Source organism: Pediculus humanus, genomic scaffold (genome assembly GCF_000006295.1).
Source record: "Pediculus humanus corporis 1103172108306 genomic scaffold, whole genome shotgun sequence".
Lineage (NCBI taxonomy): Eukaryota > Metazoa > Arthropoda > Insecta > Psocodea > Pediculidae > Pediculus > Pediculus humanus.
In genome coordinates this window covers 466,514-538,602 of record NW_002987875.1, presented here as the reverse complement: position 1 = coordinate 538,602, position 72,089 = coordinate 466,514, and the positions used below count along the sequence as shown (strand labels likewise).

Here is a 72,089-nt window from a genome sequence, read left to right as displayed (position 1 = left end):
TAATAATAATAATATTAATCAAAAACAAAACACAAAAGAAAAATCGCGTAATTTTTTTTTCTATTAATCCGATACTAATCCGTATTTAATTAATCGCGTTTAATCTCGCGGTCCGTTACAATTGGCGAATCGCACTTGACTACTACTAACGTGTGTGTTCGTATCGACTACCCGCTAATCCGATATCGTATCGGGTATTCAGTACTCGTACTCGGTAAAGCTTTATTTCACGTTAGGAACCGAATATATATCCACGCGAAATACTTTCTCTCCCCCTACCACTTCCAATTTTTTTTTTTTTGTACCGGTACAAAACCGAGGCCGATGCTGTCGAACAAAAATAATAATAATAATAATAATAATAATAATAATAATAATAATAATAATAATAATAATAATAATAATTAATAATAATAATAATAATAATAATAATAATTATCAACTTCCTGATGTCCTTTGAAAAGTTTTGAGTAGTCGTAGGTGTCGTGTAAGGTTGTGTTGTTTTTTTTTTTTTTTAAGGTTGGTATAATGGATTTCCGGTGGAAAATTTTTTTTTTTTGGTTTGGCGGCTGTTGTTTTGATGGACTATTTAACGGGGTTGGTTGAATTCCTTTAAAATTTTTTTTTTTTTTTAATTTGTTGTTGTTGTTTTATTGTATCAGGAAGTATTTTCAAGTTGTTTACGTTTGTTTGTTTTTATTGACCGATTAGGAGGGAGGGAGGGAGGGAGGGGGAATTTTCCAAAAGGTTTATTATAATTCCAAGGATTTTAAATTAATTATTATTATTATTATTATTATTATTATTATTAATGTTCAACCTGAAAAAAATTAAATAAAAAAAAAATCATTTTATTTATTTTGCACTTTAGTTTATTTGTTTCGCTTTCGAAACAAAAAAGTAAATAAAAAAAAAAAGTTTTTAACGATTCTTCTTTAAAACGTCCGCCATTTTTATTTTTTTTTAAATAAAAATTTAAGATTTTAATAATTATTTATTTAACGGTCATAAATAAAAATTAACCAAAAAAAAAAAAAAAAAAATTTTTTTTTTTTCCGTTATCGAATTCAAGGTTTTTTTTTTAAAAAGTTCATAAAGATCACAAATAATTTTTCGTCTGCTACAGAAAAAAAAACAACAACAGCAAAATATATATATGTAATAGAAAATTAAAATTCATTATGGGGATGAATGACGTAGTAGTTTTTTTTTTTTTTTGTCGAAAGAAAAATTTTGATTTTAAATCACAAAATGGCAAAAGGTTAATAATTAAAAGCAGACGACGGAAACGATTTGCTGTTCGAATTAAAATAAAAATGGCGGAATCGTTGTTAAATTTATAAAAAAAAAAATTTTTTTTTTTTTTTGTTACTTCGCCATGATATTATTATTATTATTATTACCCGATCAAATTTTTTTTTTAAGATTCAAGGTTAGCAACCTTGAATTTTTATTTTACCTGTAATACTTACTCTTAACCTGTTCAGAAATCGTTTTTTTTCTTCTGAACATTTTTCGTAAACGTTGAAAAGACGTAATAAAAAAATTATTTTAAACTTTCGTGGCATTAGATTTGGAATTTTCCAAAGTTTCAAGTTTCAGAAAACTTGTTTTTCATTATACTGGAACTTGAAAAAGTGTAATGCTGTTGCTCGTAAGGGTCCGACAGGAAAAACTAAAAAAAAAAATTATTTAAGGACAATGAAAATATTATTATTATTATTATTATTATTATTTATTATTATTATTATTATTTATTATTATTATTATTATTATTATTATTATTATTATTATTATTATTATTATTATTATTATTATAGGACAAGTTGTTGGCACCAGACGATATCTTCCAGTATATCAATTCCAGACTACTTTTTTTTTTTTTTTTACATTTCTGAAAAATTCACGTTCGTCGTCTCCTCGATGATGTTTTTTTTTTTTTTTTTTTTTGTAAAAAAAATTGTCACGTGACTCAATTTTTAAAACATGGCGGAAATTATTTTATTATTCGTGTAGTCGTGAAAAAAAAAATTTTTTTTTCTTACCCCCCCACACGATTTTTCGTAGGCGATTCTTTGTTTTTTTTTTTTTTCGTTTATTTTTACATGCATAATTAATTGATTTGCACCATTTATTATTACTATTATTATTATTTAAATATCCGGTTTGACGGTTTGTCGACTTACGACAGACGCCGTTCGCGTGTACGTTCGAGTTCCTCGTAAAAAAAAAAAAAAACTGTTTGAGCGATTTCGCTGTCGTGACCTGATCCTTTCCGGTCTACATTATTACAAAAAATTTCTGTTTTAATTTTGACATATTTACTCAATTTTTTTTTCTTCGGGATTTCCATGTAAGCTTCCTCTTTATCGCCCCGTATCCAGACAATAAACGATCGTTATTATCATTATTATTATTATTATCATTTTGAATTTTCACGAGTGCGGGTTATATTCATTCCAGGTTTTGTTATTATTAGATTTCTTAGGGACGACTTAAATTTTTTTTTTTTTTTTTTTTTTTGGGGTACGGCTTTTAATTTTCCAGTAATAACTTCCGGTTTCGTATCGACGATATCCGGTTCGTTGGTAAATTCGGTTACGTCCGCGTGTATTTATCAATACCAGGAAAATTGTATGTGAAATCTCGAATCGTGATGGAAAACCGATCGTACCATTCTTCGACAATTATTATCATTATTATCAAGCTTAAGGTTTATGTATATGTATATAAATAATGGTTGGAAAACAAACCGGAAATCAACCTGGATTTTAAATTTATTTATTTTGATTCCATCCAGGATGTTAACAAGGCAAAAGGAAAATTTTTGATTTATTGACTTAATTGTAATTCTAATCGGTTTTTTTTTTTTTTTTTTTTTAACTTGTCCTTTTTTTTTTTTTTTTTGTTTATTTTTACATTTATATTCGGAAAATGTGCGGAAACGTTTCCGCACTCCCACACCCACACGCGCAATTTAACATTACGGAAGGGGGGAGAGAGGGGGAGGCGTAAAAACAAAAAAAAGTTTTTTTTTTTTTTTACGAGGAAATAGCGTATAAATTAATCAAAGGTTACGCAATTAAGATTGAAAATGAAAATTTTTCCTTTGGAAAAACTTTTACGATGAAAAATCAAGTCAATGATAACGAGTTAATGAAAATTTCGTCGTTTCCTTTTTTCCATTTTTAAAAAATTTTTATAAACCCTCGCAATAAAAAAAAAGGTCAAATAGGTTTTTTAAACAAACTTTTCCAAGAGCACGAATCTTTTCGAAAAGGAAAAAGAAAAAAAATCGAGTCAAACAAGTAAATTTATATTTTGCATTTTAAAACTCGAAAAAAAAAATGGCGTCTTGCCATTACTGACCAAAGATAATTTTTAAAATATTTAAATTTTATGGAAAAAAAAAAAATTTCAGGTAGTAACTCGTTATTTAAATTTAAAAAAAAAAACATATTTAATCTGCGATACCTGAAAAACATTCCTGTTGTTTTTTTTAAAACTCGTTTTTAACTTCGTTAAACGTTATCGCCATTTTTATTCTGGTATTTTAATCAATGTTTGTGTCCTTTCTCACTTTCAAATCCAACACAATTAAATATAATTTTTTTTTTTTTTTGTAATTGCAGGTAAATCAATTTATTAAATTTAATAATAACGTGTGATAAGAGATAATGACACGTGCAATTATTTTAATTTTTTTACGTAAGTGATCGTTGCATAAAATATTTAAAAGCAATTTTGATAAAACGTTTTGCACAAAAAAAAAGAACGTCTCCATTTTTATTTCGTTATAAAATTTATTTTTATAATTAATTCGATTATCGAACAATCGAAAGCGTGTATATATCGAAATACGTAACGCGAATCGAAAACGGATTTGTTTAAAAATTTTACCGATAGACTGCGCTCTTGTACGCATGTTCACCAATTGTTTATATATATTATCCAATTTCGATTAGGTTTAATAATTTTGTTTAAAGATGTCGCCACCTGTCAATTTTTTTTATTAATTGTTTCGAGTGCAAAAAAGTCACATGTGAAAAAAAACGTTTTCGAATTATTAATGAAATAATAATTTTTTTTTTTTTTTTAATTACAGATTTTATTTCGTGACGATTAATGAAAATAATCCGATGGAAAAAATGGGAAAATGTCGTTTGAAAATTATCCATGGAATTCCATGGAAAAAATTTTCACGCGAAGAAAATAAAGAAAATGTTTCAAATTGTCGGATATGACGTTTTGTTGTTGTTAGTTATGCGGGAAAATGGAGGCTCAGAGGGACGATCTGGAGAAGGTAAGTTTTTTTTATATGGATTATGTTTAAAAAAAACGTCGAGACGGTATTAAAATGCTATGATATTAATGGAATTAAACGTTAGGATTAATTTGAGTATAAATTCGATGGGAAACTTGGCGTAAATAACGGAAATAACGAATGGGAAAAATCATTTGCCTGCCTGCGTATTTACGTTTTGACAATTCTCGGAGAGGTGGAGAGGTATATATAATCCTCATTTTAAATCCTTTCGGCTGGTTATGATCGGTTCGAATTATTATTAAAATCGTTTACGATGTGAAAGAGAGAATGAGATTTTAAATAACAAATGATATTTAATTGTACGTAACGACGAATCCCATAAAATTTTTTAATAATTAAAACAATTGAATCACATGGTCGGGATTCAGTTGTTTTGTGGTAGGACAAAGAAGATGAGGTGATCAGCTGGTTTGTGCCTGACTTTTTTTTGTTTGTTTTGTTTGTTCGTTTGTTCGTTTGTTTTTTAACTTAAATACGTTCCACGTAATTTTCTACTTTAATTCCTTCTATTGTTGTCTATTGAAATAAATTCAAATTATTATTTTTAATTAATTAATTTTTAAACTCATTTTAATTAGGGTTTTTTTTTAATATTGTTTTTATTATTATTATTATTACTACTTCATGTATGGATTTTTTTATCATTATTCATGTCTTGGATGTTATCGAATCATTTTATCACATTCAAATGTTTGGTTTCGTTATAAATTTTTCCCCTTTTTCATCATTACTCGAGTATGAGCTTTCATAAAACTTGAAAACCTTAAAACCTTAAAGTACCTTAAAGTACCTTATTTTGTTTTACTCATCCTCTTAAAATTCTTTTTTTTTTTTCTTTCTTACTCACTTGTTTATTATTATTATAATATATATTTAAAGCACAACACACCATTTCAATCATTCATGTAAATTAATGTATCATGAAGTTTTCATTAACAGGGTGTTAAATTATTATTATTATTATCATAGAATGAGACAAACTGTATATGTACTGTATTTGACTCGATCACAACAAACAAACAAACAAAGGTGATGAAGGGAGGGGGGGGGAAATTTATTTTATGCTTGTTTCGTGTAAATGACCATTTATGTGTTTTCTCGCTGATCACCTTCAAATAAATAATTAGGTTATGTTGAGTCATAGAATTTCATTTTTTTTATTTATTACCCCTTTTTACCTATTATTTCTTTTATCATTATCATTATCATTACATGTAATATTAATAAACTATGACTCATTTCAAATAATAATAATAATAATTATTATTATTATTATTATCTAATTCTGACTCAAGACCAATAATAAATTACTATTATTTTTAATAAAACTTGTTGTTCAATAATTAAGTTATCGTTTAGATTTTTAAATCAATGCTTTCATGTGTGTAAGTGTGTGTATGTGCGTGCATGTGTGTGTGTGTGTGCATGTGTGAGTATGTGTCAGGTACAAATAACATTGAAAATTATAATATTGCTTAAATATTTCATTTATTAGACTTGCTATGATATGATTTGTGTGATGAGGAAAAGAAAGGTTGTGAGAATGATTAATTTGTTATTTTAATTTGTTTTTTTTTTTCTTGGCAAAAACAAAAAAAAAAGAAAAGAAATTTGTTGTTCGACAAAGTGTGATTGTATGATTGTGGTAGTGGTAGTGGTGGTGGTGGTGGTGGTAGTGGTAATGATGGGAAACAATTAAATGTGAGAAAGTAAAAGAATACATGATATTACTTTTTTTTTTTTAGAGAGAGAGAGGTAGGAGAGAGGGGAAGAATGATGGATAGAGAAGAGAGAAGCTGTTTGATTTGAATCATCATTTTAAATGATATTTGTGAGGGGGCAGGAAAGGGGAAAGGGGTAGAGGGGAGAGGAGGAGGAGAGGAGGAGAGGGAAAAGAAACAAAAAAAAAAATTACTGGGAGTGAGCCCAGAATGAGGAGGAGGAGGAAAGAAAGGGGGCGAAAAATAAATGAGGTCATCGTTAAATTTTTAATTGTTTGTTATGTACAATGAACTTTATTAATTTCTTCCCCGCCATTTTTTTTTTGTTTTTCTTCAAATTGAAATTTTTTAATTTGTTCTACTTTTGTGAAAAGAAAGTAAAAAATTTTGATTAGGTTGTCATTGTTATTGTTATTGTTGTTGTTGTTGTTGTTGTTGTTGTGGGTGGTACAAACAAACAAAACAGAAGCCTAAAACTTTTACGATCGTTGAAAAGATTTTCAAAAAAACATATGCGGTTTAAGTTGTGGTATTAAAAGAGAGAGAGAGAGATGATGAATGTGGTACGTGTGTGCGTGTGCGTGTGCGTGCGTTTGTGTGTTTGCATCTACGCATTTTACCCGTAAACGTTTTTGCGGTTTTTTTTTTTCTTTTCGCTTCTCTTCCCTTCTTCTTCCCCCTTCGAGCATGAAATATAATCGAGACACATCTCATTAGTTGTTACAAAATCCTTGAAATGTGTATCAGAACGAGACGGCGGAGTATTTAACGATCCGAATAAGTAAAAATAATAATAATAATAAGAAGAAGAAAATTTTCAGGAACGGAAGAGGAAAAAAAAATAAATAACCGGAAATGAATATGCTCGAAGCTCACACATAAGGAACTCATGATATGAACGTTATAAAATATTAATGAAAGACAACATTGTTATATAATCTTCTTGAAACAATTAAATCTCATATATATATGCGTTTAATGTCCGTGTGAATATGGTTGGGAGGGGGGGAGGAGATTTGACGATTCGAATCTTTAAAAACGTTTATTTTTTTTACTCTATGGAAAACAAATTATTTTTGTCTTAAATGTTCGATGTCAAGGCCGCGATCGGTTTGTAATTTTTTTAAAAATAACTTTCATCATTTTGTTTTTCCACTTCTTCACGTTCGTCACGGTTTAAAAAAAATAATAATAATAATACGCAAAAGTCGTTATAATAAATGGAAAAAAGGGGGAGGGGGAAGGGTAAGGGGAAAGTATAACGAATTCGAAATGATGATGCCACGTGATTCGTAACGAATAAATCTTTTTCCTGTCGCGGCGGCAAAATCGAGCGGCACAAAAAAAGAAAAAAAAAATTATCATTTTTTTGAAAATTTTGCGCTAATTTAAATATTAATAATAATAATAATACGTCGGGCCAATAACTTCTTGAGAGGAAAATGGATTTCCTGTTTTGAGTAGGAAAGTAAAAAAAAAAAACTCGTCGTTCGTTATTTGGTCCATTCGGAGACTGAATGCAATTCTTGTTTGAATGTTTTCATCATCATCATCATCATCATTATCATCATCGTTATTTCACTTTTTATTCGAATCGTTTTGTCGTTTAATTTTCCACGGCGTCAAAATAATTAAATAAATAAAAATGGCGAAAGGAGAAATTTTTCGGCTTAGCGTTTTAGTTTTTTTATTTTCTTACGGGTTTCGAGAAATTTCTTTTTCCGGTAATTATTATTATTATTATTATTATTAATTTCTATACAATCGATCGTACGAATTTATTTTTACTTATTCTAAATTAAAAATTTCGTTTGAACGGAAAAAAAAAAAAAAAAAAAATTTTCCCAATTCGCAGAAAAAGGAAAATCACTCGAGCGGAAAAAATAAATTTTGGAGCTTCGCGTTTTGTTTAATCGATTGATTTTAATTATTATTATTATTATTATTATTATTATTATTATTATTGTTATTATTATTTTGCGGTTTCGATTTGTTTTTTTTTTTTTTTTTTTGTATCAAAAATAAACTTTAGAAACGGTTTTTTTTTTTGTTTGCGAAACTTTTTTCAAGGTTTAACGTTTCGATTCGCGAGAGTGTCGTTAATTTAAACGACGACGATGATGAAATGTTTAAATACCCGTGATATTAATAATAACAATAATAAATGAGTAAAAAAAAAATTGATGACAACGAACAACCATAATAAGCTTATCATCGTCGTTATCATCATCATCATCACCATCATAGTGGTAATAAATAATAGAAAATAATTTATCGGAAAAATTATGACGTCATAAAATAGAAGACGATGGGGGGAAAAAAATAAAAAATCTGAAAGTGGCTGCAGGAATGTGGCAGGGAGGTAGGTCTCTCTTTGAAAATGACTCGCAAAAAAAAAAAAAAATTTTTTTTGACGAAATTAATGGGATGTGTTCGTGCGGGGGAATGAGGAGGAGGAGGAGGGAAGGGAGGAGGAAAAACGTGGAAGTAGAAAAACAGAAGAAATTTCATTTTTTTTTTTTTTTTGTATTAAGAAGGCGGTGAGTGGGTGTGGGGTCGATAAATTTTGAGTGAATGTGAAAGTTTATTATTGTTTTTTTTATTTTTATTTTAATTTCGTTGAGTCGATTTCGTTTGAGATGTTTTGAACAAAATGGATGCGAAACGCGTCGTGATCTTCTGTAAGATGTGGAAGGTTAAATTATTAAAAATGTCGGAACGAAAAATGAAATGAGAAAAAAAAAGACGCGAGCGGTAAAAGAAGTCGAATATAACGAATAATTTAAATGCGAACCCAAGAAAAAATTCGTCGTTTTAACCGTTTTGAACTTTGACCCTTTGAAATGTTTTTTTTTGAATGCATCAAACTGTATACGCACGCGAACCCGCACACGCACACAAGCGATTCAATTTATTTATTTATTTATTTTTTTGTTGGTTTGTTTGTTTGCTTGTTTGTATGTTTGTTTGTTCGTTTCGATTGTTGTTGCCATCCGTCGCCATCATTTAAAAAGCTTTTGTCGTCGCGATCTTTGTTTGTTTTTGTTTTTGTTTCGTTGTCGTTATCTTTGTCGCATAGTCCGGGTGAATTATTTATGCATTTGCGTAATCCCCTCCCTTTCCCTCCTCCCCCTTCCATAACCCGGCGACCTTTTCGTTGATAATTATGATTATTATTATTATTGCTGTTGTTGTTGTTGTTACAAAGTAAGCAGTCTGTCGCGTCTCGGGACGTCGGCGATTGTTGCAAAATCAGCTGGAAAATAAAAATAAAAATAAAAAAAATCTCGTGTCACGCACACGCACACGCGCACAGACACACGCTGACGAAAAACCTTGATCCGAGATTAAATTAATTTTTATTGCGTCTAATATTTTTTGAAAAAGTCTGTGAAAAATAATTTTATTATTATTATTATTATTTCGTCGTCGTCGTCGTCGTCGTCTGTTTGTTTGTTTGTTTATTTTTAAATCGAAAAAAACAAACTTAGTCAACAAATTTCGTGTTTGTCGATGATTTAATAATATTATTATTATTATTATAGATGCGACAGGGGAAAATTTTTTTTTTTCGATCGTTTTATCAGTCAATCAATCAATCAATCAATCAATCACGCTCGATTAAATGCCTTTTTTTTCCCGGGTTAGGGGGGAAGGGTAATCGTTTTGTCATTTTTTTTTCCCCCTCGTGAAATTTTTTCAGAATGTTGTCAGGTTGACCTTCAACCCCTCTCCCACTCTACCCCTCGAACCGTCGTTTCCTTCGGGAAGGGTTTTATTATCAAATAATAATAATAATGATGATGATGATAATGTTTCGTTGACATCGTCGTCGTCGTTTTCACGTGGCAGGAAAGAATCGAAAAAAAAAAATAATAATAATAATAAAATTTTTCTTTATTTAAGTAGAAAGCGTGGGAGGAGGGCGCGTTTTAATTAAAGTAAAGAACGTAAAATTAACCTGTTTGAGAAAGTGTTCTAAAAAAAGGGATATTATTTAGATTAAGCAGAAAGCTTTATATTTAGATAATGGACGCCATATTGATATTCGTAACTCGGTTTAATTTTTACGCTTATAGGACAACAAACAAAATTTTTGGAAATAACTCAAAGTTTTCTCTCTTTCTCTCTCTGTTTAACGGCGGTCACGTTATCATACGAAAAAAAAAAAATTTTCCATGACTCGCGAACATATTACATGCTTACGTTACGTGTTTTTTTATGATGTCTGTCCGTGAGTCGAGAAAATAATTAATTATGGAGTCGTAATCAAGAATCAGATGGAAGATGGATGAAAGATGACAGAAAGAAAGAAAGAAAAATAAATAAATAAAAACAATGCGAGTTCGAATCGAGAGAAAGCAAAGAAGAGGTGAGAAAGGTGCGTGAGTGCGCGTGACGTTATTTCCGTCGTATTTTTTTTTTTTTTTATGAAAAGGTCATCTAACAATAACGACAAACAGAAAGAAAGAAAGAAAACGCACACGCACACGAAAGCGAAATAAATTAATTAAATTATTAATAATAATAAAGAGAAATTTTTGTTATGGTTTTACGCCCAGTCGAACCCGATGAATCGGTGTTTCCGATCGTTAAAAACCAATCGCGATTGAATTTCCCCTCCCTTCCCCCTCTCCCCTACTCCCCCTCTCTCGCGACAAAAAAAAAAGAAAATTTATAACGACAAACGACGAGGATGATGATGATGATGATGATGATTTGTGCGAACCGTCGACGTCTACGTGTCGAAGTTAAATCGTTATTCGACTTGTTGCCAAAATGGCGGACTGACTGACGTAACAAAGAAAAGTTGGATGAACGTTTTACCACGGATCGTTTGAACGTCTGAATTGTTTTTTTGTCTTCTCTGAACTAGTAGATTGGTAAGAAGTGTAGATGATGGTTGGGGAAAACGCGATCGGGTTTTCCCGATCGTTTGCGTTTTGCTTGGACAATCGTCTCGTGTCGAGATTCACTCTCTTTTTAATCTTTTATTTTTTTGACTTTTAGCTTTTAAACTTTTGGTTCAACCTTTATCGTCAAGGTTTTATCATCATTATCATTATCGTACGTTATTATTTATTCAAATCGAGCGACGAGTTTTCCGAGTATTTAATTCGTGATGGCATTTTTCCTATGATTCTTTTTTTTTTATGCGTTTTCGTGCACGAGATTATTTCCTTCTGGAATCGGATTCTCACGTGGCGGATCGTTCTGACATCCAGTCTTAATTTTTAGCCCGCATTACTGTTGGCACTACTGATTTCCTTTGTTTCTCTTTGCGTTTACGTATTCTCTCGTTGGTTTTTTGCACTTTCGATAGCTTATCTTGTAAAAATCGAAATGAAATCGAATCGGAATGAATGAATGAATGAATGAATGATTGAATGAATGATTGGTACGTTTTGAATTTTCTTAACGCATGGTATTCGGAAAAAGAGAGGAAATAAAATATTCTGTTTCCACGTCGTTCGTTCGTTCGTTTTTTTTTTTTTTTTTACACGAGAGTTTGTCGGTTAATTTTTTTCCCCCTCTCTCTCTCTCTCTCTCTCTCTCTCTCTTTTTTCTGTTTTCGTGACATAATTGTGGATTAGAAAAAGAAAGAAAATAATAATAATAATAATAATAATGAGATGATGAAACGTAAGAAAAGCATAAGAAATCGGAGAAGGGAAATTTTTAATCGTATTAATAATGCTTTGGCTCGAGTCGAGATTTTTCCGTGCCAATTTCGCGAGAAATTTGGGATCACGACCAGGGTCGTCTGAAAATTTTCTTCCAACTTCCTATTTGCGTTTTAAATTTTTAAATTCCCATAAAACATGAAGAAAGGAAAAACTTTTCCACCATATTGACAGACGAAAAGGAAAAGGGTGATGTTTTTGATTCGGAGTATTTTTCGTTTGTCGATGTTGGCAATATGCGAATGGAAAAGGAAAGAAATAATGGAGAAACTTTTTTTTTTTTTTTTTTTTTTTTTTTTTTAATTTTCAACTTTTTGAAAAAAAAAAAAAATGTCAGGGTTAAAAATGGGGTGGAAAAAGAAAAAGAAAAAAAAAGGAAAAAAAAAATCAATGACGGAGTTTGTGAGGGGTTGCAAATCCTTCGATGCTCAACAAAGTGTGTGTGTGTGTGTGTGGGGGTGCGTGCGTGAGTGCGTGAAAGGAATTTTATTTTGTTTCGTTTTTTTTTTTTTCGTTATTATTATGTTGCAAACATGGTGGAAGAATGTTTGACGGATTCTTTTCTTCTTTTTTTTTTTTTTTTTTTTTTGTTATTTTACAGTTCGAACGCGGAAAAATAATAAAAAAAAAAAAAAAAAAGAAAAGAAAAAAGGAAAAGAAAAATATTTTCAAGTAAGTTTTTTACTTACTTGGTCGTACGTAACTCATTGAAATGCGAAAAAAAAAGAAAAAATTTTTCTAGAGTTTTAAGTTTTTTCTTTTCTTTTCTTTTTTCTTTTTTTTTTTTAAATGAAATTTATGAAACGAGAGATTTTCAAAAAACAAAGAAAAAAAAGGGAGAGAGAGAGAGAGAGAGAGAGAAAAGGGAAAAGAGGGAAAAGCGGAAAGAGAAAAAAAAAACAAGAGCGAGAAAAAAAATTTTTTTTTCGTTTTTGTTTTTAACACTCTCGCGAAATTTGATTTATAATTTTTTTTTTTATTTTATTTTTATATTTCATGCGCGGGAAATGAATTTTTTTCCCTTCTTCTCTCCCCGTCTAATGACACGACGATTTTCATCACGATAAATTTTTAACACGTTTCGCGAGAAATGGAGAAAATTGTTTTTTTTTTTTTTTTTGTTTTTGTTTTGAGTTGTCGCAAGTCGAATCGTTTGAACTTTTTCGAAAATGGCGGGAAGTTTGAAAAAATGATGAGAGAGAGAGAGAGAGAAAGAATCACGTGTCACTAGTTTACATTATTGGTTTTCGTATAAAACGCGGATAAAAAAAAAAAAATCAAACGAAGCGAATAATGATTAATAATAAACGAAAAATTGGAGGAAAAAAAAGAAAGGGAAATGAATCGAAGGAAAGACGAAACAAAAATAAATAGAAGAAGAAGAAAAAGAGAGAGAGAAAAAAATGGCGGGTCGTGGTTGTAGATAAAAACAATTCGAATAAATTTTTAAATTTGCGGGAAAATTCGGGAACGATGATCGAATAGATAATTTTTCTCTTTGAAATCCTTTTTCATCGTTAAAATTATTGTAGGTCAGTGACTATTAGTTTTAACAGCCATATTATCATTATCATCATCATCATCATCATCATTATTATTATTATTATTATTAATATGTTTTTTGTTTTTTTTTATGGACGGAGCGTATAAGAACACGTCGTTCTGGGTCGGAATACGATTCGCGTTCTCCTTTTTTTTTGCGAATTCGGTTCAAACTTTTACACATCCGAGTTTTGTTTTGTTTTGTTTTTTTTTTTTTTTAATAATGTCGTCTGCCAAAAATTAATGAAAAGGAAAAAAAAAAGAAAACAAAACAAAAAACTCGATTGTTTTTTTTTTTCTCACAACGTAGGTCGGAACGTTAAAAAGACGTAAAAAATTGTTTTGAAACTGCGAAACCCAAAAAAAAAAACAGAGAAAAGAACCAACCGGAAGTTGGGAAAGTCGCGCGTTTATCATTTCTTTTGTCTCGACTTCCTGAACGCGCTTTTTTTTTTTGAAGAAAATAAATTTTAACCTAAGGAAGGTTTATTCCATTAGTTGGAATGTGACGTCACACGTTCGACTCGTTCCTTTGTTGCCTTTCGAAAAATCATTTTTCCTCTTTCTCCTTTTTTCTCTCTTTTCTCTTTTTCACACGCACATCCCGCCTGTTGGACGTTCGGTAATTAATTTTTTTTTTTTTTTCTTCTCATTTTTCGAAAGAATAATAAAGAATGAATTGGGTTGTAAATTTCAAACCTGACTTTTAGACGAATCGAATGGCGTGACTCATTCAATTGACCGCCTTGAGAAATTGCATATAATACCCGAACGGAAAATAATAATAATAATAATAATAATAATAATAATAATAATAATAATAATAATAATAATAATAATAATAATAATTTGTAAAAATTCACGGACGAATTGGAAAAAGTTTTAAAAAAAAAAAAAAAAAACGCAAACGAAATCGACATTTTTTTTCTATTTTTTTTGGAAAAAGAAATGACGACGATGATGATGGTGGTGGTGATGGGTAAAGGCACGTTTTTTTAGGCGCGCGTTACGTAAGCGACGTTATGCGAAAACTCTTGAAAATTTTTTTTTATTTTTTTCGTAACTATAGTGTACTGGAGTTTTCGTCATGAAATTTAAAATTTTGTGTGTCAAAATTCTCTTTGTCAACTTTGCAATTAATTCTTCTTCAACATCATCATCATCATCATCATCATCATCTTATTCTTCTTCTGCGGTTGCTTTCACTTTTCAAGGTTTTTTTTCTCTTTTTTTTGAATTAAATATTTTGCGATTGTTAATTGTATTTTTTTGTAAAAGAAAATTTCCGAGGGTTTTATTTACTTTCGTTTGTGCACGTTAGAGAGAGAGAGAGAGAGAAGGATGGAAAGATTTAGAAATCTGAGGGAAGGAAGAGGAGGGAGGGAAATTACGGAAAAGCCCAGAAGAGTAAAATCAAAGAGAAAAATGAGAACGCCAAAAAAAAAAAAAAAGGTTTTCGACGAAGAAAAACGCGTTGACACAAAAAATAATAATAATAATAATATTAACAACAACAAACAGGCCGTGAAAAAGTGGAAGAAGATAAAATCGGGGAGGCGAATCCGGTAAAAAAAAAAAAAGGCGGTAACGGGTTGAAATCGATTTAAAAATAAAAAAGATTGAAGTTTTATCATTATTATTATTATTATTATTCGAAATGACGGATTTGTCGAACGTCGTTGGTCGGTCGTCGAATGACGTAACGAAGACGTCGGTTAAAACGTTCGAAACAAATTTAAAAAGTATATCATTTTATGCGTAAACATCATTCATCATATGACAGAGAACAACGCACAATGCATTATCCTTGGACGATGTTTAAAAGAAAAAAGAAAAATAGGAAAATGTGTTTCTATATCGTGACGTAAAGAAAGAGAGAGAGGGAGAGAGTGAGAGAGTGAGAGAGAGACGGAAAACAAAGTTCAGTGAACTGAAATCAGGCAAAGTTAAAGTGGGGCACAAAAGCGTGTACTGCGTGTACTGAGTGAGTTAGTTTCGGGTGTGTGTGCGTGGCGTGGCGGGGGGGCTTTCGGGGGGGGGGCGGTAGGACAAACGAAGAAACAAACGGTAGCGGTGATGCGGCGGCCTCGGTGGCACACCATTTTTTATCGTTATGATTTCAATCGTTGTTTGCTTTCCCCCCCCCCCGTCCCGCATGCATGGTGATACCCGTATACGTTAAAAGAAAAAAGAACGTGGAAGAAGTGAGAGGAAAGACAAAAATTAAAAAGGCGTTCGGTTAATTAGGGTCGCGAGCGAGTGCGAGCGCGCATACGTTCACGTTCATTGAAATTTTTTACCTTTCGTACGGTATAAGGCGTAATGACATTTCCCTATAATTAATCATTTTTAATTTTCTCTCTCTCTCTCTCTCTCATTTTCTCTTTTTCTCTTTCTCTTTCTATTTTCTCGAAAGGATAAAAAATTGTTTTTTTTTTTATTATTATTATTACAATTGTTGTTCGACGTGGAATTAACGACGACGACGACAATCGAAAGTTTTATTTATTAAAAAAAAAAAAAAAAAAAATGGAAAGCGAGTCAAAAAATTTTGTTGTCGTTGTTTGTTGTTTGTTGTTGTTTGTCGTTGTCGTTGTTGTTGAGGGGAAGAGTGAGTGAAAGAGAAACGGTTGTAATTAATTGTAAATTTAAAAAAAAAAAAAAAAAATTTCTTGGCCGTTTCAAACGCGTAATTTTTTCATAAAGAGAGAAAGAGAGAGAGGGAAAAAACGCACGTTTCCGTTGCAACGAGACTATCGAACGATTCGCAATAAATTTTTTTTTTTTTGGATACGTTTCGATTATTCGAATATCGAAAAAGATTCGAATCGTTAAAAAAAATTTTTTTTTAACGACTTTAAATAAAAATCATTGACGTTCGCATGAATGAATTCACGAGGCATTATAGAATATTAAAAGAAAGAGAGAGAGAGAGAGAGTTCACCGACTTTTATTATCATTATTATCATTAATGTACTTTTGAAAATGATGATGGTGACGATGATGATGATGGTAATTCTGACGTAGATTTTAACTCTCGTTCTTTCAGCTTCGAAAAGAAGAAAAAAATATCAATATTATTATTATTTTTAATTAATTTACCAAAAAAAAAAAACGGAGAGAATCGAACTTTGGTCGATTCGAATCATTCGATATATCGAATTCACGTTTTCTATCGAAAAAGGAAGGAGGTGGTGGAGGTGGAGTGCGTCCGTTTTTTTTTTTTTTTTTATTTAGGATTTTAAAACATTTCGAAACACGTTGCGTGAATATGTAATGAGAGAAAGAGAGAGAGAGAGAGAGAGAAAAAGGAAGGGGTGGGTGGTAAAATCACACGCACGCAGGCACACACACGCGAACGCTTTCGATTCCATTGACCATTGACCTCTCCCCCTCCCCTTTTCCCCAACGTTTAGTTTTCCAACGTAGGAATGGGAAAGCGAATGTACATTCGCGATTTTCCAAAGGTTTTCTGCTGTCGCTCGTTGTAATGAAGTGATTGAATTTTTCGAAAACAGGAAGAAACTGTTGTTTGGATGTTCCTCCTGGAAAACGTCACTCGTCGTCGAATGTTTCCGAAATTACGCAAAGAAAATTTATATATATTTATTAGACACACGACAGATTCGGATTGGGATTTTCCCAACAGCAAAAAAAAAATTTTTTTTTTTTTCTCTTTTTTTTTTTTTCACTTTGTTATGTCGTCTGTATTTTTAGAAAGTGATTTTACAAGTCATACAAATTTTTGCGAAATTTTCTGTTGCCAATTTTTTTTCTAGAAAATTTTTCGTGTTTTTCTAGAAAAAAAAATGTCGTTTCATTTCGTCTGAATATTTGAAAAAAAAAAAAAAAATTAATGATTCATCATCATCAATCGCAATTAGCATCTGCCGGAAAATAATGATGATGATAATAAAAGAAAGAAAATAGGTTTCGAAGGTTCTTTTGTATTTTACGTATCGTCGTCGTCGTCGTCGTTTTCATTTGTTTCTTTGTTTGTTGTTGTTGTTGTTGAATTGTTGGATTAAATTTGTTTGATAAATGCCTACTTACTTTGTTCTCTCCGTGCGAAGGTGTTTTTTTTTTTGAAAGGATAGACGTCATTATTATTATTATTATTATTATTATTATTATTATTATTTTTAATTAGTAATTTTTATTAATGATACTAAGGCGACCACGTAAAAGAAAAAAAAAAAAATTTAAGGTGCGAAACGAGAAAAACGTTGGAGAAAAGAAGGAGGAAGAAGAAGAGTCTCGATTGAGATTAAATGATGACGAATTTTTAAAAAAAATGTCGAGTGTCACGCACGCACTCACGCATGCACTCACGCATGCACCCACTCACGCGTTCACGCACATGATGCAAAATCAATCAAATCGATTAGTAATAACGGTTTCGCATTTCCTTTCTCACAATTTCTTTTCTCTCTCTCTCTCTCTCTCTCGAAAAAGTTGATTTTTTTTTTTTTTTTTATTCGCACGACACTCGTCGTGTAAATAAAAAACGGTTAGAGAACCGGACGGACTCGATGACGACGCTGACTAACGCCACGTTTCTAATGATCGGACAATTAAAAAAAAAAAAAAAAAAAAAAAAAACGTAAAGAAAATTAGATTTCACTCTTTGACGCGAGTGAATTGTGGTTGTTGTTTGTTGTGGTTGTTGCGGTTGGATTTTTATGACTTTGCGAAATCATCATCATCATCATCATCATCTCCGTCTACTCCACGAGTTTGTCGTTTGTTTGTTTCGTTCGTTTAAATCCGTTTGTCTCTTCCGGTAAAAATCGATCTTGATTGTTTTTCCGTGGAAAATTCACGTGAACCAAATCGGACAAAGTTGTCGAATGTCAAAAATGACCTGAAGCATTATCATTATTATTATTGTTTTCCCCCACAACCCGTCCACATTTCTTAAGGTTTGTTGTGTGTGTTCTGTATGATGACTCAAGATGGAAGTTGCCGAAAGCGTTTTTCTTTTTCGGGTTGACCGTCGAAGGGAAAACATTGAGGTGGGAGGAGGGATTTTAATTTTAAAATATCAAAAATAATTTTCCGAATGTCGTCACGGTTTCTCTCTCTCTCTCTCTCTCTCTCTCTCTCTCTCACACACACACACACATCTCGAGCGTGAGTTCAAATTAATTGATAAAAGTCTTATGCAGTAAAAAAAAAAAAAAAAAAAAAAAGCTAATAAAAATTGGTTGACACGGTTGACCCTAAAAATTAAAATTTCTCTCAATGACGTCACATTCGACAACATCCACGAAACCCCGCGATCGGTGGTTTTTTCTTGCAAAAGGAAGTTTCTAGAATTACCGTAAATATTATATCGAATTTTTCATTTATCGTTATCATTATTATTATGTATTAATTTTTTGAAGGTGGGGGGAAAGAGGGGGAGGAGATTTTGCTTATGGTAAAAACTTTTTATAAAACGGTTATTGTTGTTGTTGTTGTTTTGTCCTCGAATGTTTTTAATCATTAAAAAAAGCTGCAGCTTTTCGCAGTACGCGATTAAAATAATCGCTCTCGAAATTGGGACTCCCTTTAATTTAATACACTAATAAGGGGGGGGGACGTCACGTGACGATATTTTTTTGCTCGTCCGTCGTAAAAAAAATATTTTTTTTTTGTTTTTCATCGATATTTACTCGGTGGTAATTAACGTTTCGTGATTAATTAAAAAAATTTTTTTTTATTTTATTTTTTTTTTCTTTCCAGAATGTTTCCAGCGAGAATAGAGAGTTCATAGAGGTTTGCGAGTCTCCTGGTAGTAATCAAAAAAATTCTTTGATGCCGCTAGCTCAACCACAAGAATCTTCGAATGGTGAGTTGTAACTCCCACGTAATCATTAATTAAAAAAAAAAAAAAAATTCGATTCGAGTTCGATTAACTCGTTCGATTCTCGATTCGCCCGTTCGATTCTCGATTCGCCCGTTCGATTCTCGATTCGAAAGAAAAATCCGTTGGTTTGACATCGAAGGTTGTTGTATGTATACTTGTCGGAAAACAAAATTGTCTTTTTGTTTTGTAATACAACATAATAATGATGTTGAGATTTTTTTTGTTTTTTTTTTGTTTTGTTTTTTTTTTTTTGCGTCGTTTTTCCGTCGTTTTTATTGCTGTTTGATTTGTCGTAATCATTTTTTTTCCCTTACGCCGCCGCCGCCGCCGCCATCTTTGCATTTTAATTTAACCATGTTATTTATTCATTTGTGAAAAATAAGGTTGTCGTTGTTGTTGTCGTCGTCGACGACGGCATGAGTCATATTTTTGCGGTTTTAAGGTCGTTTCGGCAAATACGCATTCGATCGTGTATTTTTCTTACGCACTAAATCATCGATTTAAAAGGTGTTGTTTTTGTTTTTGTTGTTTTTGTCATTATTATTATTATTATTATTATTATTATTGTTGTTGTTGTTGTTTACGTTTGTTTTTATCATTTCGTGTTGTTGTTGTTGTAATTTTCCTTTTAACGTCACGCCACATTTAATTGTTTTTCATGAGACGATTCATGTGTAAACAATATTATATTAGATAAAATTTGTACTCGTTTTATTATTATTATTATTATTATTATTATTATTTGGTCGCAAACATGTCGGTTCCTCCGAGTATTTTAATTTAATTTGAGTTTTTTCCTTTTTTTTTTTTTTTTTTTTTTTTTGAAAATATGAGAAAGAAATTGTAAGGTGGAAACGTGTCGTGATGATTTTGTCGTCGTGTAACGTCTTACGTAAATCATTTTTTTTCGACGCTGTTCGCCCCCTCCCCTCCCACTCACCCCCATATTTTTTGTTGTTTGTTTGTTTCTCAGACGTATATGTTTTAAAGTAGTGTAAAATGGGTTTCCCCCCCCCCGCCAAATGTCGGTTTTTTAATTCACCAGGAATAAAATCCGCGCACGTATTTTGCGTCTTGTTTGTTTCACCGAACGAATGAATTTGCATAAGTGACTTTGGCGAACACTCATGTCTCAAAGATCAGATGGAAATCTTGTAAAAATTTACAAAAGGAGAATGTTTGGTTGTTTGGTTGTTTGGCACAATCAAGGTTTTGCGTTTAATAAATGACGTAATAAATTCGTTCAGGGCTGAGCGGGCGAAAAAAAAAAAAAAAAAAAAAAAACAACAAAAAAACATTAGTCTCTCTCTCTCTCTCTCTCTATTGTCGATTTGGAATTTTCTCATCGCCGATAATGTAAATTATATTTTTCATTGCGTTCTTGACCTTACATCAAAATTTCAAAAAAAATTTTTTTTGTTTTTTGTTTTATGGGGGGGGGGGAAAGGAGGGTCAAGACGAGAGAAAAGGAAAGGTGGGAAAAAAAATAAATTTTGTTAAATTCAAGTTTTTAGTCACGATGAAGAATGTGCGTTGAAAACGATTATTTTCTCTCTTTCTCTATCTCTCTCTCTCTCTCTCTCTCTCTCGTTTCGATTAGAAACTTTAATTTTATTACGATCGATTTCTTATTATTACTTACTACTACTCGTCTGTATTGATTTTTGTCGAATCGGGAATCGATTTTGCCAAAACGAGAAATGGGATTGGTTCGGTGGGATTCTCGTCGAAATTGATAATCAACGTTGACGCGCCTAAATCATGACAAAACGGTTGTGATTTTATCATTATTATTATTATTATTGTTTTGTCTTTTACCCCCTCTCTCTCTCTCTCCTCCCCCCTTCACAATGTCCTGTATTGATATGTATTGTTGACGCGTTATCCATTGCGTGGTAAGCAAAATCGTTTGGGTGTACGCATGTAAAGTGTTTGATAGATATTTTCGTAAATAAGAATCGCGTGTGCGATTTCCTGATTTCACTTTGCGTTATCACCAACATCGTGGAGTGATAACACACCGCCAAAGTTAAATAATTCGAGAATCGAATCGATTATCGAAAAATAGAGGGAGGGGGGAGGGGGGCCTCGATAAAACGCTTTTGAGAGGTTCGTAGTAGTCAAATGCAAACCGCCCTATTTTTTTTTTTCTTTTCGTTTTAATTATTTCGCTTGAAATTAACAAACGAAACGACAAACAAAAAAATAATAGTAATAATAATAATAATGAACTTTCGAGAATATGCATGACTCACGGTCAGCTACGCAGCAAAAAAAAAAACTTGTCGAAAGTCACGTATTTGTAAGTTTCCTTGACCGGGAAATTAAAAAAAAAAAAAAAAAAAAGAAAAAAAGTCAGAAACCTATCTACCTACCTACGTACAGCAAAATCGAATTTGAATGTTTTTACCTTTTTTTTTTTTTTTTTTTTTTTTTGCTACCGTCAAAGATTTAATTATCAAAATGATAAAAAGTAATTAAAACGTCTCTTGAATCCGTGATTTGCTGCCGCGTTGGTTGTTGTTTTCCTGGTTGTTGTTGTTGTTTTTCCCGGGATGAACGTCCCTATGTGTTTACGTGCAGGTCGTTTGTCGTCGTCGTCGAAAACACGATTGCACCGGTTCGTTCCGGTTTTTTGGTTGTTGTCGACGACGACGACGACGACGACTGATTGCCCGCCCTTGAGTTTTATCTTAAACGTTTTCCTGTAGGTTTCCGCCGGGTTACGTTTTATCAACAACCCATCTCTCTCTCTCTCTCTCTCTCTCTCTCTTTCTCTCTCAAGATTGTATAAGTCGTTCCTTATTGCGTAATTTTTTTTTTTTTTCTACGTGTGGGTTACTCTGGAATTCGAGTGAAGTGCTCGTGAGACTGAGAAAAGGTTTGCATTTGTTTGTTTTGTTTGTTGGTTTTCGTTCGAACAAACAGGGGGGAAGGGAGGGTTATTGTAAAAAAAAAAGACGATATATCATTTCGAAAGCGCGTTTAATTTATTACATTTCGAAAATCTGTTGTTTTCGAAAAAAAATTAATAAATAAATTTCGTTTAATTGCGTTCCGATCGGAAAGGGGAAATAAAAATATTTTTTATGCAAACTGGGGAGGTGGGGGGTGGGGGTGGGTTTGAAGGAAATTTAATTTTTTGTTTTGTTTTTAATCTGCGGTATTTGTAAATTGGTTGAAAAATGAAAAAAAATTGGTTGTAACAATAAAAATCTGTGACAAATTAGGGAAAGGGAAAGAAAACAAAGTTTTTTATTTTGGAGGGGGGGGGAAGAAAAAATTAACGAGTCTGGATTGTGTCGTTTGTTGTATTTCGTTAACTGGGTCAACGACCTTTTCATTTCACCCCGGATTATCAAAATAATAAAAAAAATTATCAGTAAAGTAATATTTTTATTTTTATAAGGGTCGACAACAACAACAACAACAAATCGAATCCCGAATTTTTTAAAATTTATCGAAGGTGAGAAGGGAAGAAAGGAGGAGGAGGAGAGGGGAAGGAGGAGGGAGGGTTTCATTAAGAGGAAAGTTAAACATGAAAAACCCCTTCGAGTCACGTGGTGTTTAAGAGAATTATATTTTTATATATATATAAAAGCTATTAAGATTTGTTTTTATGATAACTCGTATTTTTATTGTGGTTTTTGTTGGATTTTTCTAGAATCACGAAAACGCGTACGTATCTACGGTTACGGTTGCAAGCCATTCCCTAACCTTCTGGCCCGGTAGCTGGAGAAAAGAAAATTTTCTCCGAAAGAATAAAAGAGAGGGGGGAGAGGGGGAGGGAGAAGAGGAGAGACAAAGAGAACGCGAAAGTAATTTTAATAATAATAATAATATTTTTTTTTCGACGAAAGACTAAGGTTATCTATGTATAACTATCTGGAAGAAAGTTTTTTTTTTTTTTATCGATAATACGAAGCGTCGAATCGTTGTCGTTTGCTCGTCAAAGGTCAAAGTTCATAGGTAAAATTAATAATAATAATAATAATAATGAATTCACTTTTGTTTCTTTTGCTACAAAGCAGGTTTGGTTTGCCGCGTCGTGTGATTTGTGTGAAAAGCGATTCCTAAAAGTCTGATTGCGAGGTCCTCGCCGTTTCCCCCCCCGTAGGAAGTAGAAAAGAAAAGGGGGAGGGGAGAGAGAGAGAGGAAAGGGGAGGGGAAAACGTTGGAAAATTTGGCCGTAAAAAATGATGATGACACGTTTTAATAATTGGCACGTTCGTTAATAATAATAATAATTAGAAATGAAAGGAAGGAATCGGTTTTTTTTTTTACTTACGGACAGGTGTAAAGAATTTTTTTTCTTCTGCTTCTGTTACTGTTGCGGTTAAACTCAAAACGCAAAAAATTCTATTTACACGATTTTGTTTGAGTCCGTGCCAAAAGTGGTTGAAAGATTCATTAAGAGAAAGATGTGAACGCGAGAGAGAAAGAACAGAGACAAAGGAAAAAGTCGAGAGTGAATGTGGGTGCGTGTGCGTTCGTACGCACGTTTATATGCAACAACGCACGGGAAAAAAAAAAAAAAGTTTATTGACGTTCTCAAATCGAAACGTCGGCCAAAAAAAAAAAAAAAAAAAAATTCCCCATTTTCTAAGCCTTTTTTTCTTTCTAACGATCCATCTCTCTCTCTCTCTCTCTGTCTCTGTCTATCTATTTGTAAAAATATCGATTCGCCATTTTTTTTTTTTTTTTTTTTTGATCATTTTACGGTCTGAAAACGAGAACGTATGTGTGTGTGTGTTCAATCGACCGAACATTATTCGGCCGACTAATTTTGAAGGACTCACTCCAGAACACACACAAGGTCACGATGAATTTTTTTTTTTTTTTTTTCCGAATCGAATCATTAATTGTTATTAAATTATCATCATCATCATCATCATTATTATTATTAAATAGTTTTCTTTTTTTGTGTGTGACGTTCGTTTTACGATTGATTGATTGATTTGATTTTAAATAGGGTTGATTTCTCACTTCGGGAAAAGTTTTTGTTTGTTTTCCTTTTTTCTCTCTCTCACCCGGAAAACGATGATGACGTTTTTCCGGTGTCGTGTCATTAATAAATAAAATTTTCACGCTTTGAATTTTTTTTTATTTTTTAATTATCGATCTATCGATTGATCGATCGATCGATCGGTCGTTGCTCCCGGGAAATAAAATTAATTAAATTCGGGAGGGGAGGAGGGGAGGGAAGGGGGATATCGGACGTGAATGCGTACGCAAACGATACAAATGTCGAAGGTCATGTTTTTGCTACCACCACTTTTGCTATCTGTCGATGTGATTGTGTCCTTACTTCGAGTTGTCTCGATTGTGAGATAAACGACGCGAAAGTCGAAGGAGGGGGGGAAGGATGAGATGATGGACCATTTCCTCGTGACCGCGACGAGAAAAAGAAAAAAAATTTCTTACACCAAACAACAATCGAAGGAAAACAATATCGTAAACAAACAATCATCTTCTTCTTCTTCCTCTTCGAATGTTATTATTATTATCATTGTTGTTGTCATATAGGAACAAACGACGTTTCGCGGAACTATAAAAAAAAAAAACCCGTAGAAGAGAATCGGATTCGACTTGGAGTCCGCCAAATTTTTTATTTGTTTTTTTTTTTAATTTTAATTTTCGTCATTTTAGGCCGTCATTTTTTTTTTTTTTTAATTTAAAAGGTCACCCCCGTTAAACGTCAACGTTGAAATTATCGAACGAATCGCGATCGAGTTTGAATATGGCGCGACGTTCGTACGTTAAAGTCCGTAATCCAATACCGATCGATACGCGAGTTGTGGATATTTAAATTTTTTTTTTTTTTTTTTTTTCATTTGACGTCGTCGTTTATGCGTGCGATGATTTCTTTTATCAAGTCGTAATTGCAACAACAACAACAACAACAACAAACAACAACGAAAAACAAAATGACGACGTAAGAGTATTTCTCGGAAAAGACCGGTGGTAACCGACCCCCCTCGCAGAACAAAAAAGAAAAGAAGTAGGCCGTGAAAAAGTGACGACGAGTGAACTTAGCAATTTTCCGAAAGGAAAAAAAAAAAAAAAAAAGGGAGGCAAGCCACCGGATGAAAATAAAAATGACGCACGCACGTAGTATTATTTAACTTGTAATTATTATTACTCTATGAAAAAAATAATGATGATAATGATGATAAAATAACAGAACAATTGGCTAATGATTTCAAAAAAAAACAAAAACAAAAAAACAATTGGATTCGAATCATGTGATGTGTGAGAGAGAGAGAGAGAGAAAGAGAGAGAGAGATTGATAAGACTCGCGAGTTTAATAAAGACGGAGAGATGTTTTAAAGAACACACACACATGCACACGCACACGCACGCACGCACAGACTCTTGAATTGCGCAGTTTAAGAAATGAGAAGAGGAAAAAAAAAAAAAAAAAAAACGAGAACATGTGCAAGTCACATTTTATATATATATATATAATTTAAAGTGAATTTTTTAAACGTTTTTTCCTTCTGCTTCTTCTTTCATTACGTAGAGAAAATAATAATAATAATAATAATAATAATAATAATAATAATAATAATGATAATGATAATGATAATAATAAAATGTAAAAAATAAAAGACTACGAGGCTGAGAGCTTTTGTTTTTTTTGTTCGCGAAAAAAGTGTTGGGCCCCCCTTTTGAAATTTTTTTTTTCACGCGGTAAAAGGCCTTAAACTTGAAAAAGAGAAAGAGGGAAAGATAGAGAGAGAGAGAGAGAGAGAGATTTTTTGTTTTCTTTTCTTATTTTTCTCCTATATGAGTGTGTTAATTACTTCGTAAAAAGATTAATTAAGAAAAATTTTCGACGAGAGAGGAGAGTTCAGGGCTCATCGTTCGTGGCTTTTCTATTATTATCATTATTATCATTATTATCATCATTATCACGATCATCGTTATTACGTTATTGATATCGTCAAAATTAAAAAAAGAAAAAATTTAATGTAAAGCGAGGAGATGATTGAATACAAACGCATCGTTTTCGCGTTTATTATTATTATTATTCGTTTTAGGGTTTAATTTTTTTTTTTTGGGGGGGGAGGGTGCGCGGGAGGATTAATAACGAAAACAATTAATCGTTAACCGGTCGCGTAATATCGTGTTAATTCGTAATTCAAAATTGAATGACTTTAAATTTTTTTTTTTTATATAAAAAACGAGTTTTTGGAAATAATATTGATAATAATGATAATAATAATAAGTAGTAGTAAATAAATTACGTAAAATAAATGACGAAAAAAAAAAATAAAAAATTATGTAGAGTTCCTAGAAGAAATATTATTAAAAACTGACCGTGACGTAGATTGTTGTTGTTGTTGTTTGTTTGTTTGTTTGTTTGTTTGTCTGTTTTTGGTGCGTGTATGTAAAAAAAAGTTCGACGCCACAGGTGCTCGAAAAAATTGCGTTTTATTAAACGCTTATTTAATACTTGCATCGACGATTCTACGAATGTCTCGTAAACAAAAGGAAAAATAATAATGATAATGTTGAAAAAAAATTTTCAATTAATTTTCCTCGTTTTCATTCATGCACCGCCCGGAAAATTAATTCGCCCCCTCTCACTCCCTCTTCCCGCCCCCCGCACGATCGTTGGCAAACCGAAACGTGAGTAACAAAAGTCCCCCCGAGGGTGATTTAATAAAAAAAAAAAAAAAAAAAAAATTTAAATGTCTTAAATTTTTTTTTTTTTTTTTTTAATTCTCGTTAAATACGTGGGGGAGTGGAGTGGGAGGGGGCAAAAAGAGAGGAGGAGGGAGGAGGAAAAAGGAAAATCGTGTTTTTCTCTTTTCTCGAGAATAAAACATAATCGCACAATCAATCGTTTCGTATTAAATTTTTATTTTTCGTAGAATCGGCAACGTCGCAAAGTCTTGGCCCACGACTTCGCGCGTGAAGTCGTTTCATCCACGATACTATTATTATTATTATTGTTATAAATGTAAATACGTGAAATTGTTATTCGTCAGTCGGTTAAAAGACGTCGAAGGAGAAAGAGGTAGAGTGAGCGAAAGAGCGAGCGAGCGTTTTGCTGCTGCTGCTGCTACTGTTGATGAATAACATCTCGCGCGGTTATAGGAATGAGAAAAAAATTTTAGTGCTTTTTCGAAAGTTTTTTTTTTTTTGTTAAAAAAAAAAAATAATGAAAAGTTGATTTACATCGCGTGTTATGGAGTGATTATTATTATTATTATTAAGTTTTTCCTTTTTTTTTTTTGTTCTGGAATTAATAATTAATAATTTGTTTTCGTACGTTGACAAACGTTTTTTATTGGATTTTTTTTTTTTCTGGAACAAACGATCGTTCGTTTTTTAACGGTTAAAAGTGTGAGTGACGTCATTAATATTTTTTTAAATTTGAAATTTTTTTTTCTCTTTTTTTTTTTTTTTTTTTTTTTTACTTTTGCCGAAAGTCGTCACACGCTTTTTCTTTTATGCGTTGTTATTTTGCTTTTCTCTTCGAACAGGTTTGAATAGGTTTTTATTTCATTTTTTTTTTTTTACAATTTTCATTATTAAAATAAAAGCGGTTTAAGAGAGAAGTAGGAGGGGAAAAAAAGGAAACGATAAGCTCGACCGTGTGTTTCGACCGTTAAAAAAACAAGAACGACAAAATGGCCGCCGCGTTCTCAAACAAAAAAAAAAAAAAAAATTACAACCACCACCGGGATATTTTAATTAACTGATAAAAGAATAATGAAAAAACGAAATGTGCCAACGATTTTATTTTAAATTTTTTTTTATTGCGATTTTTCGTCATTTTATATTTAATAGTTAATAGTTAATTTTTTTCCGGAGTTTTTTTTTTTTTTAATGTATATTTTCGATGAGGGAGAGACGTCGTCTCGTAGAATTTTCTAGAAAAGTGAAACCGTGACTATTTTTTTTTAAAATAAAAAATGTTTACGTGGTAAAGATATATATGATTGTGATTCGATTTAAAAAAAGGAAAAGGAAAAGAGAGAGAGAGAGAGAGAGATAAGGTATATATGAGTTAGTAAAATAAAACTCAAAAAAAAAATAATTCGAAACTTTATTTTATGACCTCCATTTTTCTTTTTCTTTTCTTTTCTTTTTTCAAAATAAATTTTTATCGTTTGAGAAAAAGAGAGAAAGAGAGAGAGAGGGGGGAGAAGGGGAAGGGAAAATTTAATTTGATGATTTTTTTTTTTTTTTTTGTTTGAAATGTCTCGCGAGAATCCCGAAAATAAAAGAATAAATTTTGAAAATTTAAATTTTCGTTCTCGAACGCGAACGCGAGTTTAACGGTCGTCGCGTCGGAACGCGGTGTGTCGCGGCGGGAGGGAGGAAGGATGAGGCGGTGGAACGATGAGTAGGAGTAGGGGAAGGGGGAAGGAGGAAGGGTAAATTATATTAACATCTCGTCGTATGCGATCGGAATCGGCCACGTATTTAAAGTTTATAATTCAATCAAGGTCGTTTTTTTTTTTTTTTTTTCTACTGTTCATTAACAAGTGAAAACCTGATTTGGCAAAAGTGGATTCAAGTTCTGTTATATTTGCTAATTGTTTATATTCGTCTTATTATTATTATTATCATCATTATTATTATTACTACTACTACTTTTTTTTTTTTTTTGCATCCGAACCTATCGAAAACCTGTTCGAATCGGAAAAGGAAAATAATGAAAAAAGAAAAAGAATTTACTTTGTGCGTTTATGCCTCTCCTTCCCTTCCATCCTCCCCTCCCCCTACCTCTCGCAAAAAAAATGGCGAAAAAAGAAAAGAAAAGAAAAGAAAAGAAAAGAAAAGGAAAGAGAAAAGAATAATTTTTTTTATTTTTTTCAATTTGTTTGTTTGATTTACAGTTGTTGAGAGTTGAGAGTTGCCATCAAATAAAGAGCTGACGTAAAGGAAAAAAAAAAAAAAAATAACGTGTCACTAGAAAAATTGAACAGCTACTACTACCACTACCACTACTGCTGTTGTTGTTTTGTTTTTCTCATCCATCCATCCATCTTGTGTAGACTATCCCTTCTGTATTGACTATCTTTGAAAGATTTTTTTTAAAAATTTCGTTCATTGGTTTTCATTTGTTTTATTTATTGATTAACGTTGTTGTTATTGTTATTATTATTATTATTATTAAATTATAATACTTGTTGCCATCATTGCAAAGTGAAAAAAAAAAAAAAAAAACTTTGAAAAAAAAAGAAGGAAATAGATTTTAGTGTAGTTAAATAAAATAGGAAAAATGGTTGAAAAAATAATTGAAGAATCGGAAGGAGCTCAAACGGTTTGTCGTAAGTATTATTATCATTATTATTATTATTATTTAAATATGGAACCGTTCCGTTTGCTTAACAAAAAATGTATATATATAGTCGTTTTTATCATTATCATTTCGTTCGACTCCCCCGAGATGATAAGAGTGAGAGAGAGAGAGAGAGAGAGAGAGAGAGAAAGTTTTCGGCATTTAAAAATTTACTGCTAGAATGAAAATAATAATAATAATAATAATGTGAAAATGATGTCAGACTGTGTAAAATTCGTTCGTTCTACGGATTCTACGGTTTTTTTTTTTTTTTGCGCACATTTTTATGCGTAATTAAAGTGCGTGCGTGCGTGCGTGCGTGAGTGCGTGAGTGCGGTCGGACGCTTTTCCTCAAACAAATCAAAGTCCGAACTTATCCAAAAGAAGACGATGATGACGACAACGATGACGATGATGACCATCGGTCGTGCGTAATTTTGTTGAGTTGTTTGTTTGTTTGTTTGTTCGTTCGTGAGGTACTTTTTCTCTTCAAGGTTTATGCAAAATTTTTTTTGTTTTTTACAAACGCAAAAACAAACAAACAAACGAACAAACAAATCTGACTCATAGGAATTTTTTTATTTTATTTTTATATTGCTTAACCCGAGTTGCCAAATTATAATTAAACTCGAAGACAATGGAATCGTCGTCGTCGTCGTCGTCGTGGTTGTAGATGTCGCACTTTTGTTTATGATTTAAATATCGGGAAAGATTTTATTGTTTCCCCCGCCCCCCACAGAGATTCGAATGGAAACGAATCGATCGATCATACACTACTAGTTTTTTTTTTTAAATAAATGTTTTCGTATCGTTTCAGGCGAAGTCCTCGCTACAATTTGCGACAAAACCGGAAACGATTCGAATGACGTTCAAGCAAGAAAAGAAGAGGCGAGAAGAAAGAGAAGAAGGAAAAAGAATTCGTCTGTCGTATCTTCATGCTTTCAAGGTAAGACCTTGATTCTGTGTAGCCCTTTTTGATTCCCGGGTTGTCCCACCGTGAGGAAAAGGGAAGAAAGAGGGGGGGGAAGAAAACGAGAGTCTAATCGTTTGTGCGGTATCATTATTAATTTTAGATTTGTACAAATTGACTGGAGAAATACTTGGAGAGGGAGCTTATGCCTCAGTACAAAGTTGTATCAACATATACACGGGAATAGAATATGCTGTGAAAATGATTGAAAAAATTCCGGGACATTCAAGGTCGAGAGTTTTCAAAGAAGTTGAAACTTTTCATCACTGTCAGGGTCATCCTAATATCATACATTTGGTTGAATTTTTTGAAGATGAAGAAAGGTATTTGTCAAAAGAATTAAAAGAAAATGAAAAAAGGAAAAAGGAAAACGTTTTGGATTTAAACGTTTCTTTGTTTGTTTGTTGTTTGTTTGTTTGCAGGTTTTATCTTGTGTTTGAAAAAGTAGTCGGGGGTCAGCTTTTGGATAGAATACAAGAAAAAAATCATTTTTCAGAGCGTGAAGCTTGTCAAATAATTCGGGATCTGGCAAGCGCTTTGCAATTCCTTCACAAAAAAGGTATTATTATTATTATCATCATCATCATCACCGTTTGATACATTTTTTTTTACTTAGAGTTTTCGAAAATGATTTTGATTTCCCCCCCCCCCTCCAGGTATAGCACATCGTGATTTGAAACCGGAAAATATTTTGTGCATATACGAGGACCAACTTTCCCCCGTTAAAATATGTGATTTCGATCTTGGATCCGGGATAAAATTCAATCCCAGTCTTTCATCCCCGATTGCTACCCCACAGCTTCTGACACCGGTGAGAATACATTTTATTTTAATTTGATGTTTCGTTTTTTCTGCACTTTGAACTCTGAAAGTTCTAACTGGAGGGTTTCTTTCTTTTTTCGTCAGGTTGGTAGTGCCGAGTTCATGGCTCCCGAAGTTGTGGAGGCTTTCGTCGGAGAATTCACGGCCTACGACAAGCGATGCGATTTGTGGTCTCTCGGTGTCATAATGTATATTCTTCTCTGCGGGTATCCTCCGTTCTACGGTAATTGCGGAAACGATTGCGGGTGGCAAGACGGTGAAAACTGTTGCCGGTGTCGCGAACTTTTATTCCAAAGCATTCAAGAAGGACGGTACGAGTTCCCGGATCCGGAGTGGTCCGACATAAGCGACGAAGCCAAGGATTTGATACAGCATTTATTGGTTAAGGAGGCGAGTTTGAGACTGAGCGCGGATTCCGTGCTTGAACACCCTTGGATGAAGTACCTGAACGCACCCATTTATCAAAGAACTCTCGTCACTCCGCACAACATAAGGAGAAACAACAGCGCGAGAGGACTTTCAGCCTTTGCCGAGAGCGCGATGGCAGTCAACAGAGTTTTCCAACAACATTTTTCAATGAACATCGACATGATTCCGAAACATTCTGTTGAGACTGCCAAGCTTAGTAATAATCAAGGTGAATGAATGAATGAATGAATGAATGAGTAGTATTATAAAATTAATTTTTTGCAAATGGCGGACACGCACACACGCACTCGTGATTTTGAGAAAATCTACATAACAGTTTTTTTTTGTTCTTAAAAAGGTGAAGTATTCGGACTGTCACCGCCAAGCGAATCAAGACTGATGCAAAGAAGATTGCTTACCAAATCACAAACCGGAAGTCAATGCGGTCGTCAAGACAAACTCACGGATTCGGTGTACAGTAATTTACTATCTTCACAGCCGATTCAATTAAATGAAAAGTTGGTAGCGAGTCAAACGGTTGTGGCATCGCCGAGCGGTTAATGTTTCATCCTCTATGGCCTGCCCTGTCGCCTTCCGATTCGAATTTTTTTCCCTATCGATTTCCATCTGTCTCCCCACCCACCCCCAACCCCTCCCCGACGTTCTCTACTACTACCACCACCACCGCCACCGCCACCCTCCTCAAGTACCCGACGATGCCACAATTATTTCAACTACTACTACTACTACTACTACTATTATTATTATTATTATTATTTTTGATTGATTTTTCTTTTCAAAAAAAAAAAAGTACACACTTTAAACGTACATTCTACAATTAGGTACAACAATAATAATAATAATGATAATTGAGTCAGGTTGAACAAGAAGAAAAAGAAAAAAAAAAAGAAAATTTTTTTGCTCAAGGGATGATGATGATGATGATGATAAGTCGTAAAAACGGGTATATAAGTAAATAAGGTTTTTTTTTTTTGTGCAGGTTGGAGAAAAGAGTTTTTTTTTTATATATATATATATGTATATGTGTGTGTGTGCGTGTATACACACACTCGTTCAGAGATGATGAGAAAGAGAAATATATATATATGTAGAGAAAGAGAAAGAGAGAGAAAGAAAATGTGAAAGAGGGAACGGATGATACTCGACGCGAAAAACGAGAAAAGAATCGTCGTTTGAAAAAAGTTTTCCGGGATGATGATTGATGATGGGAAAACCGGAAGTAACGCGACACACACACACACGCGCGTTGCGTTTGTAGTACCGGAAACAGATTGAAAAATTTCATTCAGGGACGCGTTTAAATTTAAAAAGAAAAAACGGCGACGATTGAGATTGATGACAATAAATAATAATAATAATAATAATGTTTGTGATAAGGGTTGATGATGATGTTGGGCATCGAGATCTCCGTTCTCTTTCTCCCCCTCTCTCTCTCTCTCTCTCTCTCTGTCCCTCCGTTGATTTTTGCATAGAGTAAATAAAAAAATAAAAAAAAAATCTCTGACGCGCGTGTCGTGTAGAAAAAATTTGATCCAAAAATTATAACTAAATGATAATAATAATGATTATGATGATGATAATGATGATAAACTCCTACTCCTCCTCCCTACCCCCCACTATAGAATAAAATTATTATTTAAAAATAATTAAAAAAAAAAAAAAACAAAAACAAAAACAAAATGTTATTAAGAAAAGAAAAAGACTGAATCGAAAAGAAAAAAAAAATAATTTTTTTTTTTTTTTATTTGTATAAGAGGAAAAAATTATTTAAATATAAAAAAAAATTAAAAATTATTAAAAAATGCTTTTGTTTGTTTATTTATTTATTTACTAATTACATAGAGTAAAAAAAAAATAATTTCCTTATAAATAAATACACGTTGATTATTTTTTATTAATTTGCACGAAAAAATAAATATTGCATGTAATTATATTATACTCCATGGTAATGCCGTGCAAAGCCTCCGTTATTACAAGTTACCACCGTTTCCGTTTATTTTCTCTATGAGTTAAAAAAAGATTTGGGAAGAAGGGAAATATGGCAGGAATTTATTATTACCGTAAAATAATAAAAAAAAAATTCGTTCATATACGAAGTAAATAGATATATATTAATATATAATAAAATGTTAGTTTCGATAATATAAATATTTATACACATTTTATATAAATAACTATTTATGTATATTATTATTATTATTTGTTAAATTTACATCCAACTTTACTTTTTTATTAATTAATTAATTTTCCTCCACAACATCGATCGATTGATTACATATGTTAACTAAAGCTATTATCACAAAGCTTAATTTTTTTTTTAAATAATCCCAACGTCGCCGCCTAAACGACAAACGAACAAACAATAAATCATTTCCGGTTTCCTCTTTCGTCGAAGGGCAAAAAATTCAATTTTCCTTTCTTTCCTCCTTCCGGAATTTAAACGTGTCGTTATAATAATCCCAATTGACCAAACTGAAACAAAATAATAATGATAATTTAGATATGTATTTCCACGGGGATTTTCCAATTGGGAAAAAATCCCTCCGCTCCGTCCCCCCGCTCCGCCCCTCACCAGAGTTTGCCTTTGTTGTTCTTTTTCCAATACGTTGTGCGTTTGTTCGTCGTTAAATTTAACAATGGCGGATAAAACTTTTGCCAAAACCATTTGTTCTTTCCCCATCATGTATTCGTACAAAATGTTTCTCAGGTATTCGTATTCCGTGTCGTTTTCCAAACCCCCCCCAACCGACGAGTAATACCAATCGTGTGCATCCGGTGAATTTTTCCGAGATTTTTTCTTAGCTCCCAATTTTTTCAATTCGAATATTTCTTTCCTACGAAATCCAAAAAGAACAAGAAAATTAATAATAATAATAATTGAAAAAAGATGAACGTTAATAATAATAATAATAATTAATACTTGTATTGTTTTTTCAATTCTTTCATTTCCGTTGCTTGTTGTATGAGTTGCCTTTGCAAAACTTCTATCGAACTCACGTCTGAATTCCTGTGGTTGTTGTTGGAATTTTCCAACGTTGAACTCGCCAAAGATTTACTTTCAGGTTCCAATTCCTGTGAAAAACAAAACAAAAAGTGTCATCCATGTTTGTTTCCTTTCATTTCCTTCATAAAAAAAAAAAATGAAAACTCACGACTTCTTCTAAAATTTCCTCGGTTATGATTTCCGGTTTGCTATTTAACAAATTCTGCAAAAAAGAAAAAAGGAAAAGTTTTTCAAAAGAAAAACAAAAAGAAAAGTCATAGAGTAATAAAATTATTACTTTGTTCGTTTCATTTATCATATTTTGCTGATGATTCCTTTCGTGTCGTAACATTTCCAACAGGGAAAAATTACCATCGTCGACGTTTTTCCCTTTCGCGACGTTTGTCTCATCAACATCATCATCATCATCATCATCGTCACTTCTTTTTCCTTTTTTTTCCCTTTTTGAATTTTTCTCGAGTAGTAGTAATTTTTCATTTTCTAAAAGTTTATTTTTCGTCGCGTTTAATTCTTCCACGACCGAATGTAATTGTTCGAGTGTCGTTTCGTGATCTGCAACGCAAACAAACAAACAAACAAACATACAAACGTTTTTAAGAGAAAACGCAAAACAAACAAACAACAAAAAATTACCCAAGAGTTTAACTTTCATCGTTTCGATTTCTTCATCTCTTTCTGCAATTTCCGAATCGTATTGAATTATAATTTTTTTGATTTCGTCTCTGTGTTTGTTGTAAACATCTTCCGGTACTTCCATCCCTTTCCGTGCGCGAGAGAGAGAGAGAGAGAGAAAAAAAAACGTCAATTAATTCAAAGTTGCGTACAAACGCCGCACCCCCACCCCCACCGAAGAAAACTTACTTTCCAATTGTTTTTTCAACGCTTCTATTTCCACGTCTCTATCTTCAATTTCTTTATCGTATCTCATTATTATACTCTTGACTTCTTCCCCGTGTTTTTCCGTCGCGACTTCCGCTTTATTTTCATCCTCGTTGAATTTATCATCTAGTTCCGCTTTCAAAGCCATCATGCAATTTTCGAGTTCAGCCATTTTTAAATTTTTTTCTTCTTCTCTCGCTTTGAGTTCGTCTCTTTCGCTTGTCACCTTTTCCAATTTTTCCAATATTTCCGCCGACGTTTTTTCCGCCATAACCATTTTCTCGTTGGCTTCTTTCATTTCCGTATTTAAATTTTCCTCGTAATTCCCGATGTCTTCCTCGTGTTTCGAATTTATGTATTTGATTTCGTTTTTCAAAACGTTCAATTTGTTTTCGTTTTCCGTCGCGAGACGAAGTTTTTCTTCTTCGTGACGTTTTTCCCTTTCTTCGAAATTTTCTTTCATACTTTTCAAACTGTTTCTCAACGTTTCCAATTCGTTGTTTTTCATTTGTATCTCTCCGAACGCTTCGTTCATTTCGTTTGTCAATTTCAATACTTTTTCGTTTAGTTCTTGTATCTTCTTTTCTTCGCTTAATCCGTTTTGAATTTTCTCCTCATCGTTTGTTGTTGTTGCGGTTGCGGTTGTTTCCTCCGCCTCGAACGTTCGTTCCCTTTCGTTCAACTTTTCCCTCATGTTTTCGTTTTCAACCGTTAGATTATCATTTTTTTCAATTAGTTCCTTCACGTCGTTTTCTTTTCCCTCCACGACCTTCAACATTTCCATTATTTTCTCTTGTAATTTTTCATTCGCTTCTTTTTCTTTGCTCGTTTCTTGTCTACTCGTTTGCAATTCCGTTTCTAATTTTTTTTCCACGTTCGAATGAGTTTTCTTTAAATTTTCTATTTCGGCCAACAGGAGATTACACTCTTGCGTTAACTTGTCGACCAAAATCGTTTTCTCTTCTTTTTCCTTAAGTTCTCCTTTTAAATTTCCTCTCAGCGCTTCCAATTCGTTTTTGAGCCTTTCGTTTATTTCCTTTTCCTTTTTCACGACGTCCAATTCTTCCAAATTTTCAACTTTTCCCTTCCATTCTTCCAATTCGGATTTTAATCGAATTATTTCATCGTCTTTTTTCAACGTTTCCGCTTTCATTCCTTCCGTTTCCGCCGCGATGGATTTCAATGATTTTTCCCAAACGAATTTTAATTTTTCCATACCGTCCGTGAAAATTTCACGATTCGTCACGGCGTCGGTTTTTACATTTTCCCACTCTCTCTTAAATTCTTTTATTTTTTCCGTTAGTTTTGTCTTTTGCGTCAAATATTTTTTCCATTCTTTTCCCCTCATCTTTTTCTCCTCTTCTAAATTTTTAACTTTTTCCTTTGTCTCGTTTAAATCCTTCACAAGTTTTCCACACTTTTCCATCAAATCGTTTTGTAATTTTCTATTTTCCACATCCAATTTGTTGTATTTATCAACGTATTCTTTCAATTTGGATTCCGTTTCAATTTTTTCTTTTCTCGCATTTTCTTTTTCGTTTTCGTATTTTTTTATTTTTTCATTTTTATCAATCAATTCTTTTTTCAATTCTTCATTTTCACACGATTTTTCTTTACGTTCTTTCACGACGTTTTCACGCTCATTTTCCATTTCCGAACATTTTTCTTTCCACCTTTTCATTTCTTCTTCGTTTATCGACGATTGACTTTTTTCATTTTTCAACTCGGATTCGAGAATGTCTATTTTCGTCGTCAGATTCGTAACATCGGATTTGAGTTTTTCAATAAGGTGAAAATTTTCCGCCGCGTCGTTGTTCGTTCTCATCGTTTCCGTTTCCGGAATTTTTTGTTGAACGAATTCAATTTCTTTAACCGTTTCCCGGACGGTTTGATGATTATGAAAAAGTTGATCGAGATTATTTCTAACGGTCGTCATTCGTTTTTCTAATTTGTCTTGTGCCACTTTTATCTCGGACGTTTTCCTTTTGGCCAATTCATCGAAATCTAAACTTTTCCTTTTGATCATATCGAAAAGTGACGTCATATCCGTTTTTTTATTTTTTTCAAAAAATTCACTTTCAATTTTTTTCGCTTTTAATTCATCCGACAACTTTTTATTTTCATCCCCTTTCATTTTTATTTGATTCATTAAATCTTTCGTGATTTCATTGATTCGATTTTCGTATTTTTCCGCCATTTCTTTTTTTTCTTTTACGTATTCGTTTTCTTTCGTTTTTAATTCTTTCGTCAATGTTTTTATTTGTTCTTCCTTGGCATCCATTTCTTTCCGTGCGGCAATTATTTTCTCTTCCGCTTCCGTCGATTCGTTTCCTTTTATTTTTTCCATTTCCTCTTTCAATTCCTTCAACGTCTTATTATTATTTTCTATTATTAAATTTTTAGCTTTGATCTCGGAATTCAATTCGTTTATTTTTTCTTTACATTTTAATAATAAATTATTTAATTTTTCAATTTTTTTATCTTTGTCGTCTGATTTACTACTATTACTACCACTAATATTATTATCATCTTGACTAGATTCTATATTATAAGAATTATCACCATCACCGGAACCTTGTACCTTTTTATCATCTTCCGTAATTATATTTCTCGATAGCAAATGACTAAGACTTTCATTTTCCGATTTCATTTTTTGTATTTCCGATTTTAATTCCGACATTTTTAGTTTCAACGTATCACTTTTTATATCTTCCGTTGCTTCATTCATTGTCGTGTCACACCTGTGTACTAAATGACAGGCCGTTTCTTTTATCTTTTTCAACCTATCTATTTCCGTTTGCAATTCTTTATTTTGATTTTTCAAATGAGTTAATTCCGCAGATAAATTTTCCGATTTATAATTTCCCTCGTCCTGAAACAAAATATATAAAAAAAAATTAGAGAAAAAATAAATTTATCATCATATTATGATACTTTTATATAAATAAATAAAGATAAATAAATAAAAATTTCTATTTACTTAACTGATAAGAAACTCTGAAATGAGACAATGCTTACCTGACTACTATTACTTAAATCGATTAACTGAGTATTACTTTCTCCATTGTTGTTAAGTAATGATATTTTTGTTCTTAGTGTACCAATTTTATGATCTCTATCTTCTATTTCATTTCTCAATGATTCTTCTAAATGAGCTTTGGCTTTTTGTTCTAATTGACATTGTTCCCTTAATTCTGCCATACGTCTTAAAGCTTTATCCTGACTTTCCTATAAAAAAACAAATAACCCACAATTGAATTAAATTCAATAGGAGTGTCATAAAATTTTTTTTTTCGAAACTCGATATTATTATTATTACTTGTAAAACATTTTTCGTTTTGAAATTTTCATGTTGTAGTTCTTTATAATGTTTTAATAAATCTGTATATCTTCCTTTGTACTTGTTGTACCTATTTAACATTTTTTTAAAACTTTGATATAATTGCTCTTTAGATATTTTTTCTATTTGTCCAGATAATCCATCTTCGAATTCAGATTCCATATCACTCTGTTAAAGTAAAAATTTTAATTTTCGTTAAGTGTATTCACATGTTAAAACTATTCGAGTTAAAAGTATGATTTATCAGGCTATGATAAAATACCTGTAAAAAATTCTGATTTAATCCTGATTCATAAATAGGAAATAAAGGAGGTTCACTGGTAACTGAACTTAGCGATGATCTTCTACTTCTACTCACACCATGAGTCATATTGGACGGAGATGTAGCAGTCAAATCGACATTTTGCAATGTGAGTTGCATTTTTCCAGCTCCATCTTGGTAATCTAAATAATTTTAAAAAAGAAAAAAATGTTTTAATAATGTTTATAAAAATAAAAATTTATCCTTTTATTTATTTAGTAACATTAGCCACTTACCATCATCGCCACCAATACTGAAAAGATTTGTCGAAACATTTGGTATATCGGTTGAATAATTAAATGAAGAACTTGCATTATTATTATCTGTTAATGAATTTACTGAAGGAGAAGGAGAAATAACCTGAAAATTAATAATAATAATAATAATAATCATTTTTATTAATCAATAAAACATAACCAGATTTTTTTTTTTTTAGGTCAATGATATCAATTTAAACCATATATATATATATATAGGTAGTTATACATTAAAAAGGACAATGGTGTAACATGAATCAAATAACGTATAAACAAATACTAATATGTTTTAGAAAAAAAAAAATTTTAAATTTATAATTATAAAAAAGAAAATAATTATTGCTAACCTGTGCTAACTGCTGTACTGATACGGGAAACTTTATTGGAGCTTGTTTAAACTCCTCTTCAATTTTATCTTTTAATTTTTTAAACATATTTTTGAATTATTCACTAAACAATAATAATAATAATAATTAACTATATACAATGAAACATTTAAAAAAAAAAATAAAAAAAAAACAATAAACAAATTTAATTTAACAATTACTGTATGACATATTTAAATTATTATTATTTAATTACATATAATTCGTAAAAAAATGTTTTTATTTTGAATTTCTACGTCATCGAACATGGCGTTCTAAGACTACGAAAACTTTTTTTTTCTAATTACACGACTTTTTTATTTTATCATTATTATTACGCGCAATTGAAGCAAAGCAAATAAACGTTATTATTTCACTCTTGAAAATTTTCTAAATTCGATTAATTAATAATAATAATTTATAACGTAATAATAAATAATAATAATAATAATAACGATGATGACGTCAAAGATACTTTTACTTCAATAAACTAAATACAGGAAACGTGCTAATAATTAATTTAACTACTATGTGTCTAAAAAAAAAAAAAAGCAATAAAATATTTTTTTAAATGCAAAAGGGAAAAGAATATCATTTGTAACAAAATAATAATAATAATAATAATAATAATAAAAAGCTAAAACGAAAAGAAAAAAAAAATTAATTACTAATATTATATAATTATTATATATTGTTCTCACTCATCAAATATTATTATTATTAGTCGATTATTATTATCTACACAGTTATTAAAACTACTCAAACTAATAATACCGAACGAAATATATATATACTTATATAAATATAATTTAAAAAAAAAAAAAAAACAAAATAAAATCATAAATTATTTACAATATATAATATTAAATAATAATAATAAAACAAGCAAAAAAAATTAAAATCAATGAAGACAATAATAATAAGTTAATATAACCCATATAATATTACACAATTAAAACTTTTTATCTCTTTTTTTTTTTTTTTGTAAAATTTTAGCCACTAAAACCTTATTTAATTTTTGAGCAATTTATATATACACACAAGGCAAAAATTTGATGATAATAATAATAATCAACACTAAATAAAAATAAAAATTAATGGATTATTATAAATAAATATTGCATATGATGTATCATATCTATTTAGTTATTAATTTTGGTAACAAATAAAATATGTGTTTTAACACGTGTGAAGAAAAGATACACGTGCCCAAACTCACTCACACACGCGCACACACACACACACACTAAAGAAATAATTAATTAATCGATCACGTTTTTTCGTTTATAAATTTATAAAGAAATAAAAAAAAATTCATTTTTTTGCATTCGATTAAATGTGTATAAAATATATAATTTATATATATATATATACAAAAAATTTTAATTTTTGATTTTAATGAAGCGTTTATTTGTTAAGTACCCAGCTTAACGATATTTTAATAAAATTAATAATTCATATTACGAATAAATCATTTTTTTTAAATATAATTACGGCGATTATACGTTACCATCATTTCGTAATAAAAAATAATAATAAACGAACAACATGCAAATAATTTCTTTTTCAAAAAAAAAGTAACATTAATAATATTGTTAATGATATTAAATAATAATAATCTTACCCTAAAACCCTGATAATTAAACAAAAAAAAAAAAAAAAACGAAATAAATCACAAAAAACAAAAAAAAAACGCACGGAACGCTTATTTTTAACTGACCGTTAATACTTATTCAAAATTTATTCGAACGTTTTTAAATTTTAAAATTTTCTGATTGGCTGTCGGGTAAGCAAAAAATTACTACGTTAGTCAAAACAATTACCAAATAAAATAACAAAATTACAATTTTCTTTCATCTTTTTAACGACAAAACGAATAATAATAATAATAATTATTATTATTATTCAAACGAAACGATTATTAAAATAAAAACTGAAAAAAAAAAAACAAAGGAGCGTTTAACGTTATAACTTTACTTACTACTATTTATAAGTAATATGAATTTTATTATTTTAAAATACATTTACTATTTTTAAAAAATAATAATAATAATAACAACAACAATATAAGCTAAGTAAGGTATTTAACCGTCGGTTTTTTCTTTTTCTCCATATTTCATCCCAAAAATTTTTTTTTTTTTCTTTCTATTTTTTTATTACTGGAATGTGAGAATGAGATAAATATCATTTATTATTATTATTATAATAATAATAACTAATTAACATGAAAAAAAATCATCATTTCTTGTTTTTATCTCTTTCTCTCTCTCTCTCTCTCTCTCTAACCTTTTTCCAATTTTATATAATTATTATTTTAATTTACTTTTCAATTCTAATAATTAAAATAAAAATAATAAAATAAAAACATAACAAAAACAATTAATAATAATAATATCAATAATTAATTAATTAATTATATGGAATGATTTTAATTTAAAAAAAAAAAATTTTCTTCTTTGGAATGAAATAATAATAATAATAATTAAGTTGTGTATATATATATGTATAAATATATTACAAAATCATAAAAATTTCAATTAAGTAAATAAATATAATAATAATAATAATAATAATAACAACTAATTCTTCTCTCACTCTATGTATATATGTATATGTATATATATATACATATAAAATAATTTAAATTTCATTATATTTTGGTCGAAATAAAATTTAAATAATAAAACGAAAAAAAAAAAATAAAATAAAATATTAATAATAATAATAATAAATAAATAAAAAAAATTAAAAAAAAAAAAAAAACAAAAAAAAAACGATTCGAATAATCGCACGGTTATCAATCAATCAATGATTATTATTAAATTTTTTTTTTTTTCATTCCGACTTTATTTTTTAAATATTTTGAGCTTTTTCTTTTTTTTACTTGCCACCACCTTTTTAATCACTTTATTATATTTATAATAATAATAATAATAATAAAGGTTTGTTTTCATCACTAATTTAAGCGCGATAAAAAAAAAAAGGAAGGAAGAAAAAATTAAAGAGGAAGAGCAGAGCTTTTAATAGCTTGGACGGCTACCACCTATAAACTTAACATTTTGTTTTGTTTTGATAAAGAAAAATTTAATATCTACTGCTTTATCAACCATTTTCGATAATCGATAATCGAATATCGATCGATCGATCGATCGATATCCACATATATCGACGATTCCAATTCTTCCCTCTCAATTCATTTCGAGAAATCATTTTTTTTTTTCATTACTTCCTTTCTTTCCTTTCTTTCCTTTTTTAGATAATTTAAATAATAATGATAATGATAATAATAATATTAAAAGGGATGACAATTTTGTTTAAAAAAAAAAAAAAAAAGCTCAACGAAATTAAAATTAAATTAGGTTTTTCCTTTTCTCCTAATTATTAATTATTAATTATTCGAGAGATGATTATGATGATGATGATTCGACTGTTGCTGTTGCTGATGCTGTTGCGCTCTCTGTCTGACTTCATCTGGAGTGATGTAATAATCTGATGCGTTTTTCTTAACGTTCGATGATTTGATGGTTCCGTTATTTGAATTCTGAGACCCGGATTTAATCATTTTGCCGGTTTCTCCATTTTCAACAGGTTCGCTACCTTGTTGTTGTTGTTTTCTACTCTCCTGGAATCAATAAATAAATTTGTTTTTTCCTTTTTTTGTTCTCAGACGTTGTCTTCTCTCTCTCCCCCCCTCTTTCTCCTACACTCGACGTACCTTTTGTTTTTTCGACGTGTACGATTCTTTGTAAAATTGATTGAACAAAAAGTAAAACATGACCGCGTGCATTCCGATCCACCAAACGAAAGCTTTCGGATAATTACAGTCGATGAAAAGGAGTTGAAAAGCGTGAACCATAATGGCGATGAATTGTACCTGGAAAATAAAACGTCACCTTAGAAAAGAATATTATTTCGGAGATATCGATCCGTTCGGGGTATGTTCCCTTTGGGCTTCCAACTCTTCAAGAAGCGCGATCGTGACTCCGACCCCCGTTCGGAACGTCACAACCCCCCACCCCCCCCTTAAAAAAATAGAAAAAAATGGAAAAAACCATTACCATTTGAAAAGCTGTCAGGTATTTTTTCCACCAAATGAATTTTTGATATTGTGGTCCGAGAGCCGCAATCAAATAATACGTGTACATAATTATGTGAACGAAAGTGTTGCAAAGACCGAAAAAAGTACTGTGACCACCTAGAGAAAGAGAGAGAGAGAAAAAATGTAATTTAATATTAATAAATCAAAATGAAATAGTAACAACAACAACAACAACAACAAACATCGATTAATGAATGTACGATTGATAAATCTATCGAGATAAGAAAACTTTTTAAAAAAAAAAAAACATTTTTCCGTTCGCGAACGTTTTCTTTTTTTTAAGCCGTTATTAATGTTATTGTTATTATTATTATTATTATTATTATTATTATTATTATTTAATTTTGTTTGTTGTTTGTTGTTATTGTAAAAAAAAAAAAAAAAACGTAATAAAATTTGATAGTTAATAATAAAAAAAAAAAAGAAATTAAAGTAAAGGTGTTTTTTTTATTTTTTATTTTTTCAACACCGACATTTGTACAAGAAATAAAAAAAAACAAACAAACAAACAATAACAACAACAACAACGTTACTTACTACTGATAAAACAAAAAAAAAAAAAACAAAAAAAATTAACGATGTTGAAAAATTCATTGAATTTCATTTTCTTAAATAATAATAATAAATCTTAATTTTATAACTCCATTATTATTATTATTATTATTACTATCCCTATTCTTATCGATATTATTTAACGCATTCGATACTAATAATGATAATAATAACAACAACAACAAACTTTTTTTTTTTTATTTGTTTGTAATAATTTCAAAAAAAAAAAAATGGCCGACATCTTAATAATCTCCTCTTTTTCCGTTTCCTTTCGTTTCCCCCTCCCCTCTTTCAACCCCAGCCCCCTTTTTTTTCTTTAAATAACTTTTTAGAAATTTCTAGATTTCCGGTGTATTTCATCATCATCATCATCTCGCCTCACGCCCGCTCGCAATCAGGAAGTCATTAATTATTAAATAATTTTTAATTGATTTTGCCTCTTTCAATGTAATTCGTAGGTATAAGGAAATGAAGAAATGGAAAGGGGGGAAGAAAGGGGGAAGAGGGCGGAAAGAGAGAGAGAGACAGAATAATGAGTAAAGGTAATGTTACACATGTCATGCGAATGCCGCGGAGGAGAAGAAGAAGAAAGTATAACAATCATAATAATACTAAATAAATAATAATAATAATAATAATAGCAACAAGGCTCGAATGTGTTTAATTGGGTCAGTGAGTCAGTGTATGTTCAGCAATTTAATAAAAAAAAAAAGCGTAGGATGATAATAATAATAAAAATAATTAGGTTTATTCAGGTACAAACATTTTTAAATCGAGTCAGCAGCCTATTCTCGGATTTGGTTTGCATCATTAGGCGACGCACACCTTTGAAATCGAAGAACGCATTTTTGTTGGTTTGTTTGTTTGTTTGTTTGTTTTTATTTTGTTATAAACTTACCAGGAGTGAATTTGACACCGAACCAAACAGACATGGGCATGACTCCGTGATGTATAACGTGAAGAGTCGAAATGTGTTGATTTTTCTTACGTAAAACGAAAAAGAACTGAAAAAATAATAATAATAATAATATAAAGTCTCGAAAAGAATTTTTTTTTTGGATTCCGACGAACGTTTGAATTCGCCGAACGGCAAAACAGACAGACAAACAAACAAACAAACAAACAAATAAAATTCATCATTAAAATTTTCTCAGCGGCAATACCGCCGATCATTTCAAACAAAACAATTATATATTTAACGAATGAGGAAGAAAAGTTCCTTCCGGTTAAAAAATTAAAAAAAACCGTTAATTAACGTATTGCGGAAGTGCGTAAAGCGGAAGTGATTGCAAGAAAGAAAAACTTTTTTGTTCTTACCGTGTCGAAAAACTCCGTAAATTTTGAAAAATAATACCACCAGCACGCGTGTACCATCTGAAAAATTTTCAATAAATAAATAAATTTTTAATAAATTTATTAATTCGTTCAATAATTTTAGTAAAAAAAAATTAAATTTAAAATTTAATAAACGAACTTATAAATAAATGAATGATTGAATAAATTAATAAATAAATAAATGAAATAAATCAGACAAACATTTGGCCATGATATAAAAAAGATACTGATTGATGAATAATAGAAAATTTATTATTATTATTATTATTATTAATACGTTTATTTTTAAATGACAAGAAAATAAATAAATGATGACAAAAAAAAACAATAAAAGCATCAATAAATTTTCATTTATTTATGTATATATATATATTTTTGCAAAATTATTCCATGCAAATATCATGCGAAAAATAAAAATGGCCGCACCGGAAATAATATCATCTCACACGTTCATCCTTTCATTTCATTTCATAGATATACATGCGAGAATAAAAAATTCGTTCGTCTTGTTGCTCGCGCGGGAAAAAGTTTCCAAAAAAAAAAAAAAAAAAAACGCAGCGCATAATACATGATGAGTGAGTATACTTACCCTTAACGTTTCGGGATGATTCGAATAATCAACCGGTTGACAGCTGTAGCTATAATGTCCAGTCAGCCAACCTGACATACCTATCTGGAAATATATGAGACACACGGAGGCAACAATTAAAAAAAAAAGAAAACCCAGACACCGTGAAAAAATAAATTCAAAAAATAAATAAATAGAAAAAAAGGAATTACTTCGCATGTTGGATTTTTCAAAAAGGAAGTAACGAATAAACGATTTGTGACAGAGAGAGAGAGAGAAAGAACGAGAGAGTGAGAGAGAGAAACATTTTTCGTCGTTACGATAGGGGGGGGGGTACCTTAATTCACCGCCTTCATTATTATCAATACAACAATCGAACAGTGCCTGCCTTTTTGAACATCGTGGACCGTTATTTTTTTTTTTTTACCATAGAGATAATAAAAAGGAAGGTCGATCGATCGATCGACCGTTATTATTATTAAAATATTTAAATACAGAGACCTTAAGGAAATCGGAAAATATATAAATAATAGGAGGAAATGGTTTGTAATGGAAAATTTTTTTTTACAGCCATTCTCATAACGGTTATTATTATTATTATTATTATTTTGTTTTCAAGGGCAAAAAAACAGGAAAAAATAAATAAGTTATTAAAATACTATTAATGTTATTATTATTATTATTATTACGGGAAAAAATTTGAATTGAGGAAGAAAATAAAATTGGCGGGAAAAATACCATAATCATAAAATTTTTTTTAAAAATCGCGTTCCTGGGAATGTCGAAAAATCCACGGCCGCGAAAAAACGCATTTAAATTACAAAAATTAATTTGTTTGTTTGTTTGTTTGTTTGTTTTCCCGCTTTCGGAAAGTTTTTTTTTTTTTAATTAATTAATTTTCGATCGTAAAATTAATCACAGCCCACAAACAAACAAACAAAAAAATGGCGGTGACATTCATCCCTTACGAGTAAGTTATTTACAAGTAAATATTATAACGGAATCGGTGGCGGAGGTGGCGCCGACGGTGGCGGTTTTTTTTCTCTTTTTCACCACCGTAACCCTTTCTTTCCATCCATCCATTCATCCCCTTTTTTCCATTAATCTAAAGAAAAATTTAATACGAGACGACGACATGTTGATTTTTTTCTTCTAATGTTAAATGAATTCATGTTAAAAAGTTTTCGAGAGAGAGAGAATGAGTGAGAGAGTGAGAGTGAGAGTGAGAGTGAGAGAAATATAATTTGATTTCGATTTTGTTAATAATTTTTACACAGTCACATGACACCCACATCCGACACCCACCCCCAACCGACAAAAAAAAAAATAAACGCGAACGTATTGTAAGTATTATTATTATTATTATTATTATTATTATTATTATTACGTACGCACAAAATGATAGAGAATGTAATAATAAAAAAAAAAATATATATGTATGTACATGAGCGGCCAATATATGTTGTCTGTTTTTTTTTTTTTTTTTGAAATGGGTTTGAATGTTTATGTGTTTATGTTTATGTTTTGGCCACTCACCCTTATGGCGGTCGGAGAGGAGGAATAATCAACTGGTTGACATCTAAAAGAATATTGACCCCACCAACCTCCCATCAAGCACTAGAAACAAAAAAAAAAAAAAAAATTCATAAAAAAAAAAAAAATAAAATAAAATTTTTCTTTCCCCCCGAGGGGTTTGTTGGTTGGTTTCTGACGGTGGCAGTGGCGGTTTCCAGTTTTTCCTTTTTTTTCGAATTTGCATGTAAAGTAAAAATTTATTTATATCACATGGACCCCCTCCCTGATTAGTTTTTTTTTTTTCCGAGTGAAATTTCTTCATTAGTGGGTCAAGGTGATCTCACCTTGTTAGTACTTTTACAACAACAACAACCGTTCGTATTTTTTTTTTTTTTTTTATACATTTTTTTTTCCGTTAAACTTTCCAAACATCAACCAAGCTTTTTTTTTTTTTTAACTTCCGCTTCGTATAAAAGCTTTCGTCATCATCATCATTAGTCCCGCTATTTTTAAAAAGGGAGCTAATAAGTAAAAAAAAAAAGAAAATTTAGTTAATCGATATGTTGGGAAAGAGGGAATTTAATGGTTGCATTGTAAAAATTCATTTTTAAAACATTAGGGGGGGGGGGGCACGCGCCGCTAAGGAAATTTACCTGCCACTTCATTTTTTTTTAAAGGAAATGAGGGGAGAGAGTGAGAGAGAAAATTCGGGGGAGCCGGAAAAAAAGGAAATGGCAAACGTGATTCCTTTTTTTTTTGTCATTTCTCCTTTTTTTTCTTACCTCGTAAAAGAGCCAAATACTAAATAATACTTGAAATAAATTGTAATAAATTAAAACGTTTCTAAGTTCAAACGGTTTCCTATTTTCCATTAATTTCGGACCGAGGACTTTGACTAAATAAACGTATGATAAACATATTCCGAGAGTCGGAAGCGGCGATGACATGAACAACCATTCCCTTGTTCTCGGATCTGAAACGGTTAAAAATATATAACGTTAAAAAAAAACTGCTTTCCCCTCCCTCCATCCCTCCATCCCACCCTCAATACCTCCAACGATACCCTCATTTGCTTTCCCCATCGCCCACCCCCCCCAAAAAAAATTCAATCAATCAATCGATTACCCAAAGTGTTGGTAATTATCATAAGGAAAATTCCGCGAAAAAAGTCATCGAAAATTTAATTATGTGCCCATAATAATAATAATAATAATAATAATAATAATAATGATAATACACGTAATTAAACTCACCTCCTGTTTTATCCATGAGGTCTGTAAAATCATTATAATAATTTCTAATGAACGCCATATTTATTTTTTATTCTCTTCTTATTCTCGTATAGAGTGATGTATTTAATTCAATTCTTCCCTTTTTCTTATTTCTGAAAATATACAAAAAAAAAAAAAATATTATTTCAAAAAGAGAAAGAGAGAAAGAGAGAGAAACAAACAAACAAACAGAAAAAAAATTCGATATGTCCGTGCTAACCGTTGTTAATTAAAAAAAAAAAAAAAATTTTTTTTTCAAACAATAAATAAATAGCGGATGTCATTGATTGCCAAGTATTTGTAAATAAGAAAGAACCGTATGCGAAATTTCGTGGCGTAAGACACTAACAAACAAACAACAACGCATCGACAACAAACAATGATTAGAGTCACGTTCATCATCTTTAAAAAAGAAAAAATTACAAAATTTGCACTACGACGACAATAACGATTCGAACGCGAAAAATTTTTTTTTTTTTATTTTTCCCACGTTGGTAATACTGTCATATGTTAAACTCTTTGTTATCCATTTCATTTAACACAACAACATTGACCTCACTAAGAGGAAATACAAAAAATATTTAAAATTATATACGTTACATTTTTTTAAAAAAAAAATCATCTTTGTCTGGAACGAATAAAAAAAAAAATTCTTTCAACTGCCAATTTCATGTCTTATGTAATTTTACTCATAACAGTTTTTCTTTCTTTTTTTTTTTTTATGTACGTGTGAATAATGATAATTACAAAATATGGTGGCAAAAAAAAAAAAAAAAAAATTTCATTTCTATGAAATTGTATAATATTCAAACTAAAAATAACGTTTCACGAAAGTTACGGTCGCCATTTTTCTTGTTGCAAAAAGGCGGTGGATGGAAGAATAAAAGACCTAAAAAAAAATTTATTTAATTTAATCGTTTTTCGTGTCGTTTAAATTTCCCCCTTCCCTCCCCCCGTTTAATTATTATTATTATTCCAGGCAAATGATTAAGTGGATCCGATGCGGGGAGCACGGAGGGGTCCACGATCCGCAAATAACTTTTGGCACAATTTTCCCATTATTCTGTCACAGACTTTAAACCAAGGACGTCGGTCATTTTGGTTTTCCGTTTTTTTTTTTTTGAATGAAATTTAATTTAAATAATTTTAAATTCATTTTTTTTATCTTAACGAAATCTTTTCTTTTTTCCCAAGATAAATCATCATCATCATCATCATCTTAAAAATTAATTGTACAAATAAAAAAATGGAATCATCAATCCATCAAGGTACACATCAAGGTACAACAAATAAAACGTATAAAACGCAATTTTTCTCAGATTTTTTTTTTGTAAACGTAGAAAGCTGAGAGAAAGAGAGAGAAAGGAAGAGGAAGAGAGGGAGAGATAGAGAGAGATGGAAAATTATTAAAAGTTAACACGATGAGTATACAATCAGGACCAAAACTAAAGAATGAATCCATTTATTTATTACTCCATCACGTTTTTTTTTTTCAATTTTATTTTTACATCCGTCACACTTTATTTCCATCGATAATTATTAAGCCAAAATATAATTTAAATGTGAGGAAAATTTTTTTTAAGATGCCAAAAAAATTTGTAACGATGCAAAAAAAAGCAAAAAATGAAAGAAAATTCGAACGACGACCGTGACAGATTTTCGTATTATTTTTAAACACCGTTTTCGAACCGCGTCTCAAATTCATTTCACCCGAAATTTTAATTTAATAATAATGATAGTTTTTTTTTTTTTTTTTCGGGTGTTTTTAGTTAAAATTTCTTTTTCGTCTTCAAGGTACGCACTCGTCGTATATTATTTCGATCGACCTTGAAACGGGTTAACATAACCGCGATTAATACGAAATAACCTAAACCGAGTATGACTGACTGACTACCTATGTCGAAATACCTGTTAAAAAAAAAAACTAATGTAAATATTTTCGTTGGAATAAATATTTGAAAAGACATTAATAATAATAATAATATTAATATCGACACAAACACGAATTTTTTCTTTATTAAATACTAAATAATTTCGCGAACCGCCATTTTTTTACGCGAGAAAAGGTGTATGACGTGTGACGATTTATCGCGTGTATCCCGCGTGAACCTTGTGTGCAAAAAAAAAAAAAACCTTTATTATTTAAAATACTTTTGACCTAATAATTTTAATAATTTGTATGACCTCCTACCCCTCCTACCCCCTTCTTCTTCTTCCTATTATTCTTCTTCTTTTTCATTTTACTCAATTTGACCTTAAAAAAAAAATTTTTTAAATATTTCGTGATTTTTTATTTGCATTTTCATTTTAATTTTCCAACCTTTTTCTTTTTTCTTTTTTTTTTTTTTTTTTAATTTGAGGTAAAAATTTTTAAATTCTTTTGTTTTTTTTTTAAAAATCCTTGAGCTCAAAACGATATTCAAATGATTTTTTTCTTCTCCAAAAATAATAATAATAATAATAATAATAAGAAAAAGACAATAAAAAAAAGTTAAAAATTTAAAATTATAAAATTGTTTGTAAATAGTGGTAATGATGGTGGTGGTGGTAGTAGTGGTAGCACCTCACGGCACATTTTATTACCTCGTAATTTAAAAATTAAATTTTTTTTTCCGTTTGTTTACAAACAATACAAACAAACAAACAAAATCAAACGAATCGATAAATAATAATAATTTTTTTTTATTTTATAGCATTTACGGCGCGCGCACGTGTAATCATTATTATTATCACTATCATTATTATTATTTTCGTCGACTCGTTAATGATTTAAAATTACTCGATAATGGATTATTATTATTATTATTATTATTATTAATGGATTGCATATTCAATTATTGGTAATAATTAATCGCTCGAAAGAATCAGTCGTACGAAAAAGGATTGAAATTTTAAAATGGCGGGAAAAAATCGTCCACCGCCTTCTTGTAATCGTGCAAACGTTGCAAAATAATATTTACGGAGGTAGGAATGAAACTTGCAAAACAAACTTGGCATTTGTTTAATTTTTTTAAATTGATGTAACGGACGAAACTAAGGATCTCTCGTCCTAATACACGAACGTCCGGAATGCGTAGTAAGAAAAAAAAAAAAAAAACGTCGGCGTATGCCAATAAAACAAACAAACAAACGGTTTCGCGTTTGTCGCGCCGTCGTTTGTTCGTGTTGTAAAAAAAAGGAAAAACTCGAATTGAAAATCGTTTTTTTTTTTGCTACAAAAACGGGAGACAAAACGAATTGGAATGTTAAGCAACTCAAAAATTTAATTTTTTTTTTTTGTGTTCACATTTGAAAACCTGGAACCTGGAAAAGTAAGGAAGGCAGGAGAGGGGAGGGAAGTGGGGGTAACGAAACCTCGGAAAAATCATTTACGCTAAATCCAACAATTTTCACGATTATTATTTTAACAAGTAAAAACTTGAACTTTGATCCGGGCGATCATTGGAAAACATGGATAAGATCAAAACAATCGTCGAAATGCGACGACGATTTCAAGGTGCTCCCCTCTCCCCCTCCCCCCCACGCACACGCACTTTTCTTACACAACAATTTCGACATTTTCAAACCGGGTAAATAATAACAAATAAAAATCGTACATTTCATTCCTTTTATTATTATTATTATTTTTTTTTTTACCTTCGTTTCGATCGTTTGATTCCCACACATGCTAATTTTCAAGTTGCCAACTTTTGAAAAAAAAAAAAAATATATATTTTTAAAAAAAAATTCCCTCCGGTGGCCTTACGTAAGTACTAAGAAAATAATTTACCCCCGAGGCGTTTTAATAAAAAAAAAAAACCAAAAAATACAATTTCGAACCGAGTATTAAAAAAATAGCGTAGGAAGAAGAGAGAGAGAGAGAAAAAGAGAGAGATAGAAGGATAGAAACTGGAAAGTATGAGGAAAAGGAGGAGGAGGAGAAGGAGGAAAATGTGCGCGGTAATTAAAAATATTACAATTTAATTAACAGATTCGACTCCGCCATTTCGGGGTCACTAGTGTTAAACAAATGTTAATTTTTGCACGGGGAAAAATCATGAGTACCACTCGACGGGTACCTGATTTGACCTCATTAAAATTACCATTTGAATCGATATTCGAATAACAATTGCGACGAACGCATCTCATTAATTTAATAACAATAAACGAAAATCAATTTTCATAACTTTCCATCGACACAAAAGCCACGTTGTAAAAACCTTGCGAAATTTTCTTACGTGTTCGTTCGGTAACCGGAAATGACAGAGAGAGAGAGATAGATAGATAGATAGATAGATAGAAAGAGAGAGAGAGAGAGAGAGAGAGAGAACATCATCCGTTCATCGATTTAATTACTTTTGTAAACGCTTATAAATTAAAAAAATTTAAATTTTTTTTTTTTTTTTACTCGATAGGCCACATTTAAATAAAAAAATTTTTTTTTTTAAATAAGAAGATCAAGGTTAATTTCATTACGTAATTATTATTATTATTATTATTATTATTATTATTATTATTATTATTATTATTATTATGTGTGTTACAACATTGTGTGTGTGTGTGTGGATGGATGGATAGATGGATGGTTGGTGATTGTTGGTGAGAAAGTTTTTTTTTTTTTTTATAGGCGATGTGAGTGATAAAAAGTGAGTGAGTAATAAAAAAAAAATTTCAATTTTACATGTAATCATTCGATGCGTGTTATACGTTTCTAAAATTCTTTTGGAAATAATTAAACCCCTCCCCCCTTCTGGACCCCCTCCCTCACCCCCCTCGACATACACCGGAGTGTTTAAACGGATTACGTAACAACAAAAACTCCGATTCCGGTTTCCTGCAATCTTTTTCTTCTTTTCTTTTGTTAATAACGATTTCCGATTGGGAAACGTTAAAATTCTCTCTCTCTCTCTCTCTCTCTCTCTCTCTCTCTCTAATTTCGAATCACAACAAACAAAACAAACGCAAACGAGGATTTCAAACTAAAAAAAATTCCAGGTCGACTCGCGTCATCGAGATATCGAAAAAAATTTTTTTCCAGTCGACGACAACGACTCTTCTCGTTTTCGAACCACACTTTTTAACGTAATGACGTCATCACCGTCATCATCAAATTTAATTAATCTTCTTCTTAAATATCAACGTTAATTATGTTGTGACAGGGGACCGGGGGGACCGGGGGGGAAGACGAAAAGAAGTAAAAAAAACAAAAAATGACAACATCAAATCATTTTTAACGATTTTTAATTTTAAACGAAATTAAAATTTCATTAAGTTTATATTTTTTTTTAAAAAGAAATCTGGAATCTCGATTCGCCATTTTATGTATTTACGATTTTTATTACCCCCCCCCTCACTTTCGATATATATATATATATATATCGAAATCGTTATCGATTTTATCGACAATTCCTATCGAAATTTCGTCAATTATCGTGTGTCGAAAAGCATTTTTTTTTGGCACAAAGTCTTTTTTCCTTTTCTAACGAATTTCCTCCCCCTTTCCCCCCTCCTTCTCTCTCTCTCTGTTTCTCATCCTCTCCAGTCGAAACTTTTTAGAAACGGTGAGTTTATTACGTAATTTCTCCTACCTCCTCGTGCTCTTTTTTTTTTCTTGTACAAACAAAACATTTCATTCAAATCATCATCGTTTCTAATTACCCGACGTCGAAATAATAACATTATTATTATTATTATTATTATTATTATTATTATTATTATTATTAAAACTCGTAACCGTCCGAACTTGATATATTAAACATTTAACAACGGATCCTCTAATTTTTTTCTTCGATTAAATTTTTAAATGTTTTATACCGTCGAATTCTGTCCAAGATCGATATATCGAACTCGAAATCGAAGATTTTTGTTGTCGAAATGAATTTTAACGACGACGACGACTACAAAATTTTGCCAATAAACGCAAGATTGTTCAGATTTTAATGGAGGCCGATACTCGTCCGGTTATACCAGATGGATGAAAACAAACAAACAAACAAATTGGTCAAGGAACGAGAGAAAATTTTTTTGCTCTTTTGCAAACCCGATTAAAAAAAAAACGGTTATAATAATAATAATAATAATAATAATAATAATAATAATAATAATAATAATTTTAGTTAACGTTTCGAAAACAAAAAATGATGATGATGATGATGATGATGATAAAAGAACAAACGACGACGACGACGCCATAATACTAACGCGATCGAAAACCTCATCCTCTTCCCCATTTCTTCCCACATCTCTCCCTTTCCCTTAAAATACTAATAATGATAATAAAGCTCTTTTCAATTTTATTCGTTCCAGAAAAAAATAAAAAAATAAAAATTGGAAAAACTTCGTCGAGTTATTTATCAAAATTGACTTTAAGTCTGCTCCTATCATTTTCTTATCCTCCTCCCTCCCTCCCTCTCTCCCTCCCGTTCATGTTAACACGCAATATTTCATGTGTGTTTGTGTTTGTAGTACGACGATGACTTCTTTGGCATTGCTTTTAAATTCTTGATTGTTTCCCCCCTTTCTTCCCCCATTCCCCCTCCCCGTTTTTTTCCTCATATTTGTAAACGCAATAAAACGTATGATAATCCGAGATTATTGTTTAATAATAATTAACTATTAACGATGTTTATCCTTTTAATTATTTAAAAAAAAAACTCTTTAATTAATAAACAAAAAATAATAATAATAATAATAAAGGTTGAAATCTAATGACACGTTAAAAACGAAAATAACGCGCAGTTAATAAAAAAAAAAAAAAAACTGCGTAAAACGAATTTTTTTTAGAAAAAACAAAGACTTCAATTCTCAGGTACGTTCGATTCGGGTAATCATATTAAAAATAAATCGTATAAATAAATAAAATACATTTATTATTGATGCCAATTAATGACGAAGGACGAAATTATCCAAAAACAATAATAATAATAATAATAATAATAATAATAATAATAATAATAATAATGAAATGAAAGGTGAGAGAAAGAGAGAAACGTGAAAAAATTAACAATTTAAATCAACAAAAAAAAACAAGATTGTTAATTAGTATTTATTTTAATTATTACTCAATAATTAAATCATCATCATCATCATTTTTAGAATCGCGTGTCAAAGAAATAATAATAATAATAATAATGATAATGATAATAAAATCTGTTTTTCGCAAACATTTTTCGTTCAAGGCGGATTTTCATCTCATTTAAAACGTAAATTCCAAAATTTATGAAAAATTTTAACAAACGAAGGGGGGGACGTAATCGTCATCATCCGACAAATCCTTACCATCGTTCCAAAAACTGGGGGGCGAGGGGAGAGTAACAAAAAAATTTTTTATGCGATCAAACAATAAGAATAAATGAAGACAACACAAAAAAATTTCCCACCATTTCTCTTCCCTAAGTATTACTATAATTATTATTATTATTATTACTAACGCAATTCTTTAATTGAGTTTTGTGAATTTTAATTAATTATCAATCGACTGATTAGCGAATCGTTTTCCTCCCCCCCCTCCTTCCTTCCTTACGCAATCAAATGAATTATTCAATGAATAAATCGAATAATGTCATTCATATTTCTTAAACTCGCGTAATAATTAATTATACAAAAAAAAAAAAAAAGACGAAAGTGCTTCATAATCGCGACGGAAAAAAATTAAGCTTTGACATTTTAACACCCGCCCCCCTCTGCCCTCCTTTCTTCCTTTTCCGTTTCGCATTTCCACACTCGTTTCCCAATTTTCTAAGGAAAAAAAAAAACCATTAATCTTCCCTTTCGTGTTTATTTTTCGCGATTCGATTTGAGTCGCCATCATTTACGTTTTGAAAAGTTCTCTACGAACCGAGAAATTTGGATTTTGGAAAATCCTCCACCCCCCCTTATCCCCCTCAAAAAAAAAAAAAAAATCACGTCGAAATCTAATAAGAAAAACGATCGACGACGACGAGATTAAGGATAAAAAAAAAAGATCGGATTATCTCTCGTAATCCGGGTTAAAAAAAAAAAAAATCCTTCCTGTTGTTTAGAAAACGGACGACAGAAATTGAAAATATCGAATTTACGGTATATATCGAATCAAATCGAATCGAATCGAATGGAATCGAAGGTGAAAGTTTAGAGAAAAAAAAAAAGTTAAGTGTGACAGACGTTAAATAATTTATTAAAATTCGATTAACGTGTGACAAATTTTTTTTTTTAAATTCTCAAATAACTCGTTTGTTTAATCCCTCATCTCTCTCTCTCTCTCTCTCTCTCTCTCTCTCTCTCTCTCTCTCTCTCTCTCTCTCTCTCTCTCTCTCTCTCTCTCTCTCTCTCTCTCTCTCTCTCTCTCTCTCTCTCTCTCTCTCTCTCTCTAACTCTTTCACTCTTCCACTCTCTCTCTCTTTCTCTCTTTAATTTTTTGTTTTTACCTTAATTACTGATCTTTCGTAATATTTCAAATATTGAGTTTCATTTTAATTCCTTTTTACTTATGCTTATTATTTACACATCAAAACTAACAAGAAGAAAATTTTTTTTTTTTTTTCGGGGGAAATGGGGGAAAGAGGGGGGAGGGGCAAAGTTAAAAGAAGGTAACTAAAAAAAAAATCATTTTAGGATTGATAATGAAAAGACCGATCAATTCCCTCAAGGGCCAACAAAATAAAATAAATTTTTAAAAATAAATTTTATAACGACAACCAACGAATTTTATTAACCAATCGAATTCCGTATTTAAAAAATGACATCAGAAAACAAACAAACGACAAACAAATTGTCCTTCTTACCTTTTCTTTTTGTTGTTTAGTATAATTTAATATAAATTATTTTTCTATTCACTCGCTTATTCTAATTTATTTTAGAAAAAAATTCGAAGTGAAAAAAAGAAAACAATATAAAAATTAATAAAACAAAACAAAAAACGAAAAAATTGGGGGGAAAAACTAAATTTTCACGTCGTTTTTTTTTTCAAAGGGGGCGAACTCTCTCACGCACGCGTATTTTTATCTCGTTTTATTATTATTATTATTACTATACGAAATATTAACGCGAACGACGGGCTCCGCGAACTAAACTGACCGTTGGGGCCTTCACGACAATATTTATAAAAATATGCATTTCAAGGATTTCGGCCTCAATTTCAAAACGTGTTAACTCCATTTTTTTTCTCTCTCTCTCTCTTTCTCTCTTCCTTTACTACCACTACTATATTACTTTTACGTGTTAACAACAACAACAACAACTTTAAGGAAATTTCCAACTATTTAAAACGGGCAATTTGTATTGTATCTTTCTATCTCTCTCTCTTTCTGCCTCCCTCTCTCTCTCTATCTATCTATCTCTCTCACTCCCTTTTATTTTACGAATAACCTGTTCCTATTTTTTCCTTATTCTTGATATTTTTCATAAGTGATTTCTCCGCTCTGACGTAAATGCATAAACACACGTCAGTCGCACAAAAAAAAAATTATTATTATTATTATTTTTCTACATTTTGGTGCGTCTGCATAAATTGTCTTTTGGCATTGATTATTATTATTATCATTATTATTAATTACTCTGTCGGAAAAACTTTTAAAAAAATTATTCGTTAACCGACACATTGAACGTCACCCATCATTTATTCGAAATTTAAAAAAACTGGGGGGGGAGAGGAAGAAAATGACCGTAATACTTATTATTATTATTATTATTTAAATAATTTTCACGGCGATAAATGTTTGGTATTCTGTAATAATAATAATAATAATAATAATAATATCATAACTTATTTTTTTTTTTTTTTGGTCGTTACTATTTTTATCGACCATAATCATCGTTTTGTAAAAAAAATTTTTACGCCATTTTCCCACAACGTAATAGTCATGATGATGATGATAATAATAATTCACCTAAAGACGATCGAAGTAAAAATAAAAAAAAAAATTGTGGGGGCAAACCAATGAGAAACTCGAAGAATGAAACGGTGACTACCGCAAGAGCCTAATTAATGACGATTACAAGAACAAAAACGATTTAACTGCTTCCTTCGATTTTCAATTTTTTTTCACGCGGAAATTTCAAAAAAAAATCAAAAATGAAAAAAGTTTCACGAAGACAAATAAAGAAGAAAAATACCCAAAAAATTAAAAACTGTCCCCCCCTCATCCCTCCCTCCCAAAAAAAAAGAAACAAAACCACGAGGAAGACGGAAAAAGATATCAAATTAGTTACATACGTAATTAAAATAATATAATATCTGTCGTTTTCTCATAACCGGAAAAGGTGATGCGATGCAGGAAGGAGACAGGGGGTATGGCGGGGGAGGGAGGGAGGAAAGGGGGAGCATCAAAAGAAAATACGGGAAAACCTTGAAATTCGAAAAAGGCAGGCACAATATAATAATAATAAATTATTTATACGTGATGGATGATCAATTAGATTTTCGTAGAGTAAAAAGTGTTAGTTATTCAAATCAACACCAAAATAATTATGTTGTATTTACCCTAATGATAATAACGACGATAATAATAATAATAATAATAATAATAATAATAATAATAATAATAATGATGATAATGATAATGATAATGTTTACATTTAAATGGTAATTACTGTTCCGGTGGCAAAAATAATTGATTGTCGAAACAATTTTTTTTTTTCTTCTTCTCTCTTTTTTCTTTTCATATTTTCCGTCTCTCTCTCTCTCTCTCTCCTTCCGAATTCCATTTGAAAATATTTGAAAACAATTTTTCAAATTTTTAACGATTTTTAATCGGAAATCTTCATCGATTGAACAGAGAGAAAGAGAGAGAGAAAAAAAAACAAAAAAATTCGTTTTTCGGTTTTTACCCTTCTTTTACCCTACTCTTCAAACCCTTCACTCTCTTCATGTCTTAATAAATCGAACGGAAAAAGAAAAAAAATAAAAAACAAAACCGGAAATAAAATGGAATTATAATAGTCGATCCGTTACGTCATCAAAAATCTTATAAGGGAATTTTAAATTTGATTTCGATCGTTCCCGTTTATGTAGGAAAACGTAAACATTCGTGGGAAATTTTCTTTTTGACGATGAGTTATTATTATTTATGAAACGAAAAAAAAGGGGGAAAAATTAGAATTTCATTATTTTAACGAATCACGACTCGAAAAAAAAAAAAAATCAAAAATTTTCCAGGAACTCACGATGAGGTTTTCGTGCCAAACAAAATTCCAGAAAAAAAAAAACAATTTTTCTAAACCTTTATCAATGCATTAGTAAAATTAGTTGTTGTTGTTGTTTCAACAATAAATCGTGACGTATATTGTTCCCGTTTTCGATTACTTTTTTATTTTTTTCATTCCAGAATTTCGATCCTATTCCTAGGGAATGAATGAATGAATGAATGAATGAATGAATGAACGAACGAACGAACGAATGATTGCTAAAATATTTTCCTTCGAAAAAATTCGTCCAATATTTTCTTCAAATTACCCTTTTGAGGTTCACCCCACTCGAAAAAAATCGCACGAAAATTTTTTTTTACGTTTTTTAAGGGTGGCCAACATAATAAAAAAAAAAAAAAAACGCGCGATAGAAACGTCAATTTTTTTTTTTAAACGAATAGATTCTCTGGAAATAATGCTGAAAAAAAAAATTCCAACGAGTATAACTTTTATAACTTTTCGCGTTTGTAAGTAATAATAATAATAATAATTTCTGGAACTACTTTTATAATCGTCAAGTTCAAAGTGTAACATTGGGATAAAAAAAAAATCAGGAACCCGGGAACCGGTTTAAATTCATACGTAATAGCAAGCAATTTAAAATCAATTTTTTTTTTTTTTTTATTGGAAATAATCAAACAAAAAAAAAAAAACCTGATTCTTTTCCTATTTATCTCTCTTTTAATAAAAAAAAATTCCACAATTCGATTAATAAAAAAATTAAAAATGTAATCGGCCTCGACAATTGTACCAACATCACAAAAAAAAAAAAATTATTCTGTAATTTTCAACTTGATCGAAATCCATGATCGAAAACACGTGATGCCCCTTTATTTTTATTTTCGTTTCTCAATTAAAATCTCAAATAAATAAATAAATAAATAAAATTGTTTTCCACAAGGAGGAAAAGTAAAAGTAAATGGAAAATTTATGGAATGGAAAATTTAAATTTAAAAACAAACAGGAAAACAAACAGGAAAACCGTTAGAAAAAAAGGACGATCACTCGTTTTAAAACGCCACTTATAGGGCGACACACTTGAACTTGGTAAAAAGTTTTTCCACAAAAATTATTTATTTTTTTTTTTAATAATGTCAAGTGCAAAACAACAACAACAACCGACAAACGACAACAACAACCTAACATTTTTTTTCTCTTCCAAGTTTAACATCCCTTCGACGCAAAAAATGCTTAATGGTAAACAAACATCGATCGATTCGTTCATCAATTTTTTAAAAAAAATCGAAATAATCGATTTTTCTGCTTCCACGTTAAAATTACTTTGAAAACGTACTTTGAAATTCCAATTAATAATATAATGATGAAACGATTATATTAATCCAAACTAATAATAAACTTATCGAATAATCTTTATAATTATAAACGTGCCTGCTTTTTTTTTTTTTTTTTTTTTACGCACGTTTCGCGATTTTTTTTAACCGTCCATTAAATGAAATCGAAGGAGAAATACGTGGAAAGAAGAAGAAGAAGAAGAAGAAGCAGAAGAGAGAGGAAAATAAATAAAAAGATAAAAACGAAAAAAAAAAAAAATTGACGAAGAAAGGCCATCATCATAAAAAAAAATAATTCCAGTAGTTCTTTCTCTTCCCCCGCCCTCCCCTCTTCCCTTTTCCAGTTGACAAAAAAAAAAGAAACACGCGAACAAAGACTTTTTTTAATAATCGTTGTTATTATTATTATTTATTCAACTCAAGCAGACGACAACGACGACGACAAAGACAAATAAAAATTATAATAAAAAATTAATTATTTAAAAAAAAAAAAATTACCTTGGATGACGTTAACTATAATAATAATAATGATTTTTATCGCAAAAAAAAAAAAAATTTTATAAAAAAACATATTTTAAGCTCAAAATGTTTTAATGGAAACAAACAAACAAACAAACAAACGAACAAACTAAAAGAAATTTATTATCATAACAATTACCAATGTAACCTTTCGATTTAAAGTTTTCAATCAATCAATCGATTGATAAATAACAACGGATCGATCTATCGATAAAATTGTACGAGTCGTTCGTTCTCTCACTCATTCATTCATTCATTCATTCACATTTCGCCGAAAAAAAAAGTTAATTAAATGAACGATAATTAATTTACGACGATAATCACGAATGCTCCTTTACAAAAATTTTTTTCATTTTTTTTGTTTTTCAATTTTGTACCTTAAACAATCGATTAGGTACCGACGCTACAACCTACAAACGCGTTTGTTTGTTACAAATTCAATTATAAATCATTTCGATTTTTTCTTTTTTTTTTTTTTTTGAAAACACGTTTGTGTTTAAGTGAAAGTAATTCGAATTTTATTAAAAACCGCGTTTTCCTGCAGTTTAAATAACAACAACAACAACAACAACAACTTTCCCCTTGGCTTACAAAAGCACAATGAAATGGAAATTCGAAACAAAAACATAATAATAATAATAATAATAATAATAATAATAATAATAATAATAATTTGGGTTTTTTTTAAAAAACAAAATGAACGACGCAATTAAAACCGAATGACGTTTATCGTCATGAGAAAATTTTATTTACGAAATCAAATGCGAAAATTTTTTCACCCTGAGGCTTATGGTTGTTTCCTTCCCCCTCCCCACTCCACACCCCTTTCATCTTCGATTGGGGAAAATTAAATTAGTAATTTTGAGCACTTCCATACTTTAAGTTTCCAAAAGTTGGCATTAAAATAGGAAAGAAAGAAATAACCCCCCAAAAAATGATTCAAACGGGGACTGTGACGGGGATGAAAATTTTTTCCTACTCGTGACGTCATTTCTATTTTTTTTTTTGTACAAACGATGCGACGCAACAACAAAAAATTTAAAAATAAACAACAACAACGACAAACGGGTCAATGACAAGGTTTGGAAAAAAGAAAATACGCACTGAATCATTTTTTTTTTTTTTGGAAAAACAAATAAAAATAAAAATAATAAGGTAATTCCAGGTTGGCGGAAGTCAAAGTTTTGCCCTTTAACAGACCTCGCGACGACAACCGACAACCGACAACCAACTTAACAAAAAAAAAAAAATTTATTCCTTATTATTATTTAATCCTTGGCTTTTTACAATTTTTCTTTTTTTATTTGTTCTTGGTAAACGGAGGTCAATTTTCCAGTGGGTGAAAAATTTTTTTAAAAAAAGCGCGGATTATCAATCGTCCGCCATCTTTAAATTATAATTTTTTTTTTATTTTCTTAGAAATAATAATAATAATAATAACTTTTGACCTTTTAGCACCCATGCAATATTTCCTTAATAAAAAAAGGCGTTCGACCGCCCCTTTCTTTCTTTTTATCATCATTATCATTGAAAAATGGAAAAATTTTAACGGTTTTTTTTTTCGCGCCATTTCACATCCACACACATTACGTCACACGAAACATTTCATATTGGATTCCCTTATGGGGAAACATCATACGATTTCCGGTTTGTTTTTTTTTTTTTTTTTTTTCAAAATATAAATTTAAATAAAATTTTTTTTTCGAACTCGCTTAAAACCGGAAATGGATTCGGTTTTTTTTGTTGTTGTTTTTCTCATCGGAATTTTTATTATTCGACTTATTTAAAATAAAATTGAATTTATTAACCTTATTAACCGGGGGAAAAAAAAAGGAAAAACTCTGTAGTAAGTAGGTAATAAGACCTCATAAATATATATTTTCCGAAATTTTTTTTTTTTTTTGCACTGCCACCTTGACCTTAACATTTTACCTTTTTACGATGATTACAAAAAAAAAAACGTAGAAAATTTCCATTTTCGAAAACGCGCATGCGCAAAAAAAAAAAACCCGAAAAAAAACCTGAAATTTCAATGACGAACTCGCACTCGTGAATTTAAAATCCCATAAATCCATCGAATTTAATTTTAAATGAAGGGACTCACCCCCTTGGGGCCCCCCATTTATTTATACCCTTAAACAACTTATCGATTACGACGACATCGTCGTCGAAATTTTATTTTTTTAAATATATATATCGTTGTTTTTCCTTCCACCTCGCCCCACCCTACACACACACCTCGTTTTATATACGATGGAAAATTTTTTTATAATCATCATCATCATCATCGTTCATCATCATTATTATTAATATTCTCGTTCGATTTGAATCGAATTAAAATTTTCCACTCTTAAGTATATATGTATATATTAGAGTCTTCGGATAAAAAAAATTTTTCAACGTCGTTTGAAACTAACGAAGAATAACCTGTTTTAGAAAAAAAAAAACAATTTCCCCCCCCCTCTCTCTTTACGAAAAACAAACCACGTGACTCGTTAAAGAAGGTAACGCGAACTTAATTAAAACGTTTCGTCGTATGATAATAATTGGAAAATGCGCGCGATTTTGCAAGATGGCAAAAAAAAAAAAAAAAAATGAGAGCAACGTCATCGTCGATCGACAAACAAGAAACAAACAAACAACAAACAAAAACAAAAAATTCTCTCGATTTAGTCGTTGAGCAACAATTTTTTAATTTTACGTCACACGAATAATTTGGAAACAATTGAGGGGGGGGAGAAAAAAATTACACTTTCATTTTTATAAAAATTACCCGTAATTAAAAAAACAAAAAAAAAAAAAATGTGCAATTTCGAAAAAGAAATAATAATAATAATAATGACGATGATAATGATAATAATAATAATAATAATACTAAATTGAAATCGTAAATTATCATTACTACTATTACTATTATTATTAATTTTTTTTTCATTTCTAAAAGTCTCGTACAAAAAAAAATTATTATTATTATTATTTGTAAAATTCGTAAGATCGAATGACGAAAAAATGATAATGATAATGATAATAATAATGATAATACTAAACGACCCGGCGGACATTTTGTGGGTAATATCAAAATTGACGGGTGATTTTACATTGTCGTCATCATAACAAATTTTTTTTTGAAATTTTGATAATTCCCTCGCCTCCTCTCCCCCACTGAACCGAATTAATACCTATTAAAGTTTAAATGCGATTTAAAAAAATTTAAATTTTATGACGTCAAAAAAAAATTTTTCGTCTCGTAATGTCTTCCATATTTATTTATTTATTTATTTATTGTTATTTTTTTCAAAATGGCCGGATGAGAGTCGGAACGAAAAATCATTAAAATGATAACAAAAAATTTTTTTAAACGATTAAAAGAATCGTGAAAATTTGTTGATACGAATATGACGCGGGTGCCGAAGAAAAAAAAGAAAATTTTTAAAAAAAAAAAACGGAAACGATTCTTCGGACGAAAAACTTCAAACTTCCGGTACAACTTTGGCATCGGTCTTGGCGGGAAATAAATTCAAATTTCCATTTTAAAAAAAATGAAATAAAATAAAAAATTTTAACGTTCGATTTGAAAATTTAAAAAAAAAGCAGACGACTTTTTCTCTCTCTCTCTCTCTCTCTCTTTTTCTCCCTAAACCTTGAATTTAAAATTGTTTTGCGCGCGCAAATCGTTTAAAATTTTTTTTAAGGTTCCAGGTTTGCCGTGAGACAAACAAAATAATAAAAATTTTTTGCAATACCACACCCATTGTTTTCGTCGGGGACTCAACACACGCGCACACACAATACGTAATTTTTCTCCATTACTTTCATCATCATCATCATTATCATTATTATTATTATTATTATTATTATTATTATTATTATTATCATTATTATTATCATTATTATTTTTACGAATGATACCGAATTTTCATTCAAAAAAAAAAAAAACCCCTTCATTATCTTAATTATGTTATTATGCAAACTGACTACGTCATCCATCGATCTAACCAATCTTTTCGATTTTTTTTTTTCGAAATCGTACGTTTTTTTTCGAAAACTATTAAATCCATTTAAAATTTTAAAAATTTCACAATTCGATAAAAGATTTGATTAACAGCAGAAGACGAACAACGAACAAAAAAAAAACAAAACAAAAGTGTCGGATTTCATTAATTTTCTCCTCTTTTGACGCTTTTTCTTTTTTTTTTTCGGTTTTTTACAAAAAAAAAAGAAAAAAAAAACGGGGGGGAAGGGGGAGACGTTTAACAATATAAAACCTGATCGAAAATTTTTAAAAACAAGTAAAAAAAAAAAATAATAATTTAAGTAAATTGATTAAAAATTTTTCACATTTAAATATAAGCACAATCTTACACTTTTCTCTCTCTCTCTCTCTCACTCACTCTCTCTTTCTCACACACACACGCACGCACGCACGCACGTACATTTATTATAATTTTCCAGTTTTCCATTAAAAAATTAAATAAAAAAAAGCGAAAAAATATGATACTTTTCAATTCGTTAACAAAATTAAAAATTACAATTTTTTTTGTTTTTTCAGCCTTTAATTAATTACGCGCGCGCCCTCTCCCACCTTTCTCCCTTTTTCTTCTCCAGTAATTTCGATTCGTTTTGGAAAAATAATACTTATAAAAAGAAAAAAAAAAAAAAAAACAAGTTTTCGTAAAAAAAAAAATTTTTTAAACTACCATCGTATTGTGCGTATCATTAGCATTTTTTTTACTGCCATAACAAATAAATAACCGGATCGATTTAAACCCACGTGGTCTCCCTCTCTCTCTCTCTCTCTCTCTCTCTCTCGCCATTTTCACTGCTTGAAGATACCTAAAATCAACAAATTCTGCAACATTATTCGAAATTGATGGTATGAAAATTTCAAAATTTTATTTTTTCTGTTATTTGGTCCGTCGTGACTTTATCAATCCGACAAGTCGTCATCCATTTCACTTTATTATTATCATTATTATTATTAATTTTTTTCCCCTAATAAAATTTAAAAAGAAATCAATCGATCTTAAATTGACCCGCGTGACACTTATAAGAAAACAAGGTACATCACTCACGAGACAAAAAAACCGAAAATCTAGTACCGTAATAAGGAAATGATAATAATTTTTGCAAAAAAAAAAAAAAAAGAAAATTAAATAAAAGAAAAGCTCGTTACTACTCACATTTATATATCACGTGGTATGAAATTTTCTTTTCATTCCATACACATTACACAAATCTAACGGATGAGAAAAACAAAAACACCGATAATGATGATAAAAATACAATAATTGTAATTGATAAAGACGTGTGTGATGATAATGTTTCACCTGTTAAAAAACGACTGGTATGAAATATAAAAACGCCTAAGCTTTTTCACACTCACTCACTCACTCACTCTCATTAACCTATAAGGTACGAAAGGTTAAATGTTGTTTAACTTGAAATGTCCTGATTGCAAAAAAAAAAAAAAAAAAAGGAAAATGGCGAAATAACTGACTGATTCGCAACATACCCCGGAAATCGGAAAAATACATTTTTTTGCGAACTTGACCACAATTTAATTTATTACATGGGGAAAAAAAAATTTTTCACTCCCTTTTTATTTTATCCTTCGTTTTTTTTTTTTGCATAATTATCAGCAAATGTAACCGATCGATCCTACAATAATAATAATAATAATAATAATAATTACCGTGTTAATTAGTATTTAAATTTTTTTTCCCCTACCTTCCCTCACCGCCCTCACTTCCCCCCGTTAAATTTCGAGTCTTCCACCATCGCGGATTTTATTTACATTTTTTTTTTTTTTTTTTTTTTTTAACTCTCCCCACGGAAATCTCGTTCGCGATTAAAAATTATTAATACACTCTATTATTAATAACACTCCCGTGCCCCCCCCCCAAAGTAAAAAAAAAATAAAATGACGTGCGAAAGAGTGACGAGATAAATCTCTATGGTGTCCGCGCAAAAGGTTGGCGGTGAGACTTTAAATTATTTATAATAATAATAATAATAAAACCGGATACGATTTTCCACGAAACATCAAAACTTTACGAAACGGAAAATTTTCTTTTAAGGAGCAAAAAAACAAAAAAAACCTGATTTTCTATTACGTTCGTTTTCAGGTACAATCGACGTGGGGGAGTCGATGACGTTTTTCCCATTTTTTTTTCTTTTTCTAACGCACAGGTAAAATATTATAACCGAAGGCAAAAAGCAAAAAAAAAAAACTGTTTCAACTCTCGCATAAAAATCATTATTATTATTATTATTATTATTATTATTATTATTATTATTATTATCATTTTGCATTAAAAGAGTATCTGTCGTCATTGTTTAAATAAAATATTCTGCTTTTACATCCTCGCGATGATTGATTGTGAAAAAAAAAAGAAAAGTTTTAAGAGTACCAGAGGCGACATTTTCCGTTCGAAAAAGAAAACTCGTGGAAGGTACGCGCGAAATGATTTAACTTTAAAAATTTTTAGAAGGTCAGGGTCGACCGTTCGTTGAACCACAATCAAATAAATATATTAAAAAAAAAAAAAAAAAAGTCAAGTTGCGAAAAAAAAGCAACAGAACAGAAAATCTCAATTGAGAATGTACCTGTCAAACTAGTTAGTTAAACTTAAGGTTGGCTACGGGAAAACTTTATAAACAACAACAACAACAACAACAAACTAGATGACGTAAAACGTGACCCTTAAAACTTTTAATGTATAAAAAAAAAAACAAGTTAAACATTGAAAAACCTGAATTTATTTATTTATTTATATTTTGCAGCACCTGATCAGCGCAAAAAAAAAAAAAAAACGTTCACGTTCAATTTTATTTAGATTTAATTTAAATTTATTAATAATTGTTTTGATAATAATAATGATGATGATAATAATGATGATGATGATGATGATGATGATGATAATGATGATGATGATGATGATGATGATGATGATTAAAAGCTAACCTTTCGCAGAAATTTAAAAAAAAAAAAAAAAAAAAATTCAATGCCAATTTTTTTTTCCCCTTCCCTCTTTAAAATTCATTGTCAATGTTGAACAAACGGTTCTTGCAATAATTTTTTTTTTTTTTTTTATGCAAACAATGACAAGCAACAAACGAACGATGGAAAACACACACACACAAACACACTCACATTTATTTATACGAGGAAATAAATAAATAATTTTAATAAAATTCAAAGTTTAAAGTTTAAAAAGGTATAAATAAGTAAAAAAAAAACCAGTTCGCGCATTTACATACGGAAAAAAAAACTTCATTGTCCTATAATAATAAATTAATTACTCATTCGCGAAGGAAATAATAATAATAATAATAATAATCGGCGTTTGTTTGATTTTCATTCGCGAAATCCCCGATTACTTCCTCCTCTTTCTTCATTCATTCATTCATTCATTCATTCATTTCCTTTTTTTTCGTACAAATAAATTTCCTCGGGAGGTATTCGCTAAAAAAAAAAAAAAAAACCTTTTGAAAATTTGCAAAGGCGTTTGCGAACCTTTAAAAATTATTATAATAATAATAATGATGTCATCGTTTATTAAAAACGAAGGATTTAAAAAAAAAAAAAATTAAAAAAAACCGAATAAATTTTACATGCAAAATTAATTCGTTCCAAATTATTATCATCATTGTCAGCATCATCATCATCATCATCATCATCATCATCGTCGCGATTTTTCCCGATTTATGGAAAAACGAGATGAAAAATTCTAAATTAAAAAAAAAGGAAAAATGAAAAACTATCGAATTTCCTAAACAGAAAAAAAAAATTATCAAATTGTAAAAATTACGTTTATCGATATTTCCGGGTTACAATTTAAAATATATAAATCCCAATTAATTATTATAATTATTATTATTAAACCTTCGCCGGTTATTTTTTCCACGTAAAAAAAAAAAAATTTTGGTCATCGTGCATTTGTGAAACATCAAAGGTAATAACGAGAAACGCGTTTCACGCATACAAAAAAAAATTCAAAACGAGTTGAAAATAATCAAATTTACATGAAAAGGATTTTCCGAATGGTACAAAGTTTAGGTATGGAAAAAACGACGACGACAAAACAAAGAAAGAGGAAAAAGGATAAATATCATTTTAAAAAAACATGATTTAAGTGCATGACGAGACTTTATAAAGATAATATATATATATAAAAAAAAAAATAGTTATAATGACAAAAACATTCTAACCGTCGGGAAACAACGGAATACGAAATTAAGGTATTAACCTGAAAAACATTAAGAAAATAATGGAAAATCGGCAAATATATACGAAAAGGAAAAAAAAAATTTTAACGAGGAAAACGACCCCGAAAAACATGCCAAAAAAAAATGATTTACTGTTTGTCAAGTGTAGTTAAAGGAATCGTCGTAAACAAACAAAGGTAAAACAAATTTCAAAGGTTGAACCGTTTAGACGAATTGACTACAAGTAGTAGTAGTAGTAGTAGCAGTAGTAGTAGTAGTAGTGGTAGTAGTGGTGGTAGTAGTAGTGGTAGTAGTGGCCGTTAGTACCTGAGGTAAACGAGTAGTAGTGCTTATCACAAACCAATCACGTAGTAAACATATATATACGCGATATAACCGAAAATATAACGTAAATTATTTTTTCCCTTTTCTCTCTCTCTCTCTCTCTCACTCTTCCTCCTCCCTTATTGTTTTTTTATAATGTTATTTAGTATGTATTGCCAAACTCTGTTCGAGGAAGTCGATATATCGATGCGGAAGGTCGTTATGAACCGCACATCACAAAATCAATGGCAAGGAATTAAAGAGAGACCTTGTTTTAATAATAAAAAAAAAAAAACATTTAATAACCGTGGCCTAGACCATTAAACTGAACTTTGTCAAAAATAACAATTAATTAAAACGACATTTTGGATTGGTCCCCCGCCACCACCACCTCCTCCCTCTCCCTTTCATCCCCTTAAAAAAAAAAATTTTTTAATTTTTGGGGGTGCGACAAAAAAATTTGAATGTTTCTTTTTTTTTTAAGTATAAAAAAATTAATTAATGAAAACCGTAAAATAAAAATTTTTTTTCGGGAAGAAATAAATTACGTTTCAAACTTCACAAGGAAATATTAAATTCCCTCACATCGAGTTCCCGTAGGAACTTCCTCCTTCATTTTCTCTCTCTTTTTTTTTTTTTTTTGAAACGAAATCCAGAAAATGACAAACTGCTTTTTTATACCTTTTAATACATTCAAGCATTGAAATTGCCTAATCGCGAAAAACAGGGAGTGAGGAAAAAATTTTTTTTAAAATTAAAACCCGACAAACACGTTTTCTATTTAAAAAAAAAAACAAAATTTTCTCCAGCTTTTTGTTTTTATCATTATTTTTTTTTATAAAGCAACAGATTTTTTAACAAACACTCCAAAAGAGAGAGAGGGAGAGGGAGAGAGAAAAGATAATTCCAGAATCAAAAAACAATTTTGGAAATTCGGGTAAAAAAAACGCGATGCCGAGAATTAATTCGATTCACGAATAAATAAAATTTTCTTTTAATTTGATATTAAATATCCGTTGTTGCGAGTCTTATTATCATTATTATTATTATCATTATTTTTCTCAAGTGAAAATTAGAAAGAAAGAATGAAAAAAAAATTCAATTTTACAGAAAAAAAACTTAACGAATTGAAAAACAAAAAAAAAAAAAAAAAAACAAAAACAGATACCGCCATTTTGTTTTCCCTCCCCTGTTTCCTTTTCCAATGAAAAACAAAAAATTTTTTTCCGATTACGAAGTTTCGAAAAATAAACGGAACCGTCGACATTTTTTTTTTTTTTTTTTATAAAATAAAAATAATAAATAAATCAGGTGAACGAAATGAGAAAAAAAAAGAAGGTGAAAAGTTTATCATGTTACGCTCGTGTTGTTGGCGTATGGAACCCATGACTTTCGAATTTCACGACTTCCGAATAAAATAAAATAAATTAATAATAATAATAATAATAATGATAATAATAGAGTAACCG

General features: G+C 30.4%; 3 protein-coding genes across 3 annotated transcripts; 1 reads left to right on the top strand and 2 right to left on the bottom strand.

The window, feature by feature from the left end:
• Window positions 1-29,368: 29,368 nt before the first annotated feature.
• On the top strand, window positions 29,369-32,189 carry Phum_PHUM576840 (mitogen-activated protein kinase ERK-A, putative; the record flags this gene model as incomplete). The annotated part of the gene is made up of 7 exons (XM_002432165.1): window positions 29,369-29,417; window positions 30,246-30,374; window positions 30,502-30,721; window positions 30,821-30,957; window positions 31,055-31,209; window positions 31,305-31,857; window positions 31,987-32,189. The coding sequence occupies 7 exons, from the start codon at window positions 29,369-29,371 to the stop codon at window positions 32,187-32,189; spliced, it is 1,446 nt and encodes a 481-aa protein (XP_002432210.1).
• A 1,908-nt stretch (window positions 32,190-34,097) lies between these two features.
• Phum_PHUM576830 (uncharacterized protein) lies at window positions 34,098-39,293 on the bottom strand (the record flags this gene model as incomplete). Its single annotated transcript, XM_002432164.1, has 10 exons — window positions 34,098-34,121; window positions 34,222-34,483; window positions 34,570-34,721; window positions 34,802-34,855; window positions 34,931-35,205; window positions 35,287-35,412; window positions 35,515-38,404; window positions 38,551-38,760; window positions 38,852-39,040; window positions 39,135-39,293. 10 exons carry the CDS (start codon window positions 39,291-39,293, stop codon window positions 34,098-34,100), a joined length of 4,341 nt encoding a protein of 1,446 aa, XP_002432209.1.
• A 4,202-nt stretch (window positions 39,294-43,495) lies between these two features.
• Phum_PHUM576820 (elongation of very long chain fatty acids protein, putative) lies at window positions 43,496-49,175 on the bottom strand (the record flags this gene model as incomplete). The annotated part of the gene is made up of 7 exons (XM_002432163.1): window positions 43,496-43,669; window positions 43,854-43,990; window positions 45,345-45,429; window positions 45,764-45,820; window positions 46,371-46,454; window positions 48,647-48,837; window positions 49,118-49,175. 7 exons carry the CDS (start codon window positions 49,173-49,175, stop codon window positions 43,496-43,498), a joined length of 786 nt encoding a protein of 261 aa, XP_002432208.1.
• Window positions 49,176-72,089: the final 22,914 nt, after the last annotated feature.